Genomic DNA, 61,332 nt, shown 5'->3' with positions numbered 1-61,332 from the left:
CAGGTGGCCAAAGTATTGGAGTTTCAGCTTCAACATCAGTCCTTCCAATGAACATTCAGGACTGATTTCCTTTAGGATGGACTGGTTGGATCTCCTTGCAGTCCAAGGGACTCTCAAAAGTCTTCACCAACACCACAGTTCAAAAACATCAATTCTTCAGCACTCAGCTTTCTTTATAGTCCAACTCTCACATCCATACAGGACTACTAGAAAAATCATAGCCTTGACTAGATGGACCTTTGTTGGCAAAGTAATGTCTCTGCTTTTTAATATGCTGTCTAGGTTGGTCATAACTTTTCTTCCAAGGAGTAAGTGTCTTTTAATTTCATGGCTTCAATCACCATCTGCAGTGATTTTGGAGCCCCCCAAAATAAAGTCTGCCACTGTTTCCACTGTTTCTCCATCTATTTGCCATGAAGTGATGGGACCAGGTGCCATGATCTTTGTTTTCTGAATGTTAAACTTTAAGCCAACTTTTTCACTCTCCTCTTTCACTTTCATCAAGACGGTCTTTAGTTCTTCACTTTCTGCCGTAAGGGTGATGTCATCTGCATATCTGAGGTTATTGATATTTCTCCTGGAAATCTTGATTCTAGCTTGTGCTTCATCCAGCCCAGCGTTTCTCATGATGTACTCTGCATATAAGTTAAATAAGCATGGTGACAACATACAGCCTTGACATACTCCTTTTCCTATTTGGAACCAGCACCATTTATTGAAGAGGCTGTCTTTTCCCCATTGTATATTCTTGCCTCCTTTGTCAATATAAGGAATCACGGCGAGTGGTGGCTGCACAACACTGGAGCGGTGAGCGGCAGAGAGGAAATACCCCATGTCCAAGGTCAGGAGCAGCAGCCGTGAGGAGATACCCCACATCCAAGGTCAGAGAAACCCCAGTAAGATGGTAGGCACTGGAGCCGCTGTGAGGAGATACCCCACGTCCAAGGGCAAAGGAGAAGCCCCAGCAAGATGGTAGGACGTGCGAATTAGCCTTTAAATCAAACCCCATTCCCTCCAGAGACATTCAGAGGGCTAACAAACCTTGTGCGCACCAGGACTCAGGGCCCCCACAGAGACTGGGACAGAACTGTGTCTGAGCGTCTCCTGTAGGGGGACGGGTCGGCAGTGGTCTGCCGCAGGGACAGGGGCTCTGGGTGTGGGGGTGGCGTAAGCCCTCTTGGAGGAGGTCAGCATTGACCCCACCACAGAGCTGCCAGAACTCACACAGGACTGGGAACAGACTCTTGGCGGGCACAGCAGAGCCTTGTGCACTAGGACCCAGGGGAAAGGAACAGTGACCCCACAGGAGGCTTGCCTGTGGGTGTCTGGGAGTCTCCGGCAGAGGCGTGGGTCGGGGGTGGGCTGCTGCAGGATCAGGGGCATGGACTGTGGCAGTACATGCCTGGGATCTTTTGAGGGAGGTCACCATTATCTTCATTACCTCCACCATAGTTTGGCCCCCCGAGGTAAATAGCAGGGAGGGAGCACAGCTCCACACATCAACAGAAAATTGGATTAAAGATATACTGAGCATGACTCCGCCCATCCGAACAAGACCCAGTATCCCCCTCAGTTGGTCTATCCCATCAGGAAGCTTTTAGAAGCCTCTAGTCTTTCTCCATCAGAGGGCAAACAGACTGAAAACCACAATCACAGAAAACTAATAATCTGATCACATGGACGCAGCCTAGTCTAACTCAATGAAACTATGAGCCATGCTGTGTAGGGCCACCCAAGATGGATGGGTCATAGTGGAGAGTTCTGACAAAATGTGGTCCACTAGAGAAGGGAATGGCAAACCAATTCAGTATTCCTGCCTTGAGAACCCCATGAACAGTATGATTCACCAATGTAATATAAGAAAATTTTAAAGCTATAAGGGATAGCACAATAACCTCAAACTTCTCATACAATTTAAGCCAAGGAACCGGGGAAATGAAGAAAAAAGTCCTTCACAGTTTTTCTTACTTCTGTTCAGTCACTCAGTCATGTCTGACTCCTTGCAACCCCATGAACTTCAGCACGCCAGGCCTCCCTGTCCATCACCAACTCCCGGAGTTTTCTAATATATTTTTCTTACTTACAAATTATTTAAAAATTTTTTTACATAGCAGAACAAAAGTGAGTTCCTCACCAAACTTTTTTCCTCCTTTAAAAATACATAAGTAAAAAAATAAAATAAAAATACATAAGTATATAAATGATGAATATATTTTATAAAAGATTCAAACGATATAGAAATATGTATAAAAACTTCCTAATTCCCCTCTTTGTTTCCCTTCCTAGGATAATCATTTTCAATACTGTGCTTCCTTTCAGTTTTCTTTCTCTGCATATATTAATGGTATTCAGGAGTCAGAGTGCCAGGAGTTTAAATTTCATCTGGCGGAAGTTACTTAATTTCTGTGTCTCTGTTTTCTCAGCTGTAGAATGGGGGTATACAGGGTTGTACAATTTAACCTCTTGCATATTGAATATTGGTTGATTCTTAATTTTAATATGTTGCAAATTAATATTTTTAGTTATACATCTTTGTCCACATTTAAGATAGAGTTTTAGAAATTAAGTTGGTAACTGAATGACGTGCCCATTTGGAATTTTGATTGCAATCCAAAGTCGTCCAAAACAGGCTTCTTCAAACTTAAATCCTACTTATAGTTAGAAGTGTGTCTAAATCTCTTGTTTGCTCACACCTGTTATAAATTCACATTTGGACACATTTTTGGTTTGGAGGGGTAGCTTTTCATATTAAATGGCTACCTGTTCATATCCTTTGTACAATTTTATTATTTAACTTATTATGATATAGGAACTCAATAGTTTGGATATCATGTATTAAAATGTGATAGAAAAAAAGTAGTCCCCTGGTTTTAAAATTTGGCTTATAGCATCCTTCAAAATACACTACTTAATACCATGTTTTTGAAAGCTTGTGTCAAATGTATTATTTATTTATTTATTTATTTATTTATTTTTCAAATGTATTATTTAATATTCTTGTTTCTAAGCTTTAGATCTTTATCCCATTTTTATGTTGCATGTTAGGGTTTATAAACTTCTAATTGGTTGTTGAATAGCCATTCCTTCCCCACTATTTGAAATGCCATTTATCAGAAGCAAAATATTTGGGACTTCCCTGGTGGCGCAGTAGATAAGAATCTGCCTGCCAATGCAGGGGCCATGGGTTCAAGCCCTGGTCCAGGAAGATTCTACATGCCCCGGAGCAACTAAGCCCACGTGCCACAACTACTGAGCCTGCACTCTGGAGCCCACAGTCGTCCAGTAGCAAGCCTGTGTGCTGCAACTACTGAGGCCTGCGAGCCTAGAGGCTGTACATAACAACCGCTGAGGCCTGCGAGCCCAGAGGCTGTACCTAACAACCGCTGAGGCCTGCGAGCCCAGAGGCTGTACCTAACAACCGCTGAGGCCTGCGAGCCCAGAGGCTGTACCTAACAACCGCTGAGGCCTGCGAGCCCAGAGGCTGTACCTAACAACCGCTGAGGCCTGCGAGCCCAGAGGCTGTACCTAACAACCGCTGAGGCCTGCGAGCCCAGAGGCTGTACCTAACAACCGCTGAGGCCTGCGAGCCCAGAGGCTGTACCTAACAACCGCTGAGGCCTGCGTGTCGAGAGGCTGTACCTAACAACCGCTGAGGCCTGCTAGCCTAGAGGCTGTACCTAACAACTGCTTAGGCCTGTGAGCCTAGAGGCTGTACCTAACAACCGCTGAGGCCTGCGTGTCGAGAGCCTGTGCTCCACAACAAGAGACACTGCAGTGAGAAGACCACTCACCACACCTAGACAAAGCCCACACAAAGCAACAAAGACCCAGGGGAGTAAAAAAAAGAGAAAAAAGGCAATGAAATATTTATCTAGACGTGTTTCTAGACTTTTATGCCTTGTCTATCTAATCACTTAATGAAAGGACATGGCCTCTCCTTTCATTTTTTTCCTTGGAATTGTCTTAGAAATATGTGATATATATATTCTTTTTAATAGAAATAGTTTTATTTCATTTAGTGGAATTTTCAAGGTGACCCTGACAGCCCCATTTAAATACACCATTTTCAAATTCCTCTGTTTATAATCATTATCTCTCCAAATACATATATTTTAATTAAATACATGCATTCTCATAAATATCCCCAGAATTTAGATAAAATATTTCCATTTGTCTTATACCTAATACCAGGTACTTAAGAAATATCCATTATTTTTTACATATGTGTGTGCATAAAGAATATCATTTTACCTACAAGTTTACAAAATAAGAGGTACTATAATGTGAGTATTGATGTACAACTAGCATCTGTACCATATAGCACCGTGGAGATCTTTTCACATTGTGTTAATATTGATATATCTGATTCTTTTCAAGGGCTGCATTGTGTGACGCTGTACCATCATTATTTTGTTGATTGGGTGTCATCGTCTATGTCTTTTTCTATACACAGATAGGTATTTCTTCAGGAAAAATACTGGAGTACACTTGCTGGGTAATAGGGTAGTCAGTCATATTTTAACTTCTAACGGTACTAACAAATTTTTCCCTGAAAGCAGTGTCCCAACTTACACTCCAACCAGTAGTGTATTACAACATCAAATTCCTAGCAAACCTACCAATGCTATTATAATACTATCAAATTATTAGTGTTTTTATAATTTTGAATGATTTAAAAAATTTGTATCAGCTCTATTTTGGGAAATAATCTTTATTACCATTGTAAATTGAGAAAATATATAGCTATTGGAATTATATATAATTATATATATATAGTAAATATATATAGTATATTCTTCTCATCTGCAGCTTATTTATTCTGGACATTAATCCTTTCTCTAGTATTATAGGTTGACAAAACATTCTCCAGATCTGTAGCTTTGCTTTTTAATTTTTAATGTATTAAATTTTGGTGTAGTCAAATTCATTAAATTCTTTATTGCTCTCTAGATATAGTTTTAAAAACTTCATCTACTTATAAAGTTATAAGAAAGCAAAGTTATAAGAAAAGCTCATATTTTCCCTTTTTAAAATTAATTTTTAAAAAGACACAACTGACATATAACATTGTATTTGTTTCAGGTGTACAACACAATCATATACATTGCACAAAATCACCACAATAAGACGAGTTAACCTATCCATCACTGATATACAAGTTTTTTCTTGTGTGTGGTGAGAATGCATAAGATCTACTCTCAGCAACTTTCAGATAGATAGCAGTAACTATAATCACCATGATGTACATTATATTCCCATGACATTTACTTTGTAACTGGAAGTTTGTACGTTTTGACCACCTTTACCTCTGGCAATCATCAGTCTGTTCTTTGTACCTATGAGTTCAGTTTTTATGAAAACATTATGCTTTATACACTATTTGCCCTCCTCTGTCTGACATTTCATATAGCATAATGCTCTTCAGGTCCACCCATGTCACAAATGACAAGATTTCTTTCCAGAACTGAGTAATATTTGATTATACACAGTTTCTTTATCCATTTATCCATCAGTGAACACAGGTTGCATCCATGTCTGGGCTATCATAAATATTGTGGCAATGAACATGAGGGTGCATTTATCTTTTTGAATTGGTGATTTCATTTTCTTCAGATAAATACTTAGAAGTGGATTGCTGGATTACATGGTAGTTCTATTTTCAGTTTTTTTTTTTTTTTGAAACTTCTATGTTTTCCATACAAAGGTTCTTACCAATAGTACACAAGTGTTCTATTTTCTCCACATCCTTGCTAACACTTATTTTTTTTTCTTTTTCATAATAACCTTTCTAAAAACAGGTTTAATTGATATCTCATTGTGGCTTTGATTTTCACTTTGATGATGATTAGTGATATTGAGCACCTCTTCATGTGTCCGTTGGCAATGTGAATATATTCTTTGGAAAAATGCCTATTCTGCTCATTGGCCTATTTTAGATTGCTGTTATTGAGTTATGTTTTTATGTATTTTGGATATCAACCCCTATCAGATATTATTTGCAAAGGTTTTCTCACATTCATTTGACTGGTGGTTTTCCTTGCTGTGCAGTAATTTTTGGTTTGATGTAGTCCTATTTATTTTTGCTTTTGTTGCCGTTGCTTTGGATTTTGTCAAATCCAAAAAATCATTGCTAAGGCTGATGTCAAGGAGCCTGCCATCTGTTTTTCTTCTAGGAGGTTTATGATTTCAGGTTTTATGCTCAACTTTTAAATCCATTTTTAACTTTGTGAATAGTGTAACATAGTGATCTAGTTTTCCCAACACCATTTAAGAGAATGTTTTTCCTTACTGTACCAATACCATAGTTTTAATTACTACACCTATGTAATATAGCTTGAAATAAGGACGCATGATGCCTCTAGCTTTGTTTTCTCAATATTGCTTTGGCTATTCAGGATCTTTTGTGATTCCACACAAAAGTAGGATCGTCTGTTCTGTTTCTATGAAAAATGCCACTGGTATTTTGAGATTGCTGACTGTGTAATAAAAGGGCATTTTAAAATGAAGGGGCATGTTAATATTAATTCTTCCAATCTGTATGCATGGAATATCTGTTTATCATTATCTTTTTCAATTTCTCTCACCACTGTCTTGTAGTTTTCAGTATACAGTTTTTTTTTTTTTTTAATCTCCTTGGTTAAATTTATTCAAGATCAGTCCCGGGTGTTCATTAGGACTGATGCTGAACCTGAAACTCCAATACTTTGGCTACCTCATGCTAAGAGTTGACTCATTGCAAAAGACCCTGATGCTGGGAGGGATTGGAGGCAGGAGGAGGAGATGACAGATGACATGGTTGGATGGCATCACCGACTCGATGGACATGGGTTTGAGTAAACTCCGGGAGTTGGTGATGGATAGGGAGGCCTGGCGTGCTGCGATTCATGGGGTCGCCAAGAGTCGGACATAACTCAGCGACTGAACTGAGGTATTTTTTTACTATACAACTGTAAATGGGATCATCTCCTTTTTCTGATACATTAAAAAAATAAATACTTGGCAGTATCAGGTCTTGGTTGTAGTAAGCAGGATCTTCACTGTGTCTTGCAGATCTCTTGTTCTGGTACACTGACTTTCTACTTGTGGCACGCAGGCTCCAGAGCACGTGGGCGTCAATAGTTGCGGCATGTGGGATTTTAGTTCTCTCATCAGGAATTGATCCTGTATCTCCTGCATTGCCAGATTCCTAACCACATGACCATCAGTAAGTACCCCCCCCTTTTTTTTGATGGTGTCTTTAGGGTTTTCTATATGAAACAGCGTATCATCTGCAAATAGTGACAATTTTACTTCTTTGGATGCCTTTCTTTCCTAGTTCTGGCTAGGATTCCATTTTTATTGAATAAAAATATTGAGCATGGGCATCCTTGTCTCATCCCCAAGAGTATGATTAGCTGTGGACTTGCCATTTAGTCTTTATTATGTTTAGATACTTTCCCTCTATACTCACTTTGATGTTTTTTTTAAAATCATAATTTGATGTTGAATTTTATCAAATGCCTTTTTTCCTTATCTATGGGGATGACAAGTATTTTTATCCATTTAGTTAAGCTGTATAATACATTACTTGATTTGCAGATGTTGAATCTCCTTACATACCTGGAATAATCTCACTTGATCATTTTAACATATTATTGAATTAACTTTGCTAATGTTTTGTTGAGGATTTTTGCATCTGTTTTGTTTACAATATGAAGGATATTGGCTTGTAATTTTCTCTTCTTTAGGTGTCCGTGTCTCATTTTGGTGCCAGGGTAATGCTGGCTTCATGAAATGTGTTTGGAAACAGTACCTCCTCTTCTATTTTTGAAAAATGTTTGATAAGGACTGCTATTAATTCATCTTCAAATGTTTGGTAGAAGTCATCAGTGAAGCCATGTGGTTCTGGACTTTGTTGGGAGGTTTCTGTTTATTCAATCGCACTACTAACCAGACTGATTAGATTCTCCATTTTGGTCATAATTGACAGCTTTTTCTAGCAGTTTATCTACTAGGTTGTCCAATTTGCTGGTGAATATAAACATCTCATGATTCTTTATGTATATTCTGTGGTATAACTTATCTCTCATTTGTTTTCTTCTTTTGTGAGTCTAGCTAAAGTTTTGTCAATTTTACCTTAAAAAGAAAAAAAAAAAAGCTTAGTTTTACTGCTCTTTCCTACCAACACTTATGGATCTATTCCCCACTCCACCCAGGATATAAAGTTAGGCTGAGATATTTGCTTCTTGATAAAGGCATTTATCCCTATGAACTTCCCTCTTGGATTGCTTTTGCTGCCTCCCATTAAGTTTTGCTATGTCATTTTTACATTTTCATGTTTCACTTTAAAATTTCTTTTGATTTCTTCGACCCATTGGTTGTTAAGTAGGATGTTGTGTGATTCCTACATATTTGTGAAAAACTTCAGGTTTCTGCCTGTAGTTTTGTTTTGTATCGTTATAGTCAGAAAAGATGGCTATTTCAGTCATCTTTAACTTAGTAAGACTTGCTTTGTGGCCTAACATATGATCTATCCCGAAAAATGTTCCATTTGTGCTTAAGAAGAATCTGTATTCTGTTGCTTTTGCACAGAATGTTCTGTGCCTGTTAAGCCCATCTGGTCTAAACATATTACTTGAAGTCTATGCTTCCTTACTGGTAATGTCCTTTGATGAAAGTGGGATACTTAAGTCTACTATTATTGTTTTGCTGTCTATTTCCCTTAGGTCTGTTAATATTTGTGTCATATATTCAGTTGTTCCATGGCTTTATTTGCACATATCTTCCATATATCCTAGAGATATTTCCATTTCAAACATCTTCATTTCCCTCATTTTAGTTTGTATAATGCAGAGAGCATGGCTGTTATCATAATTTATGTAGTCATCTCCTTTCTGATGGACATCTGTTGGGATTTGGCTGAAAACATTGATTAAATTTATGGTTGACAATTTACAATATTCAAGATGTCCTTTTCAGAAACAATTTACATCTATCCACTTAACTAAATACTTGTTTAATTTTCTCATAAAGATCTTATACATACTCCACCATCCATTAGCCACTTCATTTCTCTGATAAGTAACATGTAGATAGAGGGGGTGTGTGAAAATGTAAGCACACTTACTCAGATGTACAGAAACTTTTTTAGTTGTATTAATGGTCTCACTTTGCTCTAGAGTCCCCACTTTCACTAACAGCAAAATTGGGGGAGAAGACAGATTCACCATTAAGGAACTCATCTTTCCTGGGCTTCACACTTTCCTCTAATCAAATCGAAGTTCAAATTCCTGTCAGGCTGTTCCTCTATTCAGAAACTCCTTACCCCATCTTCTTTATCAACTTGGGAACTAGTGCAGGGAAGGAACTCTTTCTTGCTGTTTTATGAGTTTTTACTAGTTGTTCTTCCTATCACCTATTTCTGGAACCTTCTGCCTTAGTCCACGCCTTACTCCAGCAGCTCCTATCTCAACAATAACGCTGAGATCCTGTACACTGAAGTCTCCTTGTCTCAAAAGGCTTGCCACCCCCATTAATTAGTAACGTAGTTTTCACACAAGTTCATACCCTTTATCTGCTAACTGTGCAACTTCTGTTTCCGATCTCCCTCACCTTTAGTGGTGAGTGAAGTTTCTATTAGTGAACTTTAGTAACATATAGAAACATTCCCCGACTAGCCCCACAGACCCCAGAATACCATCTATTGTCAAAAGCTGCAACAACAGTACCTTCTACACCATGAACCTATGATTAAAGCTAAGCCTCAGAGACTGTTAGTATCATAAACTGCAGTAATTCTTTTCCTAGAAAAATGCTGTAAAATTTAAGGGTGGTTGTAAATATAGAAAAATGACATTTCCCATCTGTTGTCAAAGCTGCAGCAATAGGAACAGGTACATCATGAACATACTGATCAAAGCTAAAGCCTCAGAGACTGTTAGTATTGTAAACAGTAATAGTTCTTTTCCTTGAAAAAATTTAAGGATGGTTATAGTATAGAAAATGATAAAGTTTCCTTAAAAAAGCAGTCAGAAAGTAATTCTGAGATCTTACTCTTAGAACATAGAAATTTTAAGCTATTAAAGAGTAGTGGAAAAGTATAATAAACTTTTTATTTTCATAAACTCTCTTAAAAAAACAAATAGAACTTAACTTTTAAAAGTCATCTCCAAGGCCTCTTAGCTTTCATACTAACAAATTCTAATAAGGACTCTCCTCACAGGGAGTTATGCTTAAATGTTTACTATGTCATATTTCCATCCCTTTGCTATATTCATGAATAAATGGAAGCAATAATTTGAGTAGACTAGAAATAAATCCAATAGACAACTGCTGAAAAAGTTTTTTCTGGTGAAAAAAAGCAGTAATTGACACTTGAAAAAAGTTATTTCTCCAATAAGGTATCACATAACATATAAGCAGCAGACCTTTTTCTACACATGAAAACACAAGGTCTTAGCTATAGAAACAACACATTATTGCAATCCAACTCTTTTTAGACAAGAAGTACACTAAACAAAGGGATAAAACCTGTGTTGGTATAAAAGGAATGTGACAATATAGGATAGGACAATCAACTCCGTTCTTATTCCTCAAAGTAAATCTTCCTGAATCATCACTCTCAGAAGCATTTCTCTGGCTAGCAGAACTCCGTCCAGACTCCAGGCCCAAGGTGGAGGGCCATAGTTTCTCCAGTTTCTTTCAATAGCTCAATCTTCAAGCAAGTAGTTAGGGTTAACAACTAAGTAGGGATCTTCTTCATAGCTCTCACTTCCTTCTGTGGAGCCTTTCAATCCAGCTTGGGTGAGCTCAATTAGAACATGATCCTATGAAATACAAATGGTTGTCCTCAGTTCTTTAGCAGTATTATAAGAATGATAAGATACACAGGACCTGACCCTCCTAAATGCCTGCTACTAACATTTTCTTTCATTTTCCCCCAGAAACTCTTTCAGAAAAATGATTCTCTCTTAGAAAAAGGAAAATGGTCTTAAAACCATATCAAATTTCTGCTAAATTACCATCCCATTATGATACAGACCTTTTCATATCATAAACTTTCTTTGAAAAATTAAGAAATATATCAGTAAGATCAACATTATGATTTTAACCAGGTTCCCTAGCATATTACATCATGTACTTAAAAATAACTTCAAAAAAACATATGAATTTTATGGTCATGCAATTGTATAAATCCTGATAAATGTTTATCATTCTATTTATCATTCAAAGTGTTTAATACTTAATATTATGTTAATTTTTAATTACCGGCCACTGAACTCTTTCATATACCACCCATTCATAATTCAGTTAGAAGTAGAATCTAAAGATAATTAACATAAAAATTTTCACTTTGATCTATTAACTAGTTAAAAAAAAGTAGAACATGCCATGTGGCTTAATAAACTTGATGACAGATTTGAAGCCATGATATTATAGGTCAGTGTAGTATGCCCACAAACAAGGAGGACTCCTACCTAGGGCCCATACAGAGGAACTCAGGAAATAGCGATTTGATCCTCAGGTGGAAAGGTCCGACAGTAAGAGCACTGATACCACTAAGACGGATTAGACACTTGCAAGTACTCCAGTACTAACACGTCTTCAGAGAAAGCACACTTGACCAGCACAGTACAAGTTCCTTAGTCTTTTGTACCAAGCTGGCTCAAGGAGGTGCATCAAACTTAAAAATGTAAGCCCAATTTAGATCAGTTAGTTTTACAATGTGTCCTAGTGTGGGTTTTTTGCATGAATTACTTTACCTTAACACTGATTCCAGGACTACTAAGAAGGGCAGGGCTGGCCCGACACAAACACATTGTCCACCACTAGGCAGACAACTCTGAGCACACCACCACCCCACTTCAGCTCTATTTTTACACATATTATTCATTAAATTTTGAATGGAATAGTCTTTTAAATCCCCCCTCCTGTAGTCACAGACTCACCTAGTTCTACAGGGAAATAGTTCATCAAATGATAAACTCTGATGTGTGCCAACTATAATATTTATAAAGTGAGCACTGTGAAGTTAGATGCAATTTCTCCCATTTGAACAGAAAAATTCAATCATGTAACAAGTATCTGAACCCTCTCTGAAGCTAGGCACCACTGCAGATACAGGGGATTAACAACATAAAGTCCCTGCCCTCATTGTGACTGCACATTATTAAGCACCTAAACAAAGACTGTACGCCCAGGCAGTGATAAACACTGTGAAGAAACAAGCAGGGTAGGGGTGATGGCAAGGAGGAGGCTGCTATCTCAACAGACGAGGCAAGGAGAACTACTTTGAGAAGGCAGCATTTGAGCAGACACTAGAATGGAGGAGAGAATACGGGAAAAGAAACAGAAGGGCAAGTGCAGAGCCTTCATACTTGGTGTGTCCAAGAACAGTGACAAGGCCAGTGTCACTGTGCAGAATGGGAAAGGGAAGAGGCTATGAAAGGAAGTCAGTGAGGTGGGCAAGGGCCTGCTTGTGTAGGGTTCTGCAGGCCCTGGTACAGAGATTGATCTTATTCTAAACATGAGGGAAGGAACGCAGGGCAGTAAAACAATTTTATTTGTTAAAAGATCTGTCTGCTGCTGGGCAGAGAGCCACTGCAAGGGTGGACAGTTAGGAGGCATCTGTGGAAGTCCAGGCATGGTGGCTTGGGTAGCTGTGATGGTGGTGAAGAGAACAGAGAATACTGAAGGCAGGGCTCATGAGATTTGCTGATAAAAGAAGTTGTGAGGGGAAAGGAATCGAAGTTAATTCTAAGATGTCTGGCCTACAGCAACTGAGTAAGTGAAACACTATAGGGAAGTAACTGTTTTGAACACAGAGTGTGAGATGCCTATTAATTTGCAAGTAAGCAGCTAGCTATACACGTTAGGAATTTAGAGGACAGGTGAGAGCAGGAGATATAAATACGGGAGTCATCACAAATGGTTCTCAATTCATGGAACCAAATGAGTTCACTTAGGCAATGAATGTAAACAGAAAAAGAGGTTTGAGGACTACGTATAGTACTTCATTTAAAAAGTGACAAGAGAAAGAGTCAGGAAAAGAAAAAAGAAGGAGGGACTTCCCTGGTGGTCCAGTGGTTTAGACTCAGTGCTTACAATGCAGGGGGCACAGGTTCAACCCCTGGCTGGGGAACTAAGATCCCACATGCCATGTTATGTGGCCAAAAAATAAAATAAAACAGAATCACACAGCTCAAAATTAAAAAAGAGAGAGAGAGAGAAGAGGAGGAAATAACAGTGAGAAGATCCAGGAGAATATGGTGACTCAGAAGCCAAGCAAACAAAGTATTTCTAGGAGTGATCAACCTGACAGATGCTGCTGACAGGTAAAATACTGCAAATAGCCAACTGACTGGAGCAGTGAGACGGCGTGTATGCGACGGTCCTTCAAGAGAGTGGGAGAATGAACAGATGAGGGAAAAGCAATGGCAGTGGGAAGTGCTACTGTGAGGTCAGTGCTACTGTGAAGTAGGTAAGACAGAAGTTAAGAACTGTCCATTTGAGGTTTGTGGTCATTAATGTAAAATAAGAGTAAGTACATGATTGTATGCTTTTCTCCAGATAATTTTAACTTCTTAGATATAGGTACAGTAAACAAACTAGTTTTAACCAAACTAGATGGAGTTTTTGCCAATCAAGTATTACAAAAAGAGAATGAATGAATTGGAAAGTATAAGAAAAAATATATGGGACAGACTGTAAGCTGGGTAACGGAGGGGAGATAAGAACAGGAGGAAGGATAAAATGCAGAATTTAGATGATAGTGGTCAGGCTGCTTGAAGGTTTATGGTAGAGAGAGTAAAATAACAAAGGTTAAAAACACTTAAATAGTTAAGACCCTAAATTCATTTTCCCAGCTTTAATATAAATTCTTCTTATTTTGGCAGAAGAAATAAGTCAATTAATTATTAATTCTCTCTTATTTTACACAATTTTTAAATCTGACTAGACCCTCATGATTCAAAATAAATGAACATCTAAGGAACCTACAAAGATATGAAACATGAAAACCTTCCCTCAGTAATATCCCAGCAAACTTAATTATATACATACATAGTGGGTGAGTCGATAAATGACTTTTTCAATGATTCTCTTTTTATTTATCAGTTCCTCTTCAGAATCTATTTCTGATTCAATTTCCTTCAAGTACCAGTTAACAAGTTCACTCCTCTTTAATGCCGACTCATCCTCTTCTGCAACCAAAAAATACATTTAAAAAGGATTAAATTATCTTGGTAGCAAACTGTTTTGCCAATTCCTGGAGTTTGTATACACAACAAAATAATGTATAGATTAAGTAACCTATCTGTCAGAAAATATATCTGCTAAAATACGGTTTGCAATGTTCCAGCATAAGCCTGAAATCACCGGCCATATTACTTCAATTAAAGTATCCTTACTTTATCCTGAAAAGAAAAATTTAAAAAATAGAGATGATAAGAAACAAGTTTCTTAAAGCTATTATGATTTCAAAGTATGCAGGTGTTTCCTTCACCTTCTTATGCTTCGCCACCCAATGCTGGTCAACAGCAACCGAAAGCATAAATTGGAATGAAGGATTCCATCCATTTTAAACAAAGCCATTGTAAAGAAGGAAGATTTTACATCTGTAAAAAATCTGTTAAGTGCTTCTTTACATGTTATCAGATCCTAAATTTGGCTTAACAAATATTAAATAGGCCAAGGACATTAGTAAAAGTGAGTCATAAAACTCTGACAATGAACTTGTAGGGAAAACATCCAGGTTGGTAGATATGCTGACATGCCCTCATAGATTTTGTTTGCCAAAGTGAGCTTAACAAACTATCATCTCTTCTGACAAAACAACACAATCTTTAGCAAACCATAAGCAGTTTATGTGAATACAGCTTATGTAAATGACTCCGCATAAGAGCAGCACTAGGTATGGCCTCACCTTCTTCCATCTTTCTGAGGTGAAGCACAATAAGGTTAGAGATTCGGCAGTATTCGGAGAAGCCCAGCCTTAAGGAGGCTTTTGGAACAGAATCTTGGTTCATGTCTTCACTATGGCCGTTAATTCCACTCACAGGAGCAGGGCTATCAGCATGACCTAAGTGAAATATTAGCCATTTGAATCTTCTTCCTGTGCCAATATCCCCCTACCAGCGGCTTTTATAAATACGCTATTTATATTTTAATACTTATTTTAAAACAACCATATAATTGTACCCAGTATTCAGTAACTGTACAAATAAGTTAGAAGCAATTTTATAAATGCTAAGATAAAAACCCATTTGGAAGAAATGGGAAGAACGGGAGATAAAGAAGATTTCATGATCTAAAATTGCATTTGCAATATTAAGTCCACTATCTTCATTTTGGTGTACTTTCTCTCAAGTCTTTCAAGCATATATATTTTATATCAACTGTTTGATTATATTTTAACTTATAAACAGTTAATAAAATTCATTATCTATTTTCCCCCCTTTTGCTACACAGACTTCATAACCATCATTAAGTGCACTTTTATCATGATATCTCAGAGAACATTTTGGCCCCTAACTCTAGAACAGTCATGAACAGACAACTCACCATTGATGCCATCTGGGCCCTCATCAACCTCCATCTGGGCATCTTCTTCTTGATCGAGATTGACATCAGGTGTTTCCACACGGATGATTGATTTATTCAGTAATCTGAAAGCTTCCTTCACATGTTTAGGCTGAACCTAAACCAATCAAGATGATGAGGTAAACTAGTAAACCAGTCTTTTTGATACACCAAACAGATTTTCTCCGTATGAAATTTCAGTGGCATTTTTGTTTTCTCACACTCTCCCTCTCACATGACATAAAAATATGAGAGATATTTATGGCAAACCATAAATTTACCAGAATGGCTAAAAGGACCAGCAATATTGAGTGTTGAGGATGTACACTGCTTTCATTCACTGCTTTTGGGAATATAAACCATTACAACCATGTGGGAAACCATTTTCGTCTTTACTAAACCGTGTATGCATACAATCTGTGACCCAGTAATTCAGCACCTCCACTTGCAGGTATACACTGAATGGAAATGTACACATATGTACATCAGACTAAAAGACACATACACCTCTTAAGAACCCAAACTGGAGACTACCCAAATGTCCGTTTTAACAGAAGGATGAGCCAATCACTAACACACTTACTGACATTTATGTGTTTTTAACCACAACTGGCAGGGGGAAAAAAAGACTGAAAACAACTTATCTATCAGGAAAAGTATGGTTGGAGTACTATACAGCAATAAAGAAAAGAAAAAGGTTATCCTCAGAGAAGGGGGTAGCAGTGACTGTAAACAAAAAGCTCAAAGGGTTGCTCTTGGCAATGCTAATAAGGAATGTTCGACTTCCTGATCTGGGTGTAGATCACACAGTTTTCACTGAAAGCTAACTGAACTGAACACTTGTGATTTGTGCACTCTCTGTACTTATGTTTTGCCTCAACAAAAAAGTTTACTTAGAAGAAAAATAATAAGTCTATTTTGGGGGCAGGGGACATTGCTTTAAGTCCTTATATAAATAACCAACACTCTCTCTAAATATACTCCCTTCCTAACTAGCTGAGCCCCATAACAACAGATAAGTCCAGCAGAGCACTTTTTTGTTTTTTTAAATACACTACTGACTGCAAGGAAACTTTTAAGTCATTTTAGAGCAGTCAGTATCAAGACATATCCTAGTAAACTTACTGGTCTATAAAAATAAAGAATTGTATACGAAGAGAAAAATATCCAGTTACTTATGGGGGAGAAATTAATAACCAAGGGATGGCCTCAGATTTCCCCAAAAGAACAATTAATGTCAGGATACAGTAGAAAAATTCATAGGAAAAGAAACTATGGGCCATAGCTTGTAGATCAAGCCAATCTATCATTCGGGTAAAGACTATCAATAACCCTGTTGCACATAACACTCAGGGAAAATTATTCCCATGAACTCATCTCTTTCACCAAACCCTTGAAAAAGGACCAAATTTCAATCAGCCAAGAGATAAATTAGGAAATCATAACAAATTTATCTTCAATGAGCTACACACATATTTATCTAAAAAACTATGACTTAAAAAACAAGCATGGGAATTAAGAGTGACAGAATACAATGTATATGGCATGACCCGAAGACAGAGGGGTAGAGGGAGACCCACAGTGAATTTGCTGATTGCCTCCCACCCGTAACAAATCAAAGTCAAAAGATGATAAATCAAGCGATGGATAACTACATTTGACTGTGCAAAGGAAAGCTGTAAAATATTATTTACTAAAATCATGCCGTTGAGAGGGAAGGGAGAAAAAGAAAGATGATATATGATAGTTTTAACACTCTTCCTGGTAGGGAACCAATAGGGAATGGAGGGTATAATATAAAATTATAGTAACAAAAGTAACCACTAAAATAAAATGTAAACTTTCTGAATCTCAGAACTGCACTTAAAGCAAAAGCAAAGTTACCACATAATGAAAAATCATTTCAACTATAAAAAGAAAACAAACAAAAAATCCTCTCTCTCTCACCAATAAATGTAAATCGGTTTAACATACATTAAAATAATATTTGTTTGGATCACAAAACAAAACCTAACTCTGTGCTATGTGTGTGTGTATACACACTTAACTTACTCAGAAATGCCTAAAAATAATAAAAAGTTACGCAAAGGAATATCAGAAAAAGAAAGCAAGGTAGAGTTCAGGCCAAAAAGCATAAATGAGACAAAGAAAGTTAGAGGGTACACATCAAAATGAAAAGATATGTATTAGTTTAAGAGAACAACAATATTAGTAAAGCAGAAACTATAGGAGGTAAAAGGATAAAAACAAAGAGAAAAAACTGTATTACTGGTAGAGAAATAAAAAGTATTCATAAGACACTTTAAACTTGCAATCTAGAGACGATGTGGTAGACCACAAACCCCATAAAAAAAAACAGAAGGCTTATATAATAGAATAAGTTAACTTCCCCCTTCACAGATGGAAGACCCCTGGAGTAGGAAATGGCAACCCACTTGAGTATTATTCCTGCCTGGAAAATTCCATGGACAGCGGCGTCTGGCATCCACAAGGTCGCAGAGTTGAATACAACTGAGCACACACGTAAGCACACAAACAGGAACTAGGCCTTCCTTCAAAGTGCTCACGAACACTTATGAAAACCGGTATTGGGGACTTCACTGGTGGTCCAGTGGTCAAGAATCTGCCTGCCAATGCAGGGGACATGGGTTTGATTACTGGTCTGGGAAGAGTCCACGTGCTGCAGGGCAACTAAATCCACAGGCCACAGCTACTTAAGACTGCGTGCTGCAACTACTAAAGCCCACGCGCAAGGAGCCTGTGTTCCGCAGCAGGAGAAGCCACATCAACGAGAAGCCTGTGCACCACGACGAAGAGCAGCCCCCACTTGCTGCAACTAGAGAGACAAGACCCACCAGCCCAAAAGGAAACAGACAAAAATGGGCATTGGGCTACAAAGAAAGCATCCTAGAAACTAAATGAGAAATTGTCTAATCACAATGTAGTACTGAAACAAGCAACCAAAAAAACACATTCTAACTGGATATTACTCAACTCTGCAAACTCTTAGAAATGGATACTTTTTCAGGAAAATATAGCTCACCCAAGACTGACCTGAGAGAGAAAATCTAAACAAGAAATTTTATATACTAGACTCGAGAGTTGTACTGGAGAATTCTTATCGGTAAAAGCAGATTTTTATTTCATCTTATTTATGGCAGCATCACGCAGCATGCAGACCTCGGCTGCCCGACCGGGGCTGAGCCTGTGCCCCCTGCAGTGGAGGTGCAGCAGCGCCCTAACCACTGGACTGCCAGGGAATTCCCGGCAGATCATTTCACTGCAAGTGAAAACCACTCTAGGACAGAGAAACAATGGGGAAAATTTCAAAAAATTTAAATGAAATAACAACCATGGTTTTTTGTGAGTACTGTTTAAAAATTCTAAATAACAGCAAGCAAAAGCCAAATGCATTAAAAGAGTGGGATTTATTCCAGGAAGCCTTGATGTTAGTAAATTTATTTTTATTTTAATAGATCCAGGAGAAAAAAAATCAGATTAACTCATATACACTAAAGGGCTTTCCTGGTGACTCAGACAGTAAACAAACCACCTGCAATGTGGGGGACCTGGTTTCGATCCCTGGGTGGGGAAGATCTCCTGGAGGAGGGCATGGCAACCCACTCCAGTATTCTTGCCTGTAGAATCCCCATGGACAGAGGAGCCTGGTGGGTGATAGTTCATGGGGTTGCAAAGAATTGGACACGACTGAATGACTAAGCACACACACAATACTAAAAAGACACTGGGCAAAAAACAAAACAATCTTCCTGACAGCAATATTCAAGATATAAATAATAAATGTATAGTTCTTATTGATAAAAAACATATTTCAGCCACAGAGCCAACTAAGAACAAGAAAAAAAAATGTCCAATTTCATAATTATTAGACATTATATTGCAATAGCAAAAGCAAATTAGTAGAGACTATAGGAAAAGATTTAAGTTTACTTTTTCAGTAAGACTAGAAGCATTTATCATTTGAAAAAAGAATGAAAATCTGGAAAATCAATAGGCTTGACTGAAAAAGAAACTATAAGGTTTCATATAATATAAAACTAGCATACAGAAACCAATAGTTGATATATACAAGTAACCACCAGTCAGAATATAAAATGGAAAAAAGTCTGCCTTCAATACCAAGAAAAAAACCGAAAATATCAAGAAATAAATTCAACAAGAAACATGCAAAAATCATAGGAAGAAAACTTTAAAAGCCATTAAGTGAAACAACAAAAGACTTAAGTGGAAAGATAATGAATGAATCATCAGAACTGTTCACAAATGTTTGCTTTCCTCATTCTAGCCCTCTGATAGGAAAGCACTTCTTCAACCACTTGAATTTAGGCATGGCCATGTTAATTCCTCTGACCAATGAAATTTGAGTGGCAGTGTCATGTCATTTCTAGATAGAAGGTTAAGAAGCAGTGTTTGGTTCACCTTTTCTTCTATCTTCTATAATCATGGAAGTGTATGTCAACAAAGAGACTTATGTCAGCCTGAATTTCCGAGCAATGTGGAGAAGAAAGCCTCTGGCTAACATAAATGAACATGAAGCATAAGCAAAAAAAAATAACTATTTCTGTTTCAAACAGCTGCAATTTTTAGTGGCACAATCTAGATTCTAATTGCTATCATGTTTTCTTAGGAAAAATCATCATAGAGATGTCAGTTCTTATTAACAAATTTAACATGCTCTCAATATCTATAATTTAGGGGGTATACTATTTTTATTTTAGTATAAAAGAACTAAAAACTGAGTATCAAACACTGAGCTGAAGTATATGTTGGCCCTATGTTCAGATTTTTTAAACAAAGATAAAAGAATAGACAGCTTTCAGGGTATAATGCATTTCATTACTACACAATATATTCAACGGTTAGAGAAAATCTAGGGGGTGGTACAATTACCTAGCTTCATACATTTAGTAGCACGAGTATAGGAACAAGCCAGGCAACTGGAGGAAAAACCCCTTTCAGGGCTAAACAGAGTCCTTGATGGCTGACAGACTCTCCCCTTGCCTTCAGACAAACCAAGGAGTTTGTCAGTATATTTAAACACACGGACTTCAGGAGAAACAGGAGCAACAGGATAGGTATTAAGGAACTGGTTCTTGCCAATGAGGATTGTAGGGGCCAGTCTGAAGTGAGCAGAGGTGGCTGGAGGCTGGAAGTACTGCAGCTCAAGTCCAGAATCTGTAGGTGAGAACAGCAGTCTAGAGACAGAATGGTTAGTGCTTTCTTCAAAAGTTCCCAGATTTTACAGAAGCTGTGTATTCCATACACACAACACAGTATTACTCAGACATAAAAAGGAACGCATTCGAGTCAGTTCTAATGAGGTGGATGAACCTAGAGCCTAGTATACAGAAAGAGAAAGATAAACCTCCTACACTAAAGCATATATAAGGAATCTAGAAAGATGGTACTGAGAAAGTTATCTGCAGTGCATCAGTAGAGACACAGGCATAGAGAACAGAGATAATGGACAGAGAGGGCAGGGGAGGAAGGAGAGGGTGAGATGCATGGAAGAGTGACAAGGAAACTTATATTACCATGTCTAAAACAGATAGCCAACAGCGGCGGGGAGGGCAAAGGAGGGCCAGAGAAGGGGAAATTCCTGGGTTTTTCAAACAAGTTTAGGATGCTTTCCTCTTAGTGAACATCAATAATTAAAAAAAAATAACAACACAAAAAACCTAAGCCAACCAATCATTAAGTTCACAACCACCAAAAAAGAACAATGCCAGTGCAGTGGAACTAGCTGTACATTTAAAATATAAAGCCCCACTGAGTAAAATATTGTGGCACTAATGCAAAAAAGGTTGAAAGATCAAAGGAACAGAAAAAAAGAATTCAGAAGGAGACTTTAATAGGCACAAGAATTTAACATAAAATAAAAGCATACCAAATCAGTGTGGAAAAGATAGATTGTTCAGTAAGTGGTGTTGGAACTAGGAAACTAGCTGTAAAAGAATCAACTAATTCATAACTTACCTCCTACAGCAGAATAAATACCAAATGTTTGAATGATTTAAATACAAACAATGAAACCATCTAAGAGCTTGAGGAAATCCTGAGAGAACTCTTTAATAATCTTAGACTAGGGCAGGCCGTTATAATAAAGTAAGTAAAAATGAACAAAGAATATGATCATAAAATAAAAGGAAGTAGAAATGGCTTTTAAATATATGCAAAAACAATTTTAATTCAGGAAATGTATTTCTGTGTATATATGCATATTTATTTTCATATCATGTGAATTTGCTACCTACTAAAAAACCAGAAAGAAAAAAAAAAAGGAAATAAAAACCTAACAGAAATTCTCTAAGACTTGTCAGTTCTATGACACACATTTTAGGAAACATTACAATGGAAAAAATGGTACAAACGTTAGCATAGTTTTTAAGAATTTCCCTCCACCATGACCTATTCTTTCTCTGCAGATTCCACTACATTCTTGCTAAACTTTCCTCCTTTCACTCTAAAAATGCATATCAAAATTCCACATGCCCTTCAGTGATCCAGTTCAACTGTTGGCATCTCCCCAAACCCTCCACCTTCCTTAGGAAAGAATTCATTGATCTCTGTACTCTCTCCTGATGACACTCTACCATAATAATCTCTCTCATATTTCACATATTTAATTAAACTAATGTCTTCTCCCACCAAATTTTCAGCAATGGAAGACAGCGGCTCTTATATTCATCTCTTAACCTACACAGATGTCCATTAAATGTCAGAAGACTCAAAGAACAACAAGTAAGACAGTGTCAAAGTATTTTGTAAACAGTAAAGTGCTATAGCAGAGAATGTGAAAAATTAAACAAACACACATCTGAGAAATGAAATTTATGGGACAAAAATGTGAATGAAGTCACTACAGTGCTCACTTCTGGGGAAGGGTGTAGGTCAACTTCCTAAGATGTTGTTAAATCTATATTCTGAGCTGGGTGGCCATAAGGGTGTATATAAAAAGTCAGAGCTGTACAGTCTCTCCTGTGAATTATACCTCAATCGTACTATTTTAAGAAAAATAGCCAAGTTCTTTCCTCAAACAAAATCTAACACTGTTTAAAAATATAAAGTTATATAAAGCAGGGCTGGTTTGCATGAAGCAGAGATAAGGGTGTGAATATCCTTCCATACTGCTCCCCATTTACTCCCTAAATACCCACTGACATGTACCTGTAAAACCCAGGCTCAAAGAACAATTTAATACCCACACATTATACAAAACTAAGGAGGAAAATTCCCTTCTTAGGTGACTGGGGGCGACATTATCACATTTGTCTCCTATGCCCAGAAGCCTAGCATACTGAAAGGTTTAAATGGTAAGGATTTAACATCGTAAAGTTAAAAAAAAATAAAAGAAACATCGTAAGTTTAAATCTTTCTTGAACGAATGGCACTAATCTTGAACTCACCTCTATTTGTACTCTATACTCTGTCATGATTATCTCATTAATCTAACTACTACATTCAATAAATGCTTGACAGCAACCTTCTTTAAGGGAAAGCCCCCAGGGTCAGGAGTCATGTATCCTATGAAAACTCAACAGTTATATAAAAATAAATCTGCAGTGAATGCTAGTATGTTCTATACCAAAGATAAAAACACACTTAAAGCCAAATATCAATTTCTCTTTCCCATTATGTTAAAGTGAATTTGATACCTCATCACAGCAGTGCATCCGAGCCATTGCTTCAGAGAGACGGATCATGCTCTCAAGCTGTCGCACTGTAATCCTCCATGAAGACTTGGTTACCCCAGAACCATCCCTCTGGCGGAGGCGTTTATACTGTTCCACAATGAAGTCCTCTGACTCTTTAGAAATCTGTTTCAGAACATCGATGAAGTCAGAGCATTTCTACTTAATGGAAGCTGCATTAAACATGAAGGTTAAAAGCTTCCCAGATAGAGATACTCTGGGAGAACTGAGAGGATCAAGACTTTGAAACCAATGACAAGAAATTAGTACTGAAATACCTTTCAAAAGAAACTAATACAAAGGAGGACTATGAATTCCATGCACTGATTTTACGAATAGGAAGACAGTAGTTAGTATTTCAATATGTATGTAATAGTCCTCCCCACTCTGTGGCTTCTCCACATTCTGTTGTTTAAATTACCTATGGTCAACTGTAGTCTAAAAATATTGAAGAGAAAATTTCAGACCGAAACAATTCATGTTTTAAATTGTGTGCTGTTCTGAGTAGTGTCATGAAATCTTAGCAGCTGTCCAATGTCTCACCCAAGATGTGAATCATCCCTTTATCCAGAATATCCACAGTGTATATGGCACTTGCTTATTAGTCAGTCAGTAGCAAACTCAGTTGTCAGATCAACTGTTAGGGTAACACAGTATTTATGTTCAAGTAACACTTTTTTACTTAATACTGCTTCCCAAGCGCAGGAGTAGTGATGCTGGCAATTCAGATATTCTCTTATTGTGCTAACTTATAGGAAAAAACAGTATATATATGGTGTGGTACTACCTGTGAACTCAGGTATCCACTCGGGATATACTTAGCAGCTATTTCAGTAAACCTGATCATTTGTTCAATAATAACAACAAAGTGAGGCAAACTAAAGGATACTCAGTTTTTCAGAGCCCTTAAGGAACTAAGTGTGTTAAGGAAGCATGCCAAAGTTATAGACGGGCCAGTTAGACATGGAGAACAAATGCTTCTGCAGACAAAAGTGATATTCTACCCTTTCCTTGGGACAGTGAGAGTCAATTCTGATATTATGGATGATCAAGTGAAGGTGATAGATAATTAAAATCTAAGCATAACTCCCAAAAGTCAAGCCAGAAATAGTGCAGACATTTCAACAAGAATCAAAGGAAAATTTTTTCTATATTCTATTTTAGGAAAATGCCAAACAACATATGCATTATGGAGTTTATTTATTTTTTTTAAATGTTGGTAGGAGGGGGGTTCAGGATGGGGGACACATGTACACCCATGACTGATTCATGTCAATGTATGGCAAAAACCACAACAATACTGTAGTAGTTAGCCTCCAATTAAAATAAATAAATTAAAAAATAATAACAACAAACAAAAATAAACATCCAAGTGAGCATCCTGAATCCAGTGCAGATTTAATCCAAAGATCTACATCAATTACTGTAAGATAGTTATTTATGTTCATTACAATAAACTAGAGGAATCCAAGTTTTTCCTCAGAGGAAGATTCAAGAGCATCTGTAGACTACTGATTTAAGCATACACAGTTTTAAGATTCTTAGGAATAATGATCGAAATAAAAGGATAGTCTAGTTTGTTTGGTTATTCAAAATTCTTCACTCATAAAAACCTTTTTATTAGCACCTAGTAAGTAGAAGAAAAGGAATATTTCAGACTTTTAAAACATTCCTTTTTCTCAAGTCTCACTGAAGAAATAAATTGTTATCCAAAAAAAAAAAAAAGCCAAAACAAACCCCCAGATCAAGCCAACCAACCAACCATAAAAAATCCTCAAATCCGGTTAAGTTAATTTCCAAGTAAGACATCTGTTTAAATGCCACATATTCATCATGCCTGAATACAGTACAAAAGGGCAGGTTACCTTGGGTTTAAACTGTCTTGCAAAAAGAAGATACCTCCTGATATCATCAAGGGAATACACACGATCAATGGAATCCTCAATTCTTGAATGCAAGTCTACTATTCGCCTGGCAATAGCATAATCTGTAACCTAATTACAAACAAGAAAATCACTTTGATCAGTTACAATAACATCCACTCCAGACTATCCTAGGCATTAAGAAATTATTTGCAGCATGATAATCTCAAGCTTTAATATGCCACCATAAGATGTATTAATGGGTTCAAGTTTCTGAGGAAAGTTTAATACCAGTTTCATCCAAAATCAAATGCTTAAATGTATAGCTGTGCCTTACTCTAAGTAAGACTATTCCTGAAGAAATTAACTGACTTAATTAATCTGACAGAAATAAGAATTCTAGGGCCTTCAGTAAACGCCAGGCTCTATTGCCTTAAGTGTTGTTGAGAAGCATTAATTCATACAATCCTCACAAAGACCTTATTAGGTAGATAACATTACCCCATTTTACAGATAAGTAAATTTAGGCCTGAAAAAATTAAGTAACTTGTCCAACATCCCAGTTAGTAACTGAGCAAGGATTTGAAGAGTTTAGCTTCAGAATATGTCCTCCTAGCCACTATATCATGCTGCCACTTGTGAATATATGAAGATAATCATCATGAAACTGTTACTAACACTGAATAAAATCATACTAAAAATACGCAATTTACTCTCAAATGGTATAGAAAAAAATGTAGAGATATACAGAGCAAATGGTAAAGTAAATAGGGCAAAAACTTATGTGAATTGAATAAAGGGTATATGGGTACTATATGCATTATTGTATTTCCTGCACTTTTCTGTAAGTTTGAAATTATTTCCAATTAAAAAGTTAAAAATTAATAAATTATGTAGAGACATAAAATATATGAAAATCAGTCAATGCCCAACAATGGGGGGTGGAGACTAGGTTAAACATTTTATATAGATTTATGAAGGAAAAGAACCAAAACCAAAGATAAAACAAGAAAACCCTCTGACATTCACATTATTGGAAGGCAAATTTTATTTAGATAAATTTAAAACTTTACTGTAAGCAAGAGTTATGTATTCTGCCTGAAGTAATGTAGTCTCTCCATGCTCAGTAATTAAAAGTACAGTACAATATTACCTTCTAAGGTCATTTTGCAGTTCTGCATACATCTGAGATGTGCAATGTTGTTAAATATTTAAGTCTAAGTAACTCTAATACTAGGCTTCCCTTGTGGCTCTGCTGGTAAAGAATCCGCCTACAATGCAGGAGACTTGAGTTCAATTTCTGGGTTGGGAAGATCCCCTAGAGAAGGGAAAGGCTACTCACTCCAATATTGCGGCCTAGAGAATTCCATGGACTGCACAGTCCATGGGTCACAAAGAGTTGGACACGGCTGAGTGACTTTCACTTTCTTTCAACTCTAATACTAACATGTTAGAATGTAAGTAAATCCACAATTTCACATTCAATCTTAAAACTGCTACATAATTAGAAAAAAATGTGACACATGCAGTAATTTGACAGGAAGATATAGGGAGACAAATGACTCATAATTTGTGGAAAAAAAAGGAAAGTGTTTGGTATCTGAATTCTTTTCAACCTTAATGAAAAAATAAAAATCTAATAAAAATCTTAAAGGGTACAGTTAAGAACTGTGTTTTTTTTTTTTGTTAAGAATTAAAAAGCAATAACAAAAACAACAAACTTGATATTCCTTAACACAATTAAGCAGAACCATCATTTAAGTGATTTTGAGTTGCTTAATAAACCTATCTAATCCTGTGCCACTCAGATATATGAAAGGTCAGTGCCAACACATGCACCAATTCTTCATGAGTACATCTTCCAGGTTTGTCTCAATCAATTACTCAAACTGGAAATAATAAAGGGAGCTCAGAGGGACAGCTTGAGTAGTTACCTCATTACATTCATCCACAAGTATAAAGAAGAGATCAAATCGGGACATGATAGGAGCTGACAAATTTATATTCTGTTTCAACGATTTTGATCTGTCATAGTGTCCACTGATGGGGTTTGCTGCTGCCAAAATGGATGTCCTGGCATTCAGAGTAGCCTGACCACAAAAGGAAAAAATCATGACAGGTTTAAAGACAACTGGAATGGCATATGACAAACCTCAACCACATTCATAATTAACAAAAACCAAAATAATAAGATATCATCTTTCACCTACTAAATCATTGAAATCAAAGTGTGATATAGCAACAGGTATCCCCATACAATGTTGCTGGTATGATGTGTATGCCCTTTAAGTCAGCAATTTCTTACTAAGAGTTCATCTTGCAGCCAGATATAGGAAGAGGCGTACAATGCTTACAATGTTGTTTGTAATACAAAAGGCTGGAAATGACCTAAACATCACTCTTTTTTATAAGAGCCTAATGAGTCAAACTGGGGTATATACAAGCGAAAATCATGGGAGTAATAAAAAACTAAAGTGGACCTTAAAAAAAAAAAAAAAGTGGATCTAATATATGGTATAGGAAAACTATCAAAATAAAATTACAAAGTTAAATGAGCAAGAAATAAAACTTTATGTGCATTATGCTTATTTATGATAAAATATTCCTAAAAGGGACATAAACTCAGCAGACATTTCTGAGTATCTACTGGTGCTGAGAGAAGGAGATTTCTCTTTTTAATTTACATTTACCTCTTACATTTTTCTTAACTATTTGAATGTATTACTTTTATTTTTAAAGATGTATTTCTCTCTAATGATAATTACAATATTGTGTCAGGGAGTGTTTGACGGGAGGATTCCTACATGCCGTCTCTCATGAGTCCTCTGTCCCTCTTCAAGCGAACAGCACGCTGCTCCCAGGGACTGAGGTCATTGTGTGAGGCAGGCTTGGGTCTCCTTTGGTAAACATTCTCTTTAAGACAAAACTGCTTAGTCCCCTTCCCCTTTCTTGAGATATGGATTGTCTCCTGACCTTGTGACTAACATTACTCCTTGTTCCCTTGGTAACCGTTGCAAGTATGTTTGGTTTGCCGAACTCTATCATTCCTGAAAGAAGTTTCTTGTACCACAGCCTATATATACTCATAGAGTAATCATTAAAGCACCTTTGCTCCATTAGAGCTTAGGTCCCCGGGTCTTTTTTCTCTCTCTCTCTTTTACTTTCTTATCGTCGACTCCGTACCACCAGGTTCCGGTCCATTAAAGGACCCCAACAATATTGTACTTATTATTTCCATTTAAATGATTTGTCAATTTTATTTCTGTTACAATTGGAAGCACACTGTAGCAGACTACAGAGAAGCTTTGTGGAAATTTTGAAAGAGCTAAAAATTTCACTATTACTTCCTCTACTTTGTGTAATAACAATTTTCACAGTACCTTTAACAGCACCTGTAATTTGTAGTCAAGTGCTCTATCCCTGAGCTATGCCCCCATCACCTGTAATTTGGATTAATCCTAAGGGCTATATTTTCCATTTCAATTAACAGCATTTCATGTTGAAGTAATTAATGCATTTTATCTAAGTGATCACCTCCAGAGCTACAGAAGTCTACAAGGCTAAGGCATGATGGAGTGGAACAGAAGTGGACACACATACCTTCACTCCTGCTTTGGTGATAGAGATGGTTTGCTGTTCCATAGCTTCATGAATAGCAACCTGATCCCGCACATCCATCTTATCAAACTCATCAATACAACATACACCCTGTAATCAAATAAGCCTGGTATAAGAAACTTCCGTTCAGATGTCAAACGGCAAGGAAACTCAAAGTTTGCTACCATAGTGACTTTAAACAACTAAGGTAAGTAAGCAATTCCAATTCCCTCTACTAGAGTAAGACAGTATAAGATCCCCAAGGGAACCATACAACTTACAACTCATTTTAAACTTTAAACTAAAGGTAAAACTAAAAACAGGCAGTTACCTATTGCACTTTTATTCAACATCCAAATGTGTAAATCTCAGGGTCAAAACATTCTGGATCACCTCAGTGTTGATTTTAGGCTTAAAGTGAAGGATGAAGTTGGAACATAATGTTTCTAAGTATATACAGCTCAATTTACATGCATTCACAGATCTAACTGATCTATGACAAATACATGCAAAATGCAATAGATATACTCACAGATGTATCACAGTCTAGAAAGGAGAAAGTGCTGAGACATACTAGTCATAGCAAACAAGCTCAGGGCAGGCAATATAGTCTACAGAAGTTCAGAAAGTGCTGACTAATGATTATAATCCCAATTTCTAGATTAATAAAACCATAAATTATTCACTGAAAGTATTTTATTTTTTCTTGAAAAAGAACACCTTAATAGAAACTTATAGGTCTTTATTGATAGGGTAGGGGGTATTCTGATTTCTTTGTATCTAATCAGGTAAAATGTTCTTACATTATCAGCCAGCATCAAGGCTCCAGCCTCAATGACAAACTCATGAGATTCTTCATCTCTCACAACAGCTGCTGTTAAGCCAGCAGCACTGGACGCTTTGCCACTGGTGTAGACAGCTCTGGGACTGAATTCCTCTACGTGCCTGTTCAAGGTTATCATATTCATTAATATATGATTACAAAGCATCCTTTTCAGGATTATCAGCTTGATACAGTTTACATCAATTAAGAATTTACATCAAGTAAGAATTTAAGAGAACATTTGGAAAAGGCATTAAAAAAATGCAATAAAGATATATGCCATAGACCAAATAGAAAGTCTTTTCTCCTTTGGTCTTCTGAATAGGCTAAATCCATTCCTGTCAAAGGAAGATGAAATTCATACATGACAAAAACATCAATTAACAGTTTGGCACCAGTAATCCAGAAGTAAACCAGAAGACCTTGCACTTAAAAAATGAAGACAAACAAACAAACAAAAAACAACAACAACAAAAAAAATAAAATAGATGTGAAATTTATTCCAAAAAGGTAAGGTTGGCTTAACAACTAAGAAACAGTAATATGCCATATTAAAAAAGATAAAAAGCATTATAATAGATGCAAAAAGTGTGAAAAAATCTAATACCCTCTCATGACAAAAACTCAACTAATTAGAAGAGGCTTTCCCTCAACCTGCTAAAGGGTATCTATGAAAACCCACAGCTAACATCATACTTATCTAGTAAAAGACTGAATGCTTTTCCCCTAAGAACAGGAATAAGACTTATGGGTCTATTCCTGCCACTTCTATTCAACATTACACTGAAAGATTCAGCCAGGGCAATTAGGCAAGAAAAAGAAAAAGGCACCCATATTTGAAAGAAAAAAGAACTATCACTATTTGCATTTAACATGATCTTGCAGACAAGTTAGATCCACTAAAACACAACTAATAAGTCCACTAAAACAGAATAAATCAGTTTGTTCATGTTGCAAGATAAAAGACCAATAGTTGTATTTTCACACACTTGCAACAACCCAAAAATGAATCTAAGAAAACAGTTCCATTTATATTAGCATCATAAAGAATAAAATACTTAGGGATAAATTTAATAAAAGAAGCACAGCACATACACTGAAAACTACAAAGCATTACTGAAATTAAAGATGACCTAAATAAATGGAAAGATAACCCATGTTCATGGATCAGAAGACTTAATATTGTTAAAAAGCAAATATAATCAGGTACAATACAATACTGCTCAGAGGCAACACTAGTACATCTTTTGTGGTGGTGATGGAGAGATGGGAGGCAGGAGCAACAGAAATGAAGAAAAATAAAGAGAATTCATTTAACACAGGACTATTATCTTCAAGTCTAGAACTCAGTCCATGATATACTTGAAGGAAATAATATTTAATTTTAAAGCTCCAGCTAAAAATTTTATGTTCTAGAACACTGCCAAGTTAAAAATTTCCCAAATAAAGGAAAGGCAGCTTGATACAGTATGAAGAGCACATGCTTTGCAATCAAAGGCTGAATTCTAATATTCATGGCTTAGAGCCACCTGTCAGCTCTAAGGAATTAGACAATTTACTGAGACTCAGAGTTTTGTTTGCCTCCCTGGAAAAAAAGAGAATATTATATACCTGTCTGAATGCTGGCAGGACATGACATAATACACATACACACATACACAGACACACACAGCACTAAGAACACAAGAGGTGCTCAAAAACTGGTTGCCATTATCTTGACCTCTAAGTTTCTTAAAAGTCTGAAAGTAAGCAAGTATTTATAGCTTTTAAAAATTAGCAGAAAAAAAATTAATAAAAATTAGCAGAAATTGCTAACTTCATACTGGTAAGTTCAGCATAAAATGCCTCATCTTTATCACACTGTTTCTGGAAATTGTGTCCTGTATAAGAACCGTGAAGACATTTGTATTCTTAACCTCAGCAATCCTATGCCTAGGAATTTACCCAAAGGAAGATAATAAAATAAAAACTTATACACATTATGATGTTCACTGTATTTGATCATTAAAATAAGTTACTCTGTTAAACTGTCTAATATCAGGGTAGGGGAATTATCTTTTAAGCTATAATATGCCAACAAAAAACCATTGTGAAAATAGAGAAACATCGAAAAGTATTTAAGGTATTAATTAAAATTAAAAATATGCATGCTGTGACTTATAACCATGGAGATATATATATATTCATACATTCAAAGAGTTTAATACAAAGATTAAAAGAATTCTGTGTGGGAATGTAATTACAATTTTTACTTATTCCAAAATCTGTGAAATGTTGTTACGTTCTCCTTAACGAATTAAGGTGTACTTTAACCTAAGAGAGTTTTTGAAAGCCTGCAACTATGCGTATTATTTTCTTTGTTGTACTATCTCAGGCAAACACTTACTTGAGAAACTGGCTCTTAGCTGTACTTGGGTCACCAACAATGCAAACATTTATATCCCCTCGAAGAGAGGTCCCTTCCCCTGTTGTCTTTGGGACACCACCAAAGAGCATCAGCAAGACACCCCGTTTTACTTCATCATTACCTGAAATAAAAACCCAAGGTATTTTTCAACATGAGTTTAAACAATTTCACAGGACACTACAAAGGCATGTTTACCAACCAAAAGCAAAGGCAGCTGAAGCAAAGCTAAGACCAGAGTAAAAATATCTATCTGGTTTCTCACCTTGATCTTTGTTCTCGTCCTATGAATGCAAAGTCACCTAATCACTGTACTAATACCTTCACCTGAAACAGATGCTGATGCTCACCAATCTAAGAGTCTTTCCTTGTCTATAAGTCCTGCTTCCTACACAAAGTCTTTCTCTATGTCACAGTTCTCAAATACCCCTCCCCACAAATAAACTATGTCCACTACAGCCTACCATATTTGTTAGTTCTTTCCAACTGCAGGTTATACAGCTCTATCAAGAGTTTCAGGAAATGATCCATGACTTACCTCTTTTGTATAAGGAATAGTGACCCATGCTGAATATAAATACAAGCTAACTGAACTGATATGAATTAGGCAAGATGCTGAATGTGACCTACAGCTGCTTCTAAGAACTGTTTTTGAATGTATGACGGAAATGAACAATTAAAAAAAAAACACACACAACACCAAATTTTAGAAATGTGATATTGGAAGAAACATTCTTCTGTCTTAATTATTATGACTTTCTGTGAATGCCATGAACGAAATGCTGGCACATGTACACAAAGCAGAAAATTTCCTTAGAAGCAGAAAATTTAAAATCCATTCCAAAAACAAACTTTCTGACTTATAACCTGTATGAAACAAATGCATTGGAGGTGTGGTAGTTTAAAATAGCCCACAAATTACTTGATAATCCTCATTTCTAGATGGAGCTTAAAATTCTCCTCTCCGTAAGTGTGGCTGGGCTTAGTAACTTGGTTCCCACAAATAGCATATGGTGGAAGTGAAGGTGTATAACTTCCAGCACTAGGTCCTGAGACGCATTTTGCTTCCTCCTTGCTCTGCTCTCTTGGACTGCATGCTCTGAAGGAAGCCAGCTGCTGTGCTATGAGGACACTGGAATAGTCCGGTGAAGAGATTCATGCAGTAAGGAACTGAGGCTTCCAGCTAACAAGCACTAACAGATAAGCAGTGAGTGGATCCTTGTAAGTGGATCCTCCAGCTCATGTCAAGTCTTCAGATGACTACAGCCCTAGGTGACATCCTGGCTACAAAATCTACAAAGACTGACCAAGACCACACAGCTAAGTCTCTCTCAAATTCCTGACTGACAGACTATATAAGATAATGTTTGCTGTTTTAAGCCATTAAGTTTGGGATAATTTGTTACATAGCAATGGATTAACTTATGGTGGGAGAATGGAACAGTATAAAAATTTGATACCTACTCATTGTAAGGGAGGATACGCTAAAATCCACAAAGGATTATTAACATTAAGGATTTCAGTTCAATTTCACTGACCAAATATTTAAGCAGAGAAAAAGGTTAATTTTCAATGATTAAAACTACATACCTAAGGCAAATAACCATAATCTTATTAACTCTTGCCATTACTTCAACTGAATATGGAGGGATGGAAAAAAAAAAATAAAGCATGAGACCTGAAAAGATAGTCACATCCTTCAATGTGCAAGGGGATTTAATGACAGTGAGCAGCTAGTAACCAAGAGCTAAGAAAGTGTGAAAGTAGAAACCACAAGATATAGGCATAGTTGTTGTTCAGTCACTAAGCTGTGTCTACCTCTTTGTGACCCCATGAACTGCAGCACGCCAGGCTTAGGCACAGTACATATAACCAAAAAAAAAAAAAAAAAAAAAGAAATCTCTTCCCATTGTGAAAACTAACCAGAAAAAAAAGAGATCAGGATATTAATCTGGCATATCAGAATACTCTTACATGCAGTTTTGTCCTAAAGTCCGAAAAAGACGACTAAATGACTTTTTCTTTTTCCAAAAGAAAACTGGCAAAATACACACAACATAAAATTAACCACTGCAACCACTTTTAAGGGGTTCAGTGGAATTAAGTACATTCACTATCTTTTACAACCATCACCCATTCACTTCTAGGACTTTTCATAACCCCAAACACAAATTCTATCCATTAAACAATTCCCTATTTCTCTCCTCAGCAGGTAATCTTTTTCTACTTTCTCTCTCTATGAATTTACCTATTTTAAGTATCTCATTTTAACTGGAATCATGTAATATCTGTCCTTTTATAAATGACGTTTTAAAATCCCTTCTAAGCCCACTAAAAACCTTTTAACATCTGATTTATGTATTTTAAGAAGTTACATGTTGCTGTTTTACAAACAGTACTTTGACTTCAAGCTTATTTCACAGATAGACTTCTTACCATGTATAGTAGGGAACAGGCTTGTACAAAGATTGTGGTACAGATTTTTATCTTGACTCATTTCAAACACTTTCTCCCACTCCTTCACAGTCATTTGGTTCTTAATGCTCTCAGCTGTCTGTTCCTCATCTCGGAGCTCTTTTCCTCCAAACTGAGGGGGAGAAGACAGGAAAAAAATAGTAGTATAAAAATAGTCAAAATAAAGCGAAAGATAAGAAACATCACCACAAACAAAATACATCCTGGGAGGTCAAAATCTGTTGACTGTAAAGGTTTAAAAACAAAAAATCTAAGCAGTATGGCCTAAGTTAACCAGGATTCCAAGGAGCTTGTCATCTGTCCAGTGATTTATAAATAACAAAAAAAGCTACCATTGTTTTGCACTGCTATCTAAATGAATCCAGATGCTCAAGAGATGAGCCATAATAAAATGGTAATCATTGTTATGAAGATGAGAATGCACAGAATATTATGTTCACTCCTCATTTCCCAACACTGGACTATTTTCCAAAATTTTTCTCACTGCTTTCCCATCCTGCAAACAAAATAAAGTTCTCAACAACTATAATACCAGGGGTCAATCACTCTCAGGAAGAGTAATTTATAAGCTATTTCCCAGGTTACAAAATTTTTCTATTTGTACTTTCTCAAGGAGTATGACAGAGGAACTGTAACAATTAAAAAACAAACAAGACCACCCCCACCTCCAGAAAAACCACCATTAGTAATATAACACCAATGTGCTTAAAGCACTGAACTTTAACACACAAAAATAAGTAACACTTTTCCTTAAGGTCAGGAAGACAAGGCACGAAAAAATCTGGTTTTAGAACTAAAGCGCAAATCTCAACCCAAACACTTGTCTTTAACACTGAATTTGCAGCGGCCTCAGGTAATGTCTTTCTGAAGCTTTGCCATTCTACTAAGACACTCACCCTTGGGTTGGTTGGTGCAACACAGCAGGCAAGAAAAACCAGCCTGTATGAAAGGTCTCTAACACCAAGGGCCCGGAGGCCTCGAACACCTTCTGTCTCATATCCATCAACACCACTCACACGGGAATCAGTCTCTGCACGTGCTCCTGAAACATTAAATGATAGGTTGTTTCATAGCTCAAATACTGAAGGTACTGATAATCAAAATTGCTCAGATAAATGAAACTTAAAAATCTAAAAATTTCATTTCAGCTTTGAAAATTTCAGAACAGTAGGTTCTGTAGCAAAACCAGTTAGTCTTTGTTAGCATTATAGTTCCTTGCTCACTCTGATTGGTAGCCAAAAATAAGGAAGAGGCAAGAAGCTAGATGTTCTGCAATAACAGAATTTGTTAAACTGGAGCCACAGATTACTGACCTGGTGTGCTAAGCTTAGACACGTCAGGCACAACAATCAGCGTCCCTGTAAAGTCACATTTGTCACCAGCTTGAGCTGACTCCACAGCTTCAGCCCTCAAGATCACTTCTAGACTACGGGGGATACTCCCTCGAGGAAGCTCAGCTTGAGTCTCTTGAATACGAACCTATAACAGAGACAAATAAATGGCCAAGGATGAGATCTCTTTCAAGTGCCATGTGATCTTAATTAAATGCACAAATATTGATATATCCTAAATTATCTTACTAGTTGGCAGACTTTTGACATGTGCCAACATTCATCTTAAAAATTCTCTACCATAAAACTCTTTTCAATTTGGTAAGATATTACATCTATTTAAAAACTGCAACTTCACTTTTACTCTCATTAAACAATACATATTTTGTTCACTTTGTTGAAATTTACTTTGTGCTTTGGGTCCCATCCTCCTCTAAATTGTCAGGGAAACTTTATGAAAAATTCACATCTATAATACTCTCCACCTCAGTGCAACTGTTAACATTACTTAAGATACACATGTTTACTATATTATTTGAAAGAAGTTGCAAAAATCAAGGTATTTTACCCCTAGACATTAAAGCACTCATCTCCTAAGAATAAAGACAATCTCCTATGTAACCACAATGCCATCAATCACATCAAGAAGTTAAGTATTTAATTCCATGTCTTCTATTATCCAGTCCACTTTCGTATTTCCCCAATTGTCAAGAATGTCCTTTATTACAGCTGTTTCCCCCCACAACCTAAATTCATATTTTGGTATTTGGTTTTTATATCAAGTTCTTTATCAGATACAAAGCATCTCTTACCCAAAGTTGTGGGTAGAGTACAGGCTTCTTACTAACCAAGTATCAAAATAATACAAGAAAACTAAGTAAAGACTAAAAGTTGAATTTAATATTATTTATTTTAGTCTGGTACTCATTCTTCTAGTGCTTGAGCTACTGCAACTTTTCTTTCCTCCTTGCATATTCCAGAGTTACTCAGTCCTGAAGAGACTTAGCCCCTTCATTCTTAACTGCTACCATCTATCTCTTGCCCAGGTAACCATAACTGCTTGTTAGTCTCTAGTTAAATACTACCACTGTTGTCCCATTAATCTTCCTGAAACAAAGAAAAATACATATCTGAAAACGTATTCCTCTTGCTTTTCAAAACAGGTCCAAACTTCTCAATTTGAGGATCCAAGTACTTCCATGCCTCATACCAAATCATCTCTCAGATGATCTCCAATTTGGTTCTTCTACTTTAATCATGATAATCCCCACAGCTACTGACAAGCATGTCCATTTTCACCTGTCCTTTTACTTATGCTTCCTCCTGCTTAACCACCATCTCCAAATCTTATACCAAGTCTCAGTTTCCATAACTCTAACTTATAGTGATAACTAATAACAAGTTACTGTTTATTCTTTGACAAATATGTTTTATTTGTCTGAAGGAGCTTCCAAGATACTAAAAGTTAGAACACATTATATACTGATAATTGAAATTTGCAAGACATTTAGCTTAAACTTGTAGTTTTTATGTAAGTTACGGATCTTTAGGCAATTACAACATTGCCTAAGTTAAACTTATAATAATAATTACAAGTGCAAGTGCCTAGAAGTGAATTATTAGCATAGGCTGAATCTGATCTAAACAGAATACCTTTTGAAAATCAACAAATCTTGATTTATTTGTATCCAGCAGGAATCTCCGTCTGTTGGCACAAACTGGATTTCGACAGATGTTTGGCTGTGTGTATTTGAACTGCTGTTCCACATCCTTGATCACTGTCTGACAGTCCAAGCACAGGAAAGTTCCGCTTACAAGCTCTGGGTGAACTGGGTGAGTCCGTACCACCTGCCCACTGATGCGAGTAAGCAAACCAATTCTGGATGAGGTGAGCTCTCGAATTCTGTTTAAAGAAAGATACTGCATTAGTAAATGTTCATTTCCAAACTAAAAATATTCACTTTTAATGAGAGGATAGTCAAAGACAATTTATGCTTAAAACAATAAGAGACAAGGTATTCTTTAGACTCTCCTAAAAGAGTGATTTAGTCAATATGCCCATTCCTGAAGTATAATGTACATGCATCACAACAAAATACATAAGTGAATAATAATAAAAAACCAAAAAAACAAAAAAGCCACCAAAAATCCTAAGTAAAGGACATGAAAGAAATGCAATTACAATTATAAAACAGGGGCTTCCCAGATGGCACAGTGGTAACGACTCTGTATACAATGCAGGAGATGTGTGTTTGACCCCTGGACTGGGAAGATCCTTTGGAGGAGGAAATGGCAACCCACTCCAGTTATTTTTGCTGGGAAAAAGCTCAGGGACAGAGGAGCCTGGTAGGCCACAGTTTATGGCATCACAAAGAGTTGGACACAACTGTGTGACAGAGCACACACGCAAATATATTTTCTGCTAACCTACATTTCTAAATAAGTATTTTTATTGTACAGTTGTCATGGGGGCAAACTTGTTTGAACTTGAAGGCTTAGAAAACACTTTATTTCAGAAACTCATTTTATAGTAAATAACTTGATAACTTTATAGGTAATTTTAGTAAAGTTTTCAAAATATCACTTTAATTTCCTCCAATAAATTTATTCTTTAAAAAATTGCTAAAGAGGAGAACAGTTTAAAAGTTATGCTATTTAAGCTCTTGACAATTCATTACTTTTTGTGACTGCTCTCATTTTTCATATTTTCTCTCTAAATTAAGCTTTCACGTAAACATCCCTTAAAAGGTGTCCTAAAGTATTATAATCCCTAGAAATGACTTTACTAACTTACTTCCCTTTCCATTTCCCTGGAAATATAGATTTTTCCAAAACTAAATGTTCTGGATAAGTGGGTATAACTCTTTACAGATATAAGATTACAACCTTCTGAGCTTTCTGACAAGTGACAGCTATACTATTCAGTGAATTCTTTTTCCTTTCAAAGAGTTTCTTACTTGTGTCTGGTAGGTAGGTCTTGAAATGCAACATAAAAATCCTTGGCAAGAGGGATCTCTTTACGGTCTTTGACAAAGGTTTTCAAGGCTCGACATAGGTAAGGGTAAACTCTGAAAAGCAAACAAGAAGAAAATCAACTTACAACTTTAAGAGGCTTACCAAGCCCTCTTTTCCCTTTCATGCTTCCCAATAGCTGAAACCAAGGAATTTCATCTGATTACATCCAAGCTTTAGAATGTAATTATTCAGGACTCTTCTATCATCTGGTCCAGGAACCTCTTTAATCCTCTATTACACCACAAATACATCTAAGATAACACAAACACCAAATATAAAGTGCTATTCCTTGATATCTATAATTTTTAAATAATCATTTAGTAGGCACACCACAGACCACTCCTCTGTCCAAGATTACTCTTCTTGAACCTGGGCAGTGTACTACCTTTTAATAGCAAAGCAGCCTCCCATTTGGTGTCAAGGCCTAGTATATTCTTCTAGGTTTAATTCTTGATTGACAGGAAATGGATAAGGGTAGGGAAGGAATCTGTGTACTGATGTGAGAGCAAGTTGGCAGAAACGTTTCACCTAACTGGTTAGGTGGGTGTGTGCAGGTCCCCTTAAGTTTTTTTTAGTTTTTTTTTTTTGAGTTAAGTTTTAAACAGCTGCAGTAGCTTGGCTTACGCAGTAGGATCTGGAAGTCCTCTGAAGGATCAGCTACTCTCAGGAGACAGAACTGTGCAGCAGAGTCTGTGCATGAGGTATGGACGTAGGTGTTTCTACCATCAGCCCAATTTTCTACCTCCCTCTCACTTGTCAGGACAACTTTTCCTACTGCATACATTCACAATAAATTCTACTGCTTATCCTTCTAGCCATTCTTGATAGTCAGATATAACTAGAAACACTGAGACAAACCCATTTCCCAGTCCACCAGGTGAAAAAACAGGACTGTGACTCCTTATTCCTGGGTCTTCATTTCTCCTTCATAACTGTCCACAGTGTTTATTTTAACCTGATTTTATTTATACAGATTGTCACATTTATTTAATCCAAATGAAGACAGAATTCTGTGTAGAAAGATGTTTCTTGCTTTATATAGCAATCAAAAGCAGATTAAAAGCCTAATGTCTAACTTCTGCCCCCCAAATATTCTTTGGCTTTTAAAATGTTTCAAGGGATTTTATTTAATATGGGATGGGGAATGGATTAAATGAATGACACAGCAATAGTACCGAATGCCTGACACAAAATAAGCAATTCTCTTAACACTTGGAAAAACTATCAATAGAAAGCAGAGATTTTCAATATTTGCATGTGAAAACTAGTCAACCCCACAAAGGCCTAAATTAGCTCAGAGCAGCACTAAAATGACCACTGGCTGTAAAAAAGGGCTTCTGTGACACCTGCCCTCCCTTTATCCTCACAAATTAACACTTCCATTCCAACAAGAGGTGGCTTCCCAGGTTCCATGTCTACTTAAAGATTAATATACCATACCTATAGAACTCCTCTTGAATGGTGGTAGAAAGTTGCTGGTTAAATTGCTCCAGGTCCACAAAACTCACAACCAACGTGTTTCTCTCAGGACGAATTAACTCCTCAGCTAACTGCAAGTACTTAATTTCTCCATCGCTGTTCTGGAACCTGCAGATACATACAAATCAGATGAAACTGAAATTAGGCAGTAAAAAGAAGAATCTGAATGCCTGATAATTCGGGGTACTGGTTAAAGATCATCAGCTTTAGGGCCAGAGAGGCCCACTTTAGTAGTTGTACACCTTAAGGCTAGTTACCTGTCTTCTCTAAACCTGTCCCTCTTCTTTTTGAATATAATAATAATAAAAAAGATTGGAACATCATCCTCTAAGGTTAACTGTCATGATTAAATGAGAGAATGCCTACGAAATCTTTTGTAAACTTGGGAAAATAGAAAAACTAGGTCTTCAGATTTAAATCTGAATCCCGCCCCCCCCAATATTTATTGATTTAGCTGCATCGGGTCTTAGTTGTGGCATGTGGGATCTTCACTGTGTTGCGTGGGATCTTTTTTTGCAGCACATACTTTCTAGTTGTGGTGTGCTGGCTGGCTCAGTAGTTGAGGCCCACAGGCTTAGTAGTTCTATGATATGTGGGATGTTAGTTCCCTGACGAGGGATCAAACCCACAACCCTTGCATTGCAAGGTGGATTCTTAACCACTGGACCACAAGGGAAGTCCCAAATCTGAATTTCTTGATTTACCATTTCCCAATCTTAACTGTACATAACAACAATAAAAGAACAGTTAACATTTGTTGATTAGAAAATATTAAATAAAAAAACTCAGGTTATAATCCAAAGATTCAATTTCGAAAGGGAAAACTGACAGATTGTTGATTTAAGAACAAGAATATCAATAAATACATGGAAACGAGGTGCTTCAGGGCTCAAGACCTCAGGGAAGTGAAAATGTACATACATACAAAGTAAAACTGGGGTGCTTTTTCCTAACAAGTATCATACTAACATATTTACTTTTTATTCTTTTAACATAGCCATGCAGATAGTTTTGAGGAAAACTAAACTATTCCTTCAAATACAGCATGTTGTTTAATACATTATGAACATCTCTCTGGAAAGCACTATACCAGAGGTACCATAAGTTGGCAATAACAGCATTGCTCTTCTCCTAGGGTTGACACTCTCATAGGAGACATTTCTATTAAAGAGACGGATAAGACATCTAAATGTCTAAGACAAATGAATCAACAAAATGTTTATTCAATCTTTTTCTAAAATTTATTTTTTCATTGAAGGATAATTGCTTTACAGAATTTTGTTGGTTTCTGCCAAACATCTACTTGCAATCAGCCACAGGTATACATGTGTTTCCTCCCTCTTACCTCCCTCTCCACCCTGCCCCTCTAGCTTGTTACAGAGCCCCAGTGTGAGTTCCCTGAGTCATACGGCAAACTCCCATTGGCTATCTATTTCACACATGGTAATCTAAGTTTCCATGTTACTCTATATGTTTACTCAGTCTTCAAACAGGATACTCTGCAATATCTCAATGTGGATGAATCTTGAGGACATGGTGCTACGTGAAAGAAACCAATTCAGTCCAGTCCAGTCCAGTCGCTCAGTCGTGTCTCATTCTTTGCGACCCCATGGACTGCAGCAGGCCACGCTTTCCTGTCCATCACCAATTCCCAGTTTACTCAAACTCATGTCCATTGAGTTGGTGATGCCATCCAACCATCTCCTTCTCTGTCATCCCCTTCTCCTCCTGCCTTCAATCTTTCCCAGCACCAGGGTCTTTTCAAATGAGACAGTTCTTTGCATCAGTTGGCCAAAGTACTGGAGTTTCAGCTTCAGCATCAGTCCTTCCAATGAATATCCAATCACACAAAGACAAATATTGCATGATTCTACTTATATGAGGTATCTAAAAGAGTCAAATTTGGGAATTCCCTAGCAGTTCAGTGGTTAGGACTCTGTGCTTTCACTGCTGTGGGCCTGGGGTTCAATTCCTGGTCAGGAAATTAACATCACATAAGTCATGGGGTGAAGACCAAAAAAAAAAGGTCAAATTCATAGAATCAAAGAGTGGAATGTTGGTTGGAGGAAAAGGAAAATGTGGAGGTATTACAGGCATAGTTTCAGTCAATAAAAAGAAATGCATTTGAATCGATACTAATGAGATGGATGAACCTACAGCCTATTAAACAAAGTGAAATCAGAAAGAGAAAAACAAACATTGTTTATTAAGGCATATATACAGAATCTAGAAAGATGGTACTGATGAATCTATTGGCAGGGCAGCAATGGAGACACAAAGATAACAACTTGTGGACACAGTGTGGGAAGGAGAGGGCGGGACAAACTGAAAGAGTTAACAGTGAAACATACATATTACCATATGTAAAACAGACAGCAGTGGGAATTTACTGTATGATGCAGGGAGCTCAAACCTGGTGCTCCGTGACAACCTTGAGGGGTGGGATGGGGTGGGAGGTGAGAGGGAGGTTCAAGAGAGAGGGGACATGTGTGTACTTATGGCTGATTCATGTTGATGTATAGCAGAAACTAACACAATATTAAAAACAAAACATAAATAAAAATTATGAAAGTTAAAAAAAAGCTTTAGTGAAGCAAGATCGATAAGTTCTAACAGAATCTACTGAACAATACATTGTACAGTTAAAATTTTGTTAAGAGGGTAGCTCGCATGTTAAGTGTTCTTTCCACATAAAGGAAAACAAAAGGTGAAAGATATATGACAGGTGCATATAAACTAATTTTGCCTAACAGTAACACCTAAAAACGCTTTATGCCTATAACAGGTGGCACTGGAATTTGGCCTGGAAAGACTTTTAAAAAATCTGAAAGGAAAAATGAGTGATAGACTGGCTACAGATGTTTCCAAGTATGGGACAGTCAGGAAAGATATGGGAGGACTGTGGGTGATGACAGAATGGCTGTGGAAGATGAAACTAGAAAGAGCAGCTGTGAAGTATTTGGACTTTATTTCATAAGGAATGGCAAATGAAAGCTGGTATTTTTAGAGGGAGTTAACATTTTTTTCTCAACAAGGATTATTTGTCTTATTCATCATTGTGCCCAGCAGTTAGCTGCAAGGCAAACTGCAAGAAAGTGAAGGTAACTATATTATTTGTTAATATCAAACATAGTTGAGGACCTTCGTAAAATGGTATGGTGGCTAGGTGGGATTAAGCATGGGATTCACATTCAGATGAAATAGCTGGCAGTAGATACACAACCAGAGGTAATGGAAAGTGGCAGCCTGGGACCATAGGGGAAGAAAGGATCAGTGCTGCCTGAAAGGTTCATAGAGTTTAACAAACAGCTATGAATCTTTAACTAGGCTTTGAAGGATGAATAGTTATCAGGCAGAGAATAATATTATGAAAAGTAGGGAAATATAAACTATGGTATTAAGTATATCAGAATTTTATTAAGACAGCAGAACCATTAACAGTAAAAGTGTGGAAATATCCCATATGTCCATGGATGGATGAGTAAACAAATGAAACGTAATAATGAGTACTATTCACCCTTAAAAAGAAAATTCTGGCACATGCTACAACATGGATAAACCTCAAAGACATTATGCTAAGTGAAGTAGGCTGGTCACAAAAGGACAAATATTGTATAACGGGAAGTCTGAGGTACCTGGAGTCGTCCAATTCACAGACAGAAAACAGAGGTGGTTGCCAGGTGCTGGAGAGTGGGGGGAATGGTGAATTATTGTTTAGTGAGTGCAGAGTTTGGAAAGAAGAAAAGCTTCTGGAGATGGATGTTAGTGATGACTATATTACAAGGCAAATGTACTTAACATCAGTGAACTCTATGTTTAAAAAAGGTTAAAACGGGTTTTTACCACCACCACCACCACAACAAAAGAATTTCCTGTTATGTTATGCTTAAAGATACTTAAGTCATTAAGGTCCCTAAGGATAGCCACAAGAAACTTTAATGATGGAAAGTATTTTCATAAGACATGGTGCTAATTTTTTAAAGCTTCAGTATAACTAATGCTGACAACTTAGTAGAGCTTCTAAATATTAGTAAAATCGTATATAATTTTTTAAGGACTATTGCAGAATCTCAGGCCAAGGATGTCATCGAAGAGTACTACAAATGCAAAAAATGATCACATTAAAAAGCTGAGCTCTTTCTTATAAAAATTTTTTTCCTAACTCATTCCAAAGTGCTTCCACTTTTTCCTGGAAGCGGTAGAGTCCATACTCAGGGGAAAGCAGCGATATTCTGCGCGATCTAAGAAAAGTAACTGGTGGCAGTGGCTGCCAGCCAGAGAGAAGCGGTTTGAGATGCCTGGAGCCTAAAAAAAAAAAAAAAAAGGGAAAAAAAAAAGAAAGAAAGAAAAGAGGGATTTGGGGGGTTGGAAGGGAAAGAAGCGAGAGATGGGAGTGCGTTCAGTGTCGTAAGCAACGCAGGGCGGCCCCTAACCCGAGCATCTGTCAAGCACCAGGTTCATTCCCGCACATTCACCTCCACAGGCTCCAGGGCTGCCTGGCCCTCGGTGGACCCCATGAGGTCCCCGCCAGGATTCCCCAGCCAGTTCGGCCTCCCCCCACGACTCAGCCGTGCGGCCTAACTGGACGACTAACTCATTCCCACCCAGTTTCGGCGTCCGCACAGGGAACCCGGGGCTACGCGACCACCAGCCTTTCGGGCTGTGAGGGCTGAACAACGGGCCTAAGCGTTCGGCCCAGGACACAGCACACGGCAGGAGCCCGAGGAAGGGCTCCAGATGAATTTCACCAACCCTGGAGATCAGCCCAGCCCGGCCCAGGCTCCTCCCCGGGGCCCGCTCTCCAAGGCGCGCGACCCCTCAGTACCCAAACGCGCGCGAGGCCCTAGGCGGCCCCAGACTCCGGAAGTCGGGAGGGGAAGTTCCGCGATTAAGGGGCGACCGCCGACTTACTCCTCCAAGAAGTCCAGGAACAGTTTCTGGCACTTCTCGGCCACCTCATCGCGGACTTCCAGATGCTGGCTGCCGGCGCCCGGCTCTGCCGCTGCAGCGAGATCCATATCTGCCTAACGCTAAAGGGCAGCTGGCGCCACACTACAGTTGCTTCTCCTCCGCCGCTGCCGCTCTGCGCGCGCCGCCTCCGTCCCGCCCCTTCGCTGGAAGGCCGGAACCAATCGTGGCTCAGGAGCCCCGGGATTCGCGCCAAACCTGTCCAATGAATGCGGCTTCTCTCTCAGCCCCGCCCACGGAGCGGAGATTTCGCGCCAAATGCAAAGCTCTGAGAAAGCTGGGCGGTCTGCCTCTGCGCCTGCGCAGTTGGTCGTGTCCAGGGAAATTTGGCTGCTGGAGGTTGAAAGATAAGATCTTTGTTCAGGGGTGGGGTCGGGGGTGGTTTTTCAAATTTTCTTCGACTTGTTTCAGTGATATTAATTGAGCAGGAGGCATAAGGCTTTAGAAAGGGAAATGAGTAAGATTCAGACCTCCTGCTTGAGCCATCCAGTTCAGTTCAGTTCAGTGGCTCAGTCGTAGCGGACTCTTGGATACCCCATGAACCGCAGCCTGCCAGGCCTGCCGGTCCATCATCAGCTCCTGGAGCCATCCAATTGGAGGACATAAACTGTAAACCACCGGTTAAAATCCTGTAAAAAGAGTTAAAAGTGATGTATAAACAATACCAGGGGGAAAGGAGAAAGGGGAGTTGGCAGAATTATTCTGGTTGGTGCTGACCGGGGAAAATCAGCGATTATTTGACGCTGTTGATTAATTCCTCTGACAAACGCAGTCTTCACTTGTGTCTTCCTGACTTTCCTTTCCACCCCTTGGTGGCCATATTTCCCCGACTTCATTTCCCTTGTTTTCTCCTATATCTTTAGCCATTTTTAATCAGCCCTCTTTATAGGTGGCTCTTTAGGGAGTCCCTTAAATGTGCTGGTTCTAGAACCGTCTTTTCTCCTAAAGGAGCTCTTTTGGGCGAGGCCCTCCACTCCCTTGGTTTCAATTCACCAAGATCTGGGTGCTGATGAATTTTCAAAAGTGTACTACCAACCAGTTATCTTTCTTGGGCCTCCAAAAATTATGAAAAACTTGGCTTAGTTCTATCTTTTGAGGCTTCTAAGTATATTAAAAGGAAAAAAAAAATTTTTAATGGCAAACAGGATAATAGAAGCTACAGTCATTCTTTTAACACACACACACATAAGTTGAAGGCCCTATTCACAAGACGTTTACAAGGTTTAACAAAAAAGTTCATTGCTTGTGTACCATAGTATATCCAATGGTGTGTATTACCTCATTTGAAGGGGTTGGGAACCCTTGCAGATCTGTATCCCTCAGCTCTTCACCAGCTCCAGATCTGCCTGCCCACAGAACATCACCACTTGTATATACTATGCTAACTGCTAAGTCACTTCAGTCGTGTCTGACTCTGTGCGACCCCAGAGACGGCAGCCCACCAGGCTCCCCCATCCCTGGGATTCTCCAGGCAAGAATACTGGAGTGGGTTGCCATTTCCTTCTCCAATGCATGAAAGTGAAAACTGAAAGTGAAGTTGCTCAGTCGTGTCCGACTCTTAGCGACCCCATGGACTACAGCCTACCAGGCTCCTCTGTCCATGGGATTTTCCAGGCAAGAGTACTGGAGTGGGGTGCCATTGCCTTCTCCAATGGTACAACTAGTGGTGCTCAAAGTTTCTGATCTCAGGATCCCTCTGTAGTCTTGGAAGCCCCCAAAGAGCTTTTGTTTACATGGGGTTTATCTATTGATAGTTACATGGGGTATACCTATTGACATTTATCTACTTATTTACTGAGAAACTAAAATTAAGAATTTCTAAATATTTATTCATGTTTAAATAACAATAAACCCATTACATGTTAACAAATATTTTCTGAAAACTGTATTTCCAAAATAGGACAAATGTAGTGGTAAGACTTATACTGTTCAGCACTTTGTAAATCTCTTTAATAAAAATTAAATTAATTAATACCCCATTATTATTTTGAAATAGTTTTGACCTCATGAACCTCCTTAAAGCATCTCAGAGACCCCCAGAGGGTCCTTTGAGAATCTCTGGTTCAAACTTAAAGGCATCAAAACTATGAGATGTAAAGGATTATACTCAGCCATAACTGATTTCACATAAGCTGCAACACAATTAAAAATGGAGACTTTGGGTTGCTGACCTCTGGCTTCATAGATGGATTTTTCCAAAAAAGTTAGGAATGAACTGCCCAGTAATTACCCAGAAATCATTCTGTTACATGGTTCTGACTGAAAACAAGGAAGAGCTAGAATGTCGGTAATCATTTGTGGCTTCTGGGGATACTGCATATTTTAAAATCACATGAACTTAATGCCTCATTTACAATTATTTTAGGAGAAAGCAAATAGTTACAACAAATACAGCAGCTGAGAGCATGAACTCCAAAAGTCAGACTTCCTGGGTCTGAGTCTTCTGCCACACACTCATGTGTGTCCTTAGACAAATTATTTAACCTCACTGACTAATTCCTCACCAGCAGGAACCTTAAACTCACCTGTTTTATGATATTCCCAACCCTCCCGCACTGGCATAAGAATGGATCCAGGAGATATCCAGGAGCATTTTGCTGATGGGATTCTCTCAGTCTCTCAGAAGGCTTCCTTCTTTTCTCTTCCATTTTTCTTTTTCTTCTCTTTCTCCAGGTAGACTTCTCAGAACTAAGTACCACCTACAGAAGGAAAAAAGCAAAGAACAAAAGTGCAGAGTTCCAGGCTTATTTATGGCTATGCCCACAGATAATCTTGGAACTTGTTCTTTTCGGCCCTCCACACCTCGCAGGTTCTCCCTCCTGCCTTCAGACATGCACCGGTAGACCAGAATAGGAGATGGGGTCTCCAAGTGAGTATTGTGGAGGTACCTTCCATAGAAGAGGAGGATGTGAGTTATAAAACATCTTTGTGCTGTATCAGGGAGTGGTATGCCTCTGTGTGTGTGTGTGTGTGTGTGTGTGTGTATGCGTATGTGTGTGTGTTTAGGCCTGAGACTATCCTTATAAAGGCTTGCTGGCCGGGTTGGCCTTTGGTTTGCATTTAGGAACTTGACTGCTAAATATTTCCCTACATTAATATTACACTTTACCTAAATGGTATGTATGGCTCACTCTGCCTAAAATGTTTTACAATGTGGTTGATGCTGAATATTTTCTGAGAGTCTGGAATCTTGACATGTGCTAGGCAGAGGGTGCTTATGTAACCAGTCTTCAGTAACAGCACTGGGCTTCTCCAGTTGAGCTTCCCTGGCAGACATGTGTGATCCTGGGAAGGAATTAAGTGCATTCTGTCTGACTTCAGAGGGAGAGGACTCTAGGAAGCTTGTGCTGGGTTTTGTCTGAACCTTGCCCCCTGTGCTTTTTCCCTTTGCTGATTTTATTCTCTGTGCTTTCACTGTAAGGATATTTATCTTTATTTAATGATGGGCTCATGCACTTAATATAAATATTTTGGTAATTATGAGCTTTATACCTGGCATCATACTTAAGGAAGTTTTTTGAAAGAAAATTTTCTGATTATTGTTAAAATTCATAAATGATTAGCTTTATTCCTTACATACATATAATGTTCAAAAGGATAATATGATATATAATATAAAAAGAATTACTGTAAATTATTTTAGATTGCCATAGCAACTTGCATCATTAAATTGCAAATAAAAGTATATTGTTTTCTATATTTAACTCAGATAAAGCTTATAATAAACAAAAGAAATTCATAGCTGTGAGTATGATTATATGCTGAGTCCTAGATGGTTGGATGGCATCATTGACTCAATGAACATGAGTTTAAGCAAACTCTGGGAGATAGTGAAGGACAGGGAAGGCTGGCATGCTGCAGTCAGTGGAGTTGCAAAGAGTCAGTCATGACTGGACCACTGAATAACAAGAGTCCTCCTAGCAAATCATAGAACCTGTGGATGGCTTTGAGGACCCCCCAACACAATATATGTATTTTTTAAACCTTATAATAATTTCAATCATAAATAAATATAGACAGAAAAGTATAATGAACTTCCATTACATAGCCCCAGGAACCACTAACATGTGGCCAATTTTGTCCCAACCATATACCCCATCTGCTTTTCCCTCTCCATAATGATTATCTTAAAATTTTTATTTTATTTATTTATTTTTGGCTGCACAGCATGTGGGATCTTAGTTCCCTAGTCAAGGATCAAACCAGCGTCCCCCATGTTGGGAGCAGAGTCTTCACCACTGTACTCCCAGGGAGGTACCTTAAAAATTTTATTTTAAAATTGTCTTTTCTTTATTTATTTTTGGCTGCATTGGGTCTTTGTTGCTGCATGAGGGCTTTCTCTAGTTGCGGAGCTTCGGTTCAACAGTTTTGGCTCACTGGCTTAGTTGCCTTCCAGCATGTGGGATCTTCCCAGATCAGGGACTGAACCCATGTTTCCTGCATTGGTAGGCAGATTCTTAGCCACTGGACCACCCAAAAGTCCCTGGAATTGTCTTTTTAAATAGTCTTGTAAAAGATAGTACAGAGTTCTCATATACTCTATGCCCATTTTCCCCTATTGTTAACATCTTACATGATCACAGTACATTTGTCACAACTAAAGAACTAATTTCAGTACAGTATTATTAACTAAACTCCATACCTCATTTGGATTTCACTGCTGCTACTACTGCTAAGTCACATCAGTCGTGTCCAACTCTGTGCGACCCCATAGATGGCAGCCCACCCGGCTTCTCTGTCCCTGGGGTTCTCCAGGCAAGAATACTGGAGTGGGTTGCCATTTCCTTCTCCAGGATTTCACTGGTTTTCACCTAATGTTCTTCTCTTCCAGGATCCCACCCAGAATACCATATCACATTCACTTGTATCTCTTTAGTTTCCTCTGGTCTGACACTTTCTCAGAATTTTCTTGGTTTTGATGACATTGATAGTTTTCAAGATTACTGCTCAGGTATTTTGCAAAATATCCCACAATTGGGATTTGTCTGATATTTTTCTCATGTTTAGACTGTAGTTAGGGGGTTTGGGAGGAAGACCATAGAGATAAAGTACAATTCTTACCACTCCCTTATGTCTTTGAAGGAAATCCTTCAAAAGGATTTCATATTATTTCATTTGTAGATATTTCAGAAAGACTCTCTAAAAGATAAGGGCTCTTCTTTCCTGAAACATATATTATGCTGGACTGTAGCAATACAGGTTCATAATACTGAATCTTTTAAAGCTAATTGTAATATTTCCCTGGCTTATTAACACTTCAATATATTTTGAATAAAACCAGTAGATTAAATTGTATTTTACATGGTTTATTTTAGGTGGTATACAATATTCGATAATATATTTATCAATGATATATTCATAGTATGAAATATTTTCCTCCAAAGAAAGTCAATCCTCTTAAAATATTTAATATATAGTCTTATTAGCAAACTAAGAGCAAAATAAAATTATATGTTAGCTGCTGACCAATCCATTTTTAGCAGTACATGATTAAGTGCCTTTTTAGTCATTTGCCTTCCTCTTTAGTTACTTATGTATGAAAAGTTTAGTCATGATGTACGGCAAAAGGACTGGTGAGGGAAGAGGCAATGATGGCAGTTTTTATCTGTTTTAAAAAATTTTATTTATTTATTTTTACAAATATTTTCTTGGCTGTGCCACATGGCACACAGGATCCTCAGTTCCCCCATCAGGGACTAAACCCGCACCTGCTGCCTTGGAAATGTGGAGTCTTAACCTCTGGACTGCCAGGAAATTCCCTTACCTGTTTTTATATAATTCCTATGTAATTTTTTCCAAATAATTATACACAAGCACAATTACTGCAAAAATATTTAAAACTTTCATTAGACTTCTCAATTTATATAATAACATTATTTTTGACTATATTTACTTTACATTATTGTAAATTAAGAAAAGAGAAACAGCATATAAATGTATTCCTGTTTTTACAGATGTTATAAAAATTGGTAATTTAATTATATTGGTGATGCTTCCTAAGGCCCACTTGACTTTGCATTCCAGGATGTCTGGCTCTAGGCGAGTGATCACACCATTGAGGTTGGGTCATTAAGATATTTTTTGTATGGTTCTTCTGTGTATTCTTGCCACCTCTTTGACTGTGTGGATCACAACAAACTGTGGAAAATTCTTCAAGAGATGGGAATACCAGACCAGCTTACCTGCCTCCTGAGAAATCTGTATACAGGTCAAGAAACAACAGTTAGAACTGGACATGGAAAAACCGACTGGTTCCAAATTGGAAAGGAGTACATCAAGGCTGTGTATTGTCACCCTGCTTATTTAACTTATATGCAGAGTACATCATGCAACATGCCAAGCTGGAGGAAGCACAAGCTGGAATCAAGATTGCTGGGAGAAATAGCAATAACCTCAGATATGCAGATGACACCACCCTTATGGCAGAAAGCAGAGAAGAACTAAAGAGCCTCTTGATGAAATTTAAAGAGGAGAGTGAAAAAGTTGGATTAAAAGTTAGCATTCAAAAAACTAAACAACAACAACAACAAAAAACTAAACTCATAGCATCTGGTCCCATCACTTCATGGCAAATAGATGGGGAAATAATGGAAACAGTGACAGGCTTTATTTTTGGGGGGCTTCAAAATCACTGCAGATGGTGACTGCAGCCACGAAATTAAAAGATGCTTGCTACTTGGAAGAAAAGCTATGACCAACCTAGACAGCATATTAAAAAGCAGAGACATTACTTTGCTGACAAAGGTTCATCTTGTCAAAGCTATGGTTTTTCCAGTAGTCATGTATGGATGTGAGACTTGGACTCTAAAGAAAGCTGAGCGCTAAAGAATTGATGCTTTTGAACTACAGTGTTGGAGAAGACTCTTGAGAGTCCCTTGGCCTGCAAGGGAGATCAAACTAGTCAATCCTAAAGGAAATCAGTCCTGAGTATTCATTGGAAGGACTGATGCTGAAGGTGAAACTTCCTTTGGCCACTTTATGCGAAGAACTGACTCATTGGAAAAGACCCTGATGCTGGGAAAGATTGAAGGCAGGAGGAGAAGGGGACGACAGAGGAAGAGATGGTTGGATGGCATCACCGACTCAATGAATGTGAATTTTTGCAAGCTCTGGGAGTTGGTGATGGACAGGAAAGCCTGGCGTGCTGCAGTCCATGGGGTTACAAAGAGTTGGACATGACTGTGCAACCAAACTGAACTGAATTATATCAGTATTATTTTAATATCAATTTGACTGTTTTTAATCATTAATTTTACTAAGTATGTTCTGTATTTTGTCTCTCAGTGGTTTTTAAGACTATTTCTTGAAACAATGTTAACATTTTTGTTTGAACTGAAAAACAAAGTTGGATTTTTTTCCCTAATAAAACAGTGTGATTTAGCTAACTGTTTTACAACAAGGATAGGCTTTGCTAAGTGTTTTGCGGGGGATATTTCTGGATATTGAGTGACCTAAATCTTGACCTCTAAGGTTTTGGCTAATGTGTATCTAAAGAGCAGTGTAAAATGAAAATACTCGATTTCACTGGTAACCCAGTGGTTAAGAATTTGCAAAGAAAAAAAGAGAGAATTAAAAAAAATAAAAAAGAATAAAAATTTTTTTATTTAAAGAATTGTATAAGCAGAAGTTTGTTGAAATTCACTTTTTTTTTTTCTTCTCAAGTTTAAGAAAGATTTAGGCAACAGAAGCAGATTGAGGACTCCTCAGAAGAGACGCTAGGGAAGGCTCAGTAATAGATGTGATCACCCAGACAGCATCTGAAGAAAGAGAAGGTGGGTCCATGCATGAGGCCCTGGGGAGCACCAACATTTAAAAGGAGGCTAAGGAGGAAAATGCCATGAGAGAGGCTGGGAAAGAACAGCCAAAAAAGAAAAAAAAATAGGAAGAAGAACCAAAAGAGAAGGCTGTAAGCCAGTCATCGTCATTAGCGAAGGCCGCAGAGTGGTCAAGGAGGACAGAGACGACCATGGCCGAAGGGGTTTCAAGGTGGTAGAGGGGATGGGAGTTAGATTGCAGGGGAGTGTGCTGGGAGCCCAAGAAGCAGAATGAGTGGTGGCTTACTGAGTTGGGCTACAGAGACCTGCTCTGCTCTGTCTGGGGTGAGAGGCCCTCACATAGGCTTTGGTGCTTTGGAAACCATTGACTGTTGGAGCAAAGGTGCAGGGAGAGAGAGCCAGTCAGCAGTTACTCCCTCTGGCAACTCAGGGATAGAGGGGAGACCACATGGCCCCCAACATCTGTGATGGAATGAGTGCTTCTTACTCCATGAAGGCCTCCTGTGACCCCCTCTTGCACTCCCACGGCTGGGATTACCATCTCTGGTAGCCAAGGTCCAGGGATGCTGAAATCTAGTCAGACTCTATCAGCCCAGCCAATCACCCTGGACTAAGAGAACTTTGTTCTGGATTGTACAGTTACTAGATGGGCTAGCAACTTCCCTGCATACAACCCTTCCCCAAGAAAATTGGCATTAGCTGATCCTACTTGTCCCCCTCAAAAGGCAAATATGGGGAAGTCTTTTGCTCTACAAAAGTGTGTACAGTAACGGAGCACTCACTTGGAGCCTTGCCCCAGGATCCAGTTGCACCTGAAGCAGAATTTTTGAGTTGTGGGCATAGCCTCAGCAGTTGAGCACTTGGGCTCTGGATTTGAGTCCTGGCTCCACTCTGTAAGTGACTTAACCTCTCTGTGCAGTACACTTAAACTCTCCGTGCAGAGTACTTCACCTCTCTGTGGGGCAACAATGGAACCTGGTAATTGCACTATCGTTATAAAGAGTAAATAAGATAATTTATAATGAGTTTTTTATCTGAGGAATGATAATAAAACCTGCCAGTAGGACTGTCATTGTAAGGATTTAAAGAGATAATAGGACTTCCCTGGTGGTCCAATGGTTAAGAATCTGCTTGTCAATGCAGGGCACGTGGGTTCAATCCCTGGTCTGGAAGAATTCCACATGCCGTGGGGCAACTAAGCCCATGTGCTTAGCACAACTACTGAGCCTGTGCTCTGGAGCCCGCACGCCGCAGCTACTGTGCCCACGCACCCTTGAGCCTGTGCGCCACAGCAAGCGAGCCCACCACACTGAGAAGCCCTCAGACTGCAACTGGAGAGTAGCCCCCACTTGCTGCAAATAGAGAAAGCCCATGCACAGCAGTGAAGACCCACCAAAGCCAAAAATAAATACAATTAAAAAAGAGATAATTTGTGTAAAGTGCTTCATAATGTGTGCAAATATGCCTGGCATATATTATTAATAGATATCATACTCATGTTCTATTTAACCCTCCTCAGTACTGATTCACTGTAATGCTGTTTGTCTCTGAAGTATTTTCCATAAAAATATACTTGTATAACGTAAACATACTATGGTGTAATGTGTGTGTGTGTGTGTGTGTGTGTGTAACCTTGTTGGGAGTACTCTTATTAGTGCTTAGCCAAAGAGAACTGCTATAGCCCACTGTACTGCCTGCTCTGTACCAGTAAAGGTTGGTTAGCCCACCACACTGTAGAACTGCACACCACCATCTGCCGAAGTGAATGAGGTCTGCAATTTAGCTGTATTTAGGACCACCCATTGGAGACTGGTGGAAGATGGATGTTATGAAGGGCTTCATAAACATCACTGCCACTTGGGAGGAAAGACCAAGAATGGTATGACATGTGCCTGGGAGAAATTTTGGCCCAAGGCATGTCTTCAGAAGTTTTGAGGCAACCCAAGAGCAAACACCAGTGTTCCAGGAATCCACTTCCTGATATGAGGATCCAGATAGGGCTGAGGTGGCTGGCATACCCATTTCCAGGGACCCAGAGACCCCTTGCCAACAGGGGATATGTGTCCATTATGATTAGACCTGTCTCCTTACTGTCCCACCTTCTCCATGAGGCTTTCTGGCCTCCCAGCCTATGGTTCTGTCTCCTTTCTCTGAATGCTGGAAACATTCCATCTCCCAGTTGGCATATGTAGTTTTCTGCCTTGATTAGGTTGGTTATCTTTTGGCTTGATATCAAATATTTTTATTGACTGATTAAAACTGGGAACTTGGGAAGTCTTAATATCTCCTAAGAAACCAAAGAGCACATTTTCATAAGAAAATTTTTTGTTATAGAGAATTCCAAATATATGAAATAGAAATATGTACCCCATGTATCTCTCACCAAGTTCAGTCTTGTTGGATCTATAACCCATCTTTTCCTGACACCAAATTATTTGGGAATAAATTTCTGACATTATACAATTTTTTTGGTAAATATTCCAATATGTATCTCTAAAAGACAAGTATTGTTGTAAACAATACAGCTATGATATCAGATGCTCTTAGGCACCCCTTCAGATCCTTACCTAGTCTCTTGTTCCAGTTCCATGAAGGCTCTGAGCCGCTTGGTGCCTCCTGACCTGAGCCTCTCAGGTGTCTCAGTTGTCACCACTGAGGCACTGGCTCATGCCTCTTAGAAGCACCTTGGAGGAGAGAGGGAGTCAAGATCACAGAGAATCTTTGATTGGTGGAAGAGGAGAGTCAGTGGTTAAATTGCTTCCCCCTAATCAATCCTCTACATATGGGTATGTAGGTTAGGTTAGGATTTTTTTTCCCCCATCTTGCTTCCCGTTGCCCCCCATTAGAAACAATAATGCAATCAACCTCTTTGTATGTGTGTATTTCTGGAGGATAAATTTCTGAAAGTGTTGGTCCTAGGTGACAGTGAAAATATTTTCCATTTTCATAAACTGCCAAGTTGCTTTTCAGTAAGGTTGTACCAATTTATTCTTTTACTGGGGACTTTTCTGGAGGTTCAGTGGTTAAGACTTTGCCTTGCCATGAGGGTTTGATCCCTGGTTGGGGAGCCAAGATCCCACATGCCTCATGACCCACAAAAACAAAACATAAAACAGAAGCAGTGTTGTAACAAATTCAATACAGACTTAAAATTTTTAATTCTCTTACCAATGCACAGGGCATTTTCATTTTAAGTGAAATAAAAACCTCAAGGCAAATGGGTTAAGTTCTGACTTCAGAATTATAGGGTATCGTCTGCCAGTGGGAAACAGTTATTTGTGTAACAGAGCTACCTGGTACCCCTAAAAATCTCAGCAGTCCCCAAACTTTGCTCCATCCATTCATTTACTCAACCATGCAACAAGTGTTTAATGAATACCTATTATGTGTCGGTACTAAGGTATTAGCGATACCACTGTGGCTGTCTGTTGTGGAGCTTACCTTCTACAGGGCCAGACTGAAGTGGAGCATACTGAAGACTTGGATAGAATTCATTCCTTCTTGCTATTGAGCCTCAACTAGGTAAACTTTTTCTGTTGTGGTTTAGCCCAGTAATTAGCTGCTGCTGCTGCTGCTAAGTCGCTTCAGTCGTGTCCGACTTTGTGTGACCCCCATAGACGGCAGCCCACCAGGCTCCCCCATCCCTGGGATTCTCCAGGCAAGAACACTGGAGTGGGTTGCCATTTCCTTCTCCAGTGCATGAAAGTGAAAAGTGAAAGTGAAGTCGCTCAGTTGTATCTGACTCTTAGCGACCCCATGGACTGCAGTCTACCAGGCTCCCCCATCCATGGGATTTTCCAGGCAAGAGTACTGGAGTTGGGTGCCATTGCCTTCTCTGGTAATTAGCTAGTGTTTCATAAAGAGATCAAACACATCTTCTTGGCTTTAAATTGAGAAAGGAAATTTCACAACACTTTCTTCAAGACAAAAAGGGATTCATACTCTTCATGTGCAGTTGTGGCAGGCTATGCAGGCATCATGGGCTAGTCATCCATCTTTTATCAGCCTTTGTAGACTCATCCTGGCCCTGGCAGACTGGTGGGTTGACAGGCAGCTCAGAATAAGAGGCACTTACAAGCAGATCACATGGACTCAAGAAATGATCTTCTGATCTGAATGCAAGTCCACCAGGTTATTCTGAATAATTAAATGAAACAAAAAAAAGGAAGCACAAAACCATGCTCCCTTCAGGGGTTGTGACTGATAGCAATGTTCCAGAAAGTATTGCATTGCATGGTATGTGGGAGGCAGTAAGGACAGCTAGTCTGACTCCTAGCATGACTTCCACTAGAGTTTCTGAGGGTGTGTGGCGTGTGTGGGCTTTGTTGTTGTTGTTATATATTTTAATCAACAGGAACAAAGGGCTATAGTGTTTTGTGCTGCTACTGGGTCCTTCTGTACTACGGCTCTGTGTAGGAATCCTGTCCTTCAGTTATCAGTGTGTTGGGATGTCCTGCAGTCGGCAGACATTTCTGTAGATAGGGCTCTTAGAAACTTACAACCTAATGATGAAGGCAGGTTATGAATGTAAATATACATTGTAGAAAAATTCAAATATAACAAAATATACAAAGTGTAAAGTGATATAAAAGTGGAAAGTTGAAATGGGAGATTCTAGTTAGGATATTTTCTGTAAAATTAGATAACCTCATCATAGATAGCATATTAAAAAGCAGAGACATTACTTTGCCAGCAAAAGTCCATCTACTCAAGGCTATGGTTTTTCCAGTGGTCATGTATGGATGTGACAGTTGGACTGTGAAGAAAGCTGAGTGCCGAAGAATTGATGCTTTTGAACTGTGGTGTTGGAGAAGACTCTTGAGAGTCCCTTAGACTGCAAGGAGATCCAACCAGTCCATCCTAAAACAGATCAGTCCTGGGTGTTCATTGGAAGGACTGATGCTGAAGCTGAAACTCCAATACTTTGGCCACCTGATGCGAAGAGTTGACTCATTGGAAAAGACCCTGATGCTGGGAGGGATTGGGGGCAGGAGGAGAACGGGATGACTGAGGATGAGATGGGTGGATGGCATCACCAACTTGATGGACATGTGTTTGAGTAAACTCTGGGAGTTTGTGATGGACAGGGAGGCCTGGCGTGCTGCGATTCATAGAGTCGCAAAGAGTCGGACGCGACTGAGTGACTGAACTGAACTGAACTGAACTGATCATTGTTCATTGTTCAGTCACAAGTCATGTCAAACTCTTTGCAACCCCATGGACGGCAGCACGCCAGGCTCCCCTGTCCTTCACTATCTTCCGGAGTTTGCTCAGACTTGTCCATTTAATCAGTGATGCCATCCAACCATCTCATCCTCTGCAGCCCCATTTTCCTCCTGCCCTCAATCTTTCTCAGCATCAGGGTCTTTTCCAGTGAGTTGGCTTTTCACATCAGGTGGCCAAAGTATAACCTATTGGGATAATCTATTGAGAAAACCTATTGGGAGGCAAAAAAAAAAAAAATTATTTATTCTTTACAGTAAATTATAATTTTAACAATTCCAAGTAATACATATTCAGAGGGAAACAGACAAAGGCAGAGGAATACAATAAGTGAATAAATAAAAGCCACCCCAAATTGTATCACACAAATATTATTGGTTAGTATTTTGATGATGTGTATTATTCCATGTGAAACACATTATTGCACAGCTGTTTTTTTTAACCACTCAACAATATGTCATGAACATTTTCAGTTGATAAATATATTTCAGTATTATTTTAATGGCTATCTAGCAACTTCACTTTCACTTTTCACTTTCATGCATTGGAGAAGGAAATGGCAACCCACTCCGGTGTTCTTGCCTGGAGAATCCCAGGGACAGGGGAGCCTGGTGGGCTGCCGTCTCTGGGATCATGCAGAGTTGGACACGACTGAAGCAACTTAGCAGCAGCAGCAGATTACTATAAAATTCATCCATGTAGTATGTTTTTACAAATTTTATTTAAGTCTTTAGGTAATTTTCTGAGGAATTAATGAGTCAAACGGAAAAGCATTTTAATACTCTTGACAGGTGTTGCTAAACTGTCCTCCAGAAAAATGATGCACTGTCTCTGGCATTATGGTAGTTCCATTGCAATTTTTCCCCTCCTTGCCAATTTAAAAAGAATAACTGAGACCACATTTAGGTTTTACATATATCCTGTTTCCTAGGGCAGCTTACTAGCTTTCAGTAAATATATCTCAGTGGATTGTACTGAACCTGGATTTCATTGATTTCATTGTGGTTTATACAAGGGTATGCTCTTCTGTTCATTCTGCCTAGAGGGGGAACTCTGAGACTACATCTTCCCCATTGTCTTGGTCCTCAGATCAGAAATGCACTGACAAAGAGATTTCTGTGCAGGAGGTTTAAGGGGGAGTGATTTTGGGGTCAGTACCTAGTAGAATTAAAGAAAGCACAACCAGGAAGAGGCAGAAGCTGAACCTCAGTCAACCCCACAGATAGCCCTGGAGGTCAGATGTGCCCTCAGAGTCGTCCCAGATCAAGGCAGGGGACTGGGCCTTTGCCCCAGTATCAAGCAGTCATTGAATACAGGCTGCCCTTGGGGAAGAAGTGTTAACTTTAAATGAAGCACCTTCCTTCAGTCAAGGGCACTTCCTAGAAAGGGATGTTGCTGTGAGTCTTTAACAGCCACACTCCCTCAGCTGGTGGTGAATGAGGTCCTGAAGAGGATGTCTGGGTGGCACATCACAGCATCCACTATAGCCCATGCTTGCATCTCTTAGATCCACTTGCTTTCATATAGCAAGTAATTCTGTGTCTGGGAACAGCATTTCCAGGATCCTGGTTGGCACTTTTCTTGGAGAAACTTACAAGAGGAAGATTAGTAGAATGAAAGACAGCCGTTGCAGCTGAAGCTGAGTTGGTGGGGTGATACAGAACTTTGTACTTGAGGGCGTAAGCCTTTGGTCCTGGTGTCTTTCTCAGGCCATGGCTAAAGCTGCTTAGCAGATATACAAGGAGACACCCCTACTGGATCTGACGTCCAGACATTTTCTTCTCACTGTGTGATAGCTGCCCTCCTTCTTCCTGCCAGTCAGATCAACAAAACTTGCCAGTATTGACTCTTCCATGCCTCCTGCTTTCTGGCATGAGGAGCCTGAAGTGGCAGAACAGCAGCTATAGTTTTAAGCTCTACTGTGTCTTTCAAGCTCTATTGTGTCTCTATGGGGCTCTCTTGTGTCTCCTGGTGGAAGAACGTACTCTCAGGGAACCAGGACCTTTAGATTCACAGTCTCATTCTGTGGGGAAGGGAACACTAATTTCCCAGGTGGACTGTTGGAAGAGATGGTGAGCTGGTCACTCCTTATACCTCCTGTATCCTTGTATTCTACCTAATGGGCACTGTGTATCTTGCAGTGGTTGTTGACCATGTTAGGCTCCACAGAAGAGCCTTAGTCAAGCATTCAAAAGGCCCCCTATCCTTCTATAAGAGTTGAAACTTCTGGGGGTGCAGTATATAACAGATCAGTGTCAGGAACATGGCTGAGTTGGGAAAGAGCTAAGTTGTCAAATGTCTGAATAACTGATCAATAAAATAAGCCAAAAATGAAAGAGCTAAACCATTAAGCACTTACTGCAATGGTGTAAGCAAGAGGCTAAAACCAGAGAAGCAGACTCCTCCATTCATTTTCTCCCATGCAATGATGAGTGGTGGAGAGTTAGGTGAATCCGTGCAGGTGTAGGGGTCATCTCATTGTCGATGGAGCCTTGAAGAAAAGGCTCTGGCAGGACTTCCCTGGTGGTACAGTCGATAAGAATCCACTGCCAATGCAGGGGACACGGGTTCAATCCCTGTTCTCAGAAGATTCCACATACCCTGAAGCAACTAAGCCCATGTGCCACAACTACTGAGCCAGCTCTTTAGAGCCTGAGAACTGCAGCTGCTGAGACCCCAGCTGACATCCACAGGCCTACTGTCTACAAGTGCCTCTTCTGTGATGGATGTTCTTTGGTAGGCATTAACATGTAAGACAGGATGAGTTAGTAGGCATCACTGATTCAGTGGACATAAGTTTGAGCAAACATTGGGAGATGGTAAAGGACAGAGAAGCTTGGCATGCTGTAGTCCATGGGGTCCCAAACAGTCAGACACGACTTAGCGACTCAACAACAGCAACATGTAATACTAAGATCTTTACATTCTGTTTCTACTCCCATACATCTGTCCATATGCTTTTTCTTTTTAAAATTTTATTTATTCATTTAGTTTTGTTTGTGCTGGGTCTTCGTTGTGGTGCGCGAGCTCATTGTGCTGGCTTCTCTTGTTGCAGAGTGTGGCTCTAGGTGTGTGGGCTTCGGTAGTTGTAATGCATGGATTTAGTTGCT

The 61,332-nt window shown here is 38.5% G+C and overlaps 1 protein-coding gene and 1 long non-coding RNA gene across 2 annotated transcripts; one reads left to right on the top strand and one right to left on the bottom strand.

Annotated features, from left to right (window-relative positions):
* Positions 1-10,066: 10,066 nt before the first annotated feature.
* On the bottom strand, positions 10,067-45,352 carry MCM6 (minichromosome maintenance complex component 6). The gene is made up of 17 exons (XM_020886166.2): positions 45,168-45,352; positions 40,218-40,364; positions 38,720-38,830; positions 37,416-37,665; positions 35,745-35,910; positions 35,328-35,473; positions 34,393-34,543; positions 31,939-32,080; positions 29,533-29,674; positions 28,733-28,840; positions 27,067-27,222; positions 25,136-25,264; positions 23,235-23,396; positions 15,541-15,676; positions 14,903-15,058; positions 14,041-14,180; positions 10,067-10,805 (listed from the first exon to the last, which is right to left on the bottom strand). The coding sequence occupies exons 1-17, from the start codon at positions 45,272-45,274 to the stop codon at positions 10,689-10,691; spliced, it is 2,466 nt and encodes an 821-aa protein (XP_020741825.1). The 5' UTR covers positions 45,275-45,352; the 3' UTR covers positions 10,067-10,688.
* A 134-nt stretch (positions 45,353-45,486) lies between these two features.
* Positions 45,487-53,212, top strand: LOC139038075 (uncharacterized). Its single transcript, XR_011491005.1, has 3 exons — positions 45,487-45,563; positions 47,898-48,093; positions 52,887-53,212. It is a non-coding gene; the product is annotated as an uncharacterized lncRNA (long non-coding RNA).
* Positions 53,213-61,332: the final 8,120 nt, after the last annotated feature.

This window comes from Odocoileus virginianus, chromosome 13 (assembly GCF_023699985.2).
Source record: "Odocoileus virginianus isolate 20LAN1187 ecotype Illinois chromosome 13, Ovbor_1.2, whole genome shotgun sequence".
NCBI classification, from domain to species: Eukaryota; Metazoa; Chordata; class Mammalia; order Artiodactyla; family Cervidae; genus Odocoileus; species Odocoileus virginianus.
This window is presented reverse-complemented; position numbering and strand designations above follow the sequence as displayed.

Coding starts and splice junctions, on each gene's coding strand:
- MCM6 (XM_020886166.2), bottom strand. CDS start 45,274: ATGGATCTCGCTGCAGCGGCAGAGCCGGGCGCCGGCAGCCAGCATCTG. Junction 32,081..34,392: donor CCTGTTCCCTACTATACATG/GTAAGAAGTCTA, acceptor TTTTTATTTCAG/GTAATGATGAAGTAAAACGG. Junction 29,675..31,938: donor GCTAAGAGCCAGTTTCTCAA/GTAAGTGTTTGC, acceptor AACCTTGAACAG/GCACGTAGAGGAATTCAGTC.